Raw genomic sequence first — 69,789 nt, 5'->3', positions numbered from 1 at the left:
AATTTCGCTCACCTTTCCCTTGACCACTACATCCTCAGCCTGGAGCTGCCTGCACCTTTCCCAAGCAAGTTCCAACTGTATCGTCTTTAAGCTCAAGATCAAGCTATCATCGGCTTCATTCTCACCAATAATCACAAACTCCCCTTTGAGCCCGGGGACTATGCCGGCCTCTTCCACATGCTTTATCCTATAGATGCACGCCTCCTGGACCGGCAAGTACGCCGAAGATTTTGCCGTTATATCAACTAACGCACCGTTCGCATCAACACAGAAAACCGTCCCCTTGACCTGAAGATGAAACAAAATGCTTCCAATATCAGATTCCCATCCTCAAATTGCATTTCAATGGCCAAACATTGATTCTGTTCTAAGGCATCACTTCATCTCGACAAGTATCACAATCACGAGCTTCCATTATCATCAAAGGGTGCAAATTGAGCTACAAGAGATGCTCACCGACCTTAGTCCCGAGCTCGGAGTTGAAGTCGTACTTGTCGAGGGCGGCAGTGAAGTCGTCGACGGTGAAGGAGAGGCCGTCCGAGGGAGCGGTCCGGCACCGCTCGTAGGCGTCCTCGAAGAGCTTCTTCAGCTCCAGGCGCTCCCTCGTCTGCGCGTTCGAGATGGCCACGGCGGAGACCACCGCGAATCGCCTCCTGGAGTTGGGGCTGGGGGGATTCTGCCGGACGGCGAGAGGCTTCGAGAGGCGGCCTGAGTGGGAGAGCGGCGTGCATCTCAGGCCCGTGAACTGCTGAGCCAAAGACGCCATTTTTGCTCTGCTTCTGCTTCTTCTTCTTCTTGTTCTTCTGCAAAATGGTGTATTTCTCAGGTCAGATAAGATAGAGAGGATAGAGGCGAGCCAAATGTACCGTACAGCTGATGAGAAGGGGAATTTTCAGTTTGCACCTTCAATTTCGTATTCGTAACGAAATGATCCCTCAATTTTCCACTCTTTTTGTCATTCCTACTGTAAACCATTCTACGCATTTGACCAATCTGTGACTTGATTTGCAGATCGGTGAGACACAGGTGCTTTCAACCTGCTAGTCGAGATCAATTGTCGCTTCGGCGTCATCGTAATGGTCCTGATCACGAGGTGTTTCATATGTGTTTTAATAAGTTATACTACAAGTAAAGTCTGCTCACATGGAGCGCAGTTTGTCAACTGTATCACATCTCATAAATAAAAAGGATAATAACATAAAAAAAATTAACCAAGATCCGTTGAAACAGCTCGGCTCGTATAGATATAGCGGGTAATAGCAGTATCCATGAGGTCATAAAAAATGCAGTTAGAGGCTCCGTCACGAGAGGAATCAAAATGGACAATGGCATTGGCATCCAACTCTATAAGTCAAGCTTGAATGCCTAAGTCGCAAGCTTTAATCCATCTGCTAGGGCCCAACATTCTGCTAAAAGGCTATGGGTCACTTCTAGGGAGCGACAAACCTCTAGTCTAGCCGCCGCATTGGTTACGGAGCACACGACCAGTCCCTACCCGGTGCAGGGACCCTACCGCAGAGCCGTTCGTGTTCAGTTTCACCCACACACACCTCATAGTTATGTTGCATTCCTTTTAGAGGAGAAAATGGGATTAGATTAGTTTCACCAAGTGGTTACTATTGGCATCCTTAGAAGAGGGGATTAGCTTAGAAAATCTAATGTTTGTACTCTCGTTTATCAAAAGTACGTTCATCGATTTTCTTTAACTGATACATTGGATGACCATAATGAGATTTATGTTTCGCGTTTCGATTAGAAGTTGCTTCAACCGATTGCTTCATTTAGGAAATCCGGTGATGTTAAGAGATACCTATTGGATAAGGAAATCTGGTAGCCCTAGGCGCATATGCGGACCCTTGGATAATAAGAGATTTTTCTTCATTGTGATATTGAGCAACATTAAATTTATGGTTTTTCTTAATTATAAATAAAGCACATGCTCCGAACTACGTACATTATGTCAGTGTTTGCGCTGGTTGTTCGTTTCATCTAATATATTGGTAATTAAATATGAGAGTCTAAACATTGTATAGCAAGGAACGACAATGTTGTCGTCACTGTCACCTACTATTTTACCTAAAAAAAAAAGAAAAAGAAAAAGAAAGAGAAAGAGACTGACTGGTCAACTGCATTGTGTTTGTTCTTCACTGGGATGGTCTTTTTCACGGATATTTTTCCTCTCCGACATTTTTTGAGGACAAAGTAACGGAGATGACGTGATTATATAAATTAAAGCTAATTGGATTAAATAATAATTATAAAACTATCAAATTTTACTTGAGAAAATATAACGCTTTATTAGATAGAGAAATTATTCAGTTATTTTATTTCACCACATCCCGTGAGATAAAGAATCAATTACACTGTTTTCTTCTTGATTTTTTTTTAATTGTCTCTCTGTTATTTTAAATTTTCACATTGATTGAATCTAAAATTTTAACTAGATACATGCAAGCTTGAACAGAAGAAAAGAAAGTTAACTTTTGATATTATTAGTTGATGCATCCAATATTAGTCATCGTTCGATTACGGGTGCCATTATTATGCCATAGCCCATCACCGATAATTTTTTTCGATAGAAGTGAACGTTCGAAAGTAATCATTGTTCTGGGCGAGCTGCGACGGGTCAGGGCGCCGGTGCGACGTTAGCTGGTATACCACAAGCCAGTACGTTCTGGCAGTCTGCTGCCAATCCGTAGTGGTCGAAACTATACCCCAAGCCAGCGTAGTAGCGGCTCTCCAGGTAGAAATGGTGCTCCCTGCAGGCGTAGTCTACGTTAGACTGCTCCGAGCATGCCTTGTAGTTCGACAATAGAATGGTTTGCTTCGTGACATTGAGCAGGTCCGTGACATTGCAGAAGGTTTCTTTGTTCTGCAAAATCGAGACAGGGATCATGGCGTTCGCTAGTGCTACGAGGTCCTTGGCATTGGCTGCGCCAGGGACCGATTTTAAGATGTCGAGACAGGTCGTGGCGTCCCCGTACTTCTTGCACTTGTCTCCTATAAATTCTCTTTTCCTAGAATTTCTATAAATCACGTTGAACTGCTTATCATCACCCCCTCATTTCTTTCTCTGCCTCTCAGTCATTTGATTATATCATACATAGTTTGAGATGTACTGTTCGGTTGAACATATAATGATATCTCCAGCGTGCGTGTTAAGAACTTGAATAATCGTCACCAGAAAGAAAATTATGTCTATGGAATGATCATTAGTTGATCTAAGCCAAACTTATCGAGAGAATAGTTGAGAGCGGAAGAGCGCGCCTGCCGTTTCGATCATATCAAAAATCAAAGTGTACATTATCAAATGAGAAGTGAGGATAATTATTCTCGAACGAAGTTGTACGTCTATCATGCATTCATAACAATAGACGATCGAGAAAAAAGAAAAGTAGTCACAATAAAAGGGTGTCGACTACAATTTATTCGCTTTATCTGAACCACGTAAAAACCAGCAATATCACCCGCGAAAGGAGTGCCTCAATGTCCTCTCGTAACGCACTTTAATTAATTCCTCTAAACCACGAGGACACATACACATTTGATGCATTTATATGGAACGACAAGTAATCGAGACACCTATAAATTCCTCTAAATCATTAGGACACGCCGTAATATTCTTACCAGCCTGGTAGATGACGTCGCAACACATAAGCATGCGCTTGTTAAACAAAGGCAGTCGCGACGGGTCAGTCTTCGGGGGAGGCTTGTAGTTCTTCTCGCAGGTCTCCGCACCTTCCATGCAGAACCTCGCATCTGACGTGACGGCATAGTAGGCCTTGGCCTCGAAATCTAACTGAACACCCAACAGGAAGCTGACGGCCCCTATCGTAGCTGATGACCCATGATCTGTAGTACTCCTTGAGCTGAGGGTTCTCAGTAGGACTCTACAATCGATTTGACGTATTTCTGCATCGACTGCCCGCTGGAGAAGGAAAATGGAATGGTGATCTGCCCCAAAGGACTCGATCCTCGATGCTTGGGCTGCCCCAGGGATATCCTTTATGACCTCTAAACAGTATGACGAGCCCCGCGTCCTAGAGCATATGTCCAACTAATTGTCGGCGGCGGCATCGGTGTTTCCGATGAGACTAGCAGCTGATTGTGGCCGGTTGAGGGCTAGAAGGACGATGAGTAGTGCAAAGAGCAAATAGGAATTAGTAGATTCACCGAAGGAAGCTATTAAATCCCAATTTACTCTTTTGTTGCTCGACTCGATCGCCTCGTTTTATTTTTCTGCCTCTTGGTCCTTTCCTTCCAGAACTATTGAAAGTTTATTCGTTAGTTTGATTAGTCATCTATATATATATATATATATATATATATATAAAGTTGTATCCTGACTTCTACCAAAAAAAAAAAGTTGTATCCCGACTAATAAATAGGGGTATAACCGTAAATGGAAAATATATTATGTTATAATCAAATTATGAAATTATTTGAATTAAATATTTTTGTAAATAAATTTTTTATCTATATATATAAAGTTGTATCCCGACTAATAAATGGGGGTATAACCATAAATGGAAAATATATTATGTTATGATCAAATTATGAAATTATTTGAATTAAATAGATTTTGTAAATAAAATTGTATCAATGAGTGAATCTTTATACTTGGAGGTTAATGCTCTCATTCATGATTAGGTTAATGCTTGCTGACAGATTCATGTCTTAATATTGGTCACGGAATATTTAATTGTGAAACAATTTATTATTTATTATATAACAAGGCCTCTCTCAGAAAACATATATAAACATAGTCTCTTCTTTCTACCAAAAGAATAGATCCCTTCTTGATTACTAAACAACACTCCAAATGAATAAATTTCAAGTTTTTTCCCTATTAAGTTTCTTATCTTTGAGTTATTACTTCTATTTTTCAGATAATTTCTAATTTGTTTTTTTACCATTTTTGTTTCAAATTCTTCATAGAAGCAAAAGGAACTCGAAGATTGTTCGAAAGGATCAATTACCCTCAACATTTTTTTGTTATCATGTGATTTCTTACATGAAATGGCCTCTAGGTATTCATCTCTCAGAGATAATACGATATCTTGATTTGTGTTTCGACTAAACATATGGTACAAATCCCCCTTATGTTGAAACTCAATTTCTTTTGTATTTCTTCTTCCTGAAGTCTTGACCTATACGTTTAGCATTTGAAAAATTACACAACATATATAATGGATACTAATTATTATAAATGTGGATCTTCCTATATATAGAGAAAAATTGATGCTTGGCTTGCTTATACATCTTCAACAGAATATTCATATATGTGGAGTTTCTATCCGGGCAATACACAAAAGTTCTGTGTCAAAGGATTTATTTTAATTTTCTTATTTTTGATATTCATGTTATGAGTAAAAAAATCCTCCCGGTTGATCTTTATGAATCTCATTATCTTGAAAGTGAAAAATAATATCCTTTTTGTTTTATTCACTCAAAGAGAAATCGTTTTCTTTTCTTTAGTTTTAGTTTAAGCTATGAGAAGATACTCAGTCTATTGATGTAATATATTTTAATGATTTATACTTATATATATATAGATATACATTTAAATTTACAACTATGCAATTAACTTTTATTTGACAAATTAGATTTATGTATTACTCAGTCAAAATATGGAGGAACCAAATCAGCACACTCTAATTTTATAGGTACAGTTTACGTGAAAAATTGAAGAGAAATTTCTTTATTCAACCTATAATTTTTAATATACAACAATTTAACATTTTTTTCAGTGGTGATGGAATAAATTAACATTATTTGTAAGTAAAAATGTCATAATTCAAGAAAAGGTGAAAAAGAAAAATTTACATTATGATGTTTGAAATAAATATAGGTGATAAAATATAGGGCAAATTACAAAAAAAAAAAACCCAAGTTTTGTAAAAAGTCTCAGTTTTGTCATAAATTTTTTTTGTAACAAAAAAACCATAAGTTTTCTAAAATGTCTCAAAAATGACCTCCGTTATAACTTCCGTCAATTTTTGCCTACGTGTGACCTACGTGGACTGTTAAAGGGACCCACCAACCTACGTGTGACCTACGTGGACTATTAAAAGGATCCACCATCAATAGCAAAAATTGACGGAAGTTATAACGGAGGTCATTTTTGAGACATTTTAGAAAACTTATGGTTTTTTCTGTTACAAAACAAAATTTAGGACAAAATTGAGACATTTTACAAAACTTGGGTTTTTTTTTTTGTAATTTACCCTAAAATATATTATGCACATTAAATAAGACAAATCAGTTGCAAAGGTATTGTTAAAAACTAATATTAAATTTTTACCAAAAGTTACTATAAATTATTGAAGATTATTATATTTAAATATTTTTAATACTAATTGACATATTTTATTACTCTCAAGTCTCAATAACATAATTAGCATTTAAAGTTTAAATAGTTATAGTAAAAAATCATAAGAAATATATGAAAGTGAACCCGTGCAATGCACATGTATATGCTAGTGTGTGTATATGTATAGTTTCAAATGCAGTGTCTCAATTGGATAATGATATATCTCCAGGAAGTTTTAATTAGTTGAATATAATTTTCCCCAAGAAGAAAACCATGTCTTCTGACTTGATCATTAGCTGATCTAATCGTTCTGTTCAGATAATCGAGAGGATATAGTTGAGAGGATTTCATCACAAATTAGGCTTCACTCCTTTTCTTAGATACCAAGCTGTTACTGATCGTGTGAAAATCAAAATTTAATCAATTCATGAATAAATGAGAAGTGAGAACTCGAACGGATTTGTTTAACGATCGTAACATTTCAAAGACTTTTACTACAATAAAAGTTGCAGTTGACGACCATAATGGATCTCTATAAGCTCTAGCAACCGACCTCAAGGGGGTTGGCCTAGTGCGACGATTCACTACCGAATTCATATAAACCCAACATGCTTTATTATTCCTTTTTCGTAGAAGAAGACTCTTTTTCAAGCTAATAACTAAGGCGGTACTTATGCTGCACCCCCCAGTTTATTAGCGACCCTGAGGATGATAACGCACAGCATATTGAAGTACTCGTTCTTCTGAGGCAGCTGGGACGGGTCGGTGGTCCCGGACTCCTTGAAGCTCTCCTTGCAGGTGTCCACCTCAGTCATGCAGGCGGACGCCCTTATCGAGACGCCGGGGTAGTCCTTGCTCTTGAACATACCCTGAGCTTCCTCCAGGATTCCGACGGCCTCATTGTAGTTATCGGCGCATGATCCATAGTTCTCCTTCAGCCTAGGATTCGTTGCAGACCCGACGAGGGATTGGACGTATTTGTGCGTCTCCTCGCCCTTGGAATGGGCGAATGGAATGGCAGCCTGGCCTAATGAATCGAGTCTCGAAGCTTGGGCCGCCTCGGGGATATCCTTTATGACCTTTGAGCAGAAGGGCGGGTCCAATGTCCCAGAGCATATGCTCCCCAACAAGTCCTCGGTCGTCGCATCGGTGTTGCCAATGAACCTAGCGGATGATGGGTTTACGGCAAGAAGCACAAACAATGCAAAGAGCAAAGACGAAGTAGATCCACCAAAGAAAGCCATTATATCCCAGAATACCCTTTGTTGCTCGATCTCTAATTGATTATGAAACTATCGTCCCTTAAGCTTGATGGGTATTGACGGAGAGATTTTTTTTCTTTTTCAGTTACAATTGACGGAGAGAAGGAGAAAATTTTAGATGATTATATAGTCATTCAAATAACATAGTAAGGAACAATCAATAAGAATTCCTTAATGAAGAATAATAATGATAATTATACGAGCGATTATCACTAAGTCTCTGATTTCATGAAATCCGATTGGTATTTTCTTACTCTATATGACGAGATAAAATTACCCAATAAATTCTCGTCTAAAAAGGGACCGGGGTCTTATTAAAGATAATATCATATATCTTATACTGCCAAAAACGTATCGTAGAAATATGAGAATATTATGAAACCGAGCATAAAAGAGGTAAGTATGGATAAGCTGGAATTTGGTAAGATTGTCTTGCACCCTATGGCATAAGCGTGAATTTGGTAATATGGCAAATGCGCATAATAATGTATTGCCTAGATTGTCATTGAAATATTGGGTCACGTTTGGTACACTATTAAAAGATATTACTGACAGATAAAGAATTTAATTAATTACCACCAATTAGATTAACGATAATGCTGAATACAAGTGTTTGGAGTTTGTCACTATGGTGGTAATCTACATAGACATCCCTCATGATGACTATCCATATGACTTTGGGGATAATGTGTACTACCATGACAATAATCAGCATTGTTGGCAATGTGATGGAACCAAATTCATCAATCTTGTGGAACCAAATAAGTTAATATAAAAAGAGATGTAGTGCAGTGATAATCAAGAGAATCTCGTGCTCTTTATTAGTTTTTATTATTTCTATTTTAATGTACTAATTCGACAAACCACCCTTGTAATCCAAAAAACAAAAGTTAATTTAACATTAGTAAGAATTTACTTAGATTCCATCGTACCGAACGCGAGTTAATTTTCTTTTTTAACTTTACTTTCTTTCTGTATATAATCAGAAAAAAAATGTTAAAAATTAAAGTATGTTCTTTCAAAATTGTTTGTTTATAGACAATCTTGTGCTTCTATTAAGTTTCTTCATTAAGTTTTCTGTTTTGATCTATTTTTTCATTAATTTCTTTAAAAAGTTAAATTAAACAATGTTAGAAAATAAAATAATGAAAAGGAGAACTAATAGATAATAACAGAAGGAGCAACAAGTGATCAATGGGCTACGTTGGGTCACAACATTACTTAGGCAGTGGTTGCTTGCTTTGGGCTCGACACCACTGAGAGTTTTATCCTGCCTCTGCTTTTCAAAACAAATTATCAAATCCGATTTAGTGGTGGGAAAGTAGGGCCGAAAATATTTGACACGACACGATAACACGACACGGAGTTAAACGGATTTGGGTTGTGCATTTTTTGTATTCGGTCTAAACGGGTCCAACCCGTTTAGACACGGTTAATAAGCATGTCTTACCGGGTTGAACCCGTGTAATATAATTATACACGATTAAACATGTTTATTTAGACGTGTTTAATTGTGTAACTTGTTAACCCGTTTATCTAACTGAATTTATCAAAATACCCTTCCACTAACCTTAATTTTGAATGGTTAACCAGGTTAGATAAACAGGTCGTGTTAATGTGTTCAGATAACCGGGTATAATCGTGTCGTGTATGGATACGTGTACCTATTATGACACATTTTGATAAACAGGTTTAAACGTGTCGTGTACGAGTTGACACGAATATAAACGTGTCGTGTTCGTGTATGTGAAACCTGACGCGTTTAATAATCGTGTCGTGTACGGGTACTGACTTCGATGACATGACCCTGTTTAGACACGACACGTATAAATACGACACAATACGAATTGTCACCCCTATGGGAAAGGTGCTTCCACGATTGCACATAACTTTTTTTTCAAGCATCTTCATTTTTATTGCTTCTTATTTTTCAATTTCTCAATTTTTGTATTCTTAAAATTATTTTTTGTTTCTGAAATTAAAAGATTATTCTACTATAAAAAAAATTAATGAAAATTACAAATACATATAAATAAAATAATTTTGAAAGTATATGCTTTAATTGTTGACAACTTTCGTTTTGGCTATTTTTAGAAAAAAGAGTAAAATATAGGTGGTTTTTCTCAAATTAACACAAAAATTTAATGTTTTATGAGATGTAATTAGTGCAAGAAATCCTAATAAAAGTGACAACCAGTCATAGGACATATATAAGTTATAACTATCAAAAGATGTACGGGATAAATTGGATTTGCGAATGCAGAAAATCCACACTTGAAAAGTTTTATCCCTTAGTGAGCTGACTCGACTCAACTGAATTAATTAGGGTCAAATTGGACTTTCGGATACCATGGTTGATAGTCAAAAAAAAATAATTATAGGACAAACTACCTTAAAAAATATATAGAATAATATATATTCTATTATTTGTTTTTTTAATTACAAATATGAGGTCCAGAAATTTAAATTTTATCTGTAATTAGATAATGATATCTCCTCCATGCACCCGTTAATAAGTTGTTAAATAATTGTCTCGAGAAGGAAAATTATGTAATCAAAAGACATACTTATTTAACGACTTATTAACATGTGGATGGAGGAGATATCTAACTCTCAAGTTCTGGACCTCCTATTTATATTTATAATTTTAAAAACCAAATAATGGAATATATAATTACATATATAATTTCCTATACGTCTTTTTTTTTTTTTTGTGGGGGGGGGGGGGTGTTGGGGGGTTGGTTTGTCCTATACCTCTTTTGACAGTTACATACGTAATCAGAAGACATAATTTCCTCTTTCTCCGGGTAATCGAGAGGATATATAGTCGGTAGGAAATCATAATCGAAAACGATGGATAGATCATTAGTTTGTCTAAGCCAATCTTTCTCCGGGTAATCGAGAGGATATTTTTATAGGATTCATCACAAATAAGGCAAACATAATTAGTCCAATTTGTTAGACACCTGCCCTATATTTTCGGTAATACTACTACTACTACTATAATAGAGCTACCTGCCGTATTTGATTGTATGAAAAGAAGTATAGTCTATCCATCGTAACATGGCACTGACAATTTCAGTCAAATGTCAAATATGATTTCCTTCTCATATGAACAATCTCCAAACAAGAATAAACCCTTTTTTTCAATTATCTGAACCAGATTCAAACCAGCACGTATCATGTTATATGCTTGAAAAACCGAAGGTAATAATTGAATTGGCATTTGCACTTTGCAGTCCTATGTTCTCATGCTGCTAAATTAAGCCAATAATATGCAACTCAAAACAAGTCCGAACTCACGCAAACAGTTTCGATCCGTGTCCTGCTGACACGAACTCCCGAGTTAGGATTTATTTCGACTAACTAGTGCCGTTTGCCGTTAGGATTTATTTCGACGAACTAACGATTTTTTGGACTTGCTTGTCTAAATCATTCTTATACTTATTTAATTTATTTACCGTTTTATTAGCTATCATATTTTTTCACAATGATATACTTATTTATTTAATGTTTTATTGAACCTACGGCCAACTCATCGAACCTCGGTCGAACACGAGAACCCATGAACTCATGCCTTGATCGGTTCAAGCTCCGATATGGTTCTAAAAACACTGCTTTCACTCTCAATGTAAAATTTCTGCATTGATCACAAACTTGAATCTGGAATCTTATTTACGGAAAATAAGTGTTGAGCCACATGTACAACTCAATAAAAATTTAATACATTTATCAAGGAGGGTGCAGCACAATGGCGCACGTCTTTGCCTATTAATCAAGAGATTACATGTTCGATATTCATTATAAAACTACTAATCCTCTTTTATTAGTTATTAAAATTTTTATTTTATTATATTAAACATATGAATCTCCCTTATAATTAAAAAAATTAATACATTTTCTGAAAAGTACAAATTTGAAAAGCTTTTTTTTTTTTTTTCTTTTGGGTGGATAGAGACTTGTATATATATATACGGGTAAATTTGGGAAGCTTTGCTACTGACAATTTATTAAACACAGTTTCCTAAAAAACAATTAAGCTCCGTTTGATTTCGTAATTAGATTTTAAAATTTTAATTTTAACTTTAACTCTATTCACTATACAACAAAAATTAACTCTTCAAAGTAAAAATGTTAGGCCCCATACATAAACCCACATACAACTCTATTATACTCAATTCAATTTTTAATACTAAATTCTCTCAACTATTCATCACACTTTTTTTTTCATAATTCAATAATACAATCATTACAACTCAATTAAAATCAAAACTCAACTCAACTCAACTCAACTCCAAAATCAAACACACTTTTAGGAACGTTAACTTTGTAGTTCTAGTTTCTATCCCAACTTGCCAAGACTGGCGATAGCGAATGCGATGTTACATAGCTTCTCCATGGTGCAATTGCTCAGCGCCAGCAAAGGGTCTCTCGGCGGCACTTCAAACTCATTGGTGCAGTTCTCGGCCTTGTCCGTTGCCGAGGACGCGCTTGGCCCAACTTGCTTGTCATCGCCCGACCTGACGGCCCCGCTGCTTGGGCGAGATTGCGGGATGCTGAGTTGTATTTGGCAGTGCAGCTGGCCAGCTGAGGCAGCCTCAGCGCAGGGTCAGTGGTGGACTGGCTCAGCCTGCCTAGGAGGCGGAGGGTGTCTGCGGCCTTGGCCTGCGCCAGGTCTATGAAGATCAGGGCCAGCCCACGGATATCCTACGTCGGGGTCCATACAAATTCTCCCTTAGCAGTCTTCATCTTCACATTTTTTGATTGCTCAACACATACCTTTGACCAAACACAAGGAACACATTAGCGGGCTCCAGAATTCTTTCCAAGTATGACCTGAAGCGCTTAAGCCGGGCTCCAGATTTGTTTCCAAGCATCACGGTGTATTTTGTAGAAATTTTATTGATTCTTTTTCATCGTGTTATCGTGACATAAAATTATTTAACACTTTCTTCATTGTTGGGTTGTCTCTTAACGCGAGAGTATGGTGAGGCTTACGGCCACCATCCCCGCCCGACTGTGGGATGATGTCCACCATGGGGCATGGGGGGTGACCCTTTGAGCTTGTTGGGGCGACGCACCCCATTGGTGTGGAGCCTCCATGGACTTGTATAGTTTTTGCAGAATGGACTTCATTGGACCCAACCTTTTGACATAGTTTGTAGGCCAAGCCCTATTATTCACATTGGATTGGTGCGCCAACTATTGTGAAAATAGGCAATCAAAAGGCAAAAGATATTATTAATGAGTAAACTCTCAAAATGGTCCCTGAATGTTTCAATTGCCATCAGTTTAATTCCTCAAAAATCTTCACCATCAAGATGATCTAACATTCTTTTGTCATACAAAATGGTCTTGCCGTTAACAGCGCCTTGACGAAATTGGAATGGGGAATCGACGTGAAAGTCCATGTGACTGACGGAAAACATGAAAATCAATAAAAGCGCAACACACATAAATTTTTTTTTTATTTTTTAAAAAAAAAATATAAAAGACAAACCAACAGACTTGGGCCTCCGGCAACCTTGTTCGAGGGAAGGGGGTGAGTGGGAAGACCCATAGTCCCTCCCTCCTTTTTATTTATTTTTTTTTTTTATGTTTTGGTTTTTTTATTATTTTATTTCATAAATAAAGTTTTTTCACACATGAAGTTTTCCGTCTGCAATGTTTTAGCTTCTACATCTGCTCACAATCACAGTTTCATCCCGGCCATTAATTGCAAAATTATTTTGTATAACAGAATCAAACGTTATTTATTTTTTGTGAGAGAAATTTTTGAGGGATTGAAGTTTTGATAGTTTACTCCTATATGTAACTATATAATGGTCAATGTGCAGCTGCCTGTCTCTTCTTTCACAGGGATTACGTGATATCGATATCGCCTGCAGCTATCGTGAGAAGAAGAATTATTTAATCGGTGTACCCCATTGTCTCCATCATTGAGATTGGTCGTGGTCGGATATGAATACTTAGCTTGAACACATACAAACCAAGTCCGCAGTATTTTTGACAGCCAAACTACTTGCGATGCTGTCGGTCATCAATAGTTAGGGCTCTATCATCACTTAGCTTTTCCTTCATGATATAGTTGGGCTTGAGAGAATATGAAAAGCAAAGCAAACTCATGGCGTTTTTGCCCCTTTAAAATTTTTAAATAAGTAATTGTCCATTAATATTCGGCCACAAAAAAAAAAAAGGGTTGGCCGAAAGGAAAAGGAGAGGAACAATCGGGTTATGTACACGTGTTAATTTATTCATAAATCAAGGGAAAGTTGAGGACTGTATTGCCGCAAAATGACTAGGGAAGATTCCTGACTGATGTTTTCTTAATTGGTCGACTTTGCGTGCAATTATTGGTTGGAATTAAATTATTGAAGATTCGACCAATTTTATTAATTTTTTTTGTTTTTTGGCTAAGAACCAACATTACCAATCGATATTTTGATAATGAAAGCAGAGTCGGCCAAATTCAGTTCCAATTTGATCGATATGACCACTAGAAAATAAAGGCAGTCTCCCCATTGACTAATCGATTTTTTTTTTATCGCCACTTAATAATGATCCATATAAATTATGGGAGAAAATAAAGTGATGATCTCTATTGTTCTATCCATCACCATCTTTAACAAGATGAGCATGAACCGATTAAATTAATGCCACGTGTCCTTAGGGTTTGCCCACCAAGAACAAGACAGTCCAACAACAACATCACACAGAGACGTACATGAGAATAACAAAATGAAGAATGTCATGATAGTTCTTCACATTTTCCACGACCATTCCTTACTCGACACAATAAAGATCACTTTTTATTTCTCTTTTATATTATAATATATATATATATATATATAATTCTTATTTCTTGATTACAACGGAAATCTACAGAAGGATATGAAAAGGTTAAAAAAAAAGGGGAAAAAAAAGTCTTATTGACAAGAGTTCCAACACAGAACCTCTTAGTTCGTAATAAGGAGTTGAAGGATATATATGTGATCGAATACCACCTGTTTTATGTGTAATTGTTTCTCCACTAATATAAATTCTCTATGTTGCAGCAGACATTCACGAGGAACTGAGAACGACTCATGAAAACGTATGCTTAGGACTCCTGACATTTCGATTCGGGTGGCTTCTCCGACCACGACGACAAATCATATATTATCCCTCCTAGCCCATGTAGCCCACGACTGCGTACACGATGCTGCATAGGCCTTCCATCTCGTCGTTCATCTGCTTGAGCTCCGGCACGGTGGGGGGCCCGGCCTCGAACTCGTCCTCGCAGCCCAAGGAAATCTCCATGGCGTTGGCCGCCCCATTAGCCACCCTGGCGTAGTCCCTCGTGCTGAGGCTTCTCTTGGCTCCGTCGAGCTGGGACTTGGCAGAGGTGTAGTATTCGGAGCAGGTCTCGAGCCGACGCTTCAGCTCCGGCTCCCTGGCGTTCCGCCGGAGGGATTGGACGTGGGAGAGGACAGAGGAGGCCTTGGACAGGGCGAGGTCGACAGAGATATGGCCGAGCGCGTTCAAGTCCGATGAGACGGTCCGGGGGTCGGATTTGAGGACTTGCAGGCAGAAGGAGCGGCTGGTGGTCTGTGAGCAGATGTTGTTGAGTTGGGTGTTGTCAACGGAACATGACGGATGGATCATTACACATAAGAGGAGGATAAGGAGAAGAGAGAAGAATATTGCCTTCATCATCATTCGCTATGGTGGAAGAAGAAGAAGAAGAAGAAGAAGAAGAAGAAGATGGACTTTGTGTATGTTTTCCTTATTAGTTGCAAATTATTAGGACTAATGATGTTGGGGGGGTTTTGCAATTTGTCGAAGGCTGCTCTCTTATATTTATGTTGGGTATCAAGCCTTTTTTTTTTAAATGGAATATATATCATGTCTCATTAATTTTTGTGATAGAGAATCAGTTTCAACAATCAATACACTTCGACTTTTGTTCTCATTTAACCTTTATTTTCTTATTTCTTACGAGGCCCACATCTCCATTATCATTATGGTAATTGATGAGAAGGGAGTTTAAAAATCAGCTTCACATATGAAAACTGATTAAATAACTATTAGAATTTTTTTTTTAGAGAAGAACTTTAGACGTTAGAGATGGGACCATATGTATAATACATGAAAATTATCTTCATTATTGAAATGGCCCTTTGGTTCAATAATTGGACTTGTTATACCTATATATAATAATAATACTAGGCGGCTTTACTATTTGGATGAAGTTGCTCGGACTGGCCGGATGTCTCCGAACATAAATTTTGCCTAATCATTTTTTGGACCGTTCGGGTACAATTTACAGCAGGCAATTCAAACTAATTCAAACGTACGATTTATGCAGGATCTATTCATTTGAGATCACTGATCACATAGCGCTTCCCACCAAAAGTTCAAGCAAGGAAATAAGCAAGCTCTCTTGCATTGTGAATCAAATCAAATTCTTTAAGGACAATTTTGTTTCTCAAGGGGTGATGAAAAGCCTAACCGTCTCCAGCGGTTAGCCTTGGCCAGGTGCCCACCATTGGAGTGGGGCGTCGGTACCTTCAAGGCCCAGCCCATTTTCCCTATCTTCAAGGCCCAGCCCATTTTCCCGCCTCCATCCTTCTCTCTCTCTCTCTCTCTCTCTCCTCGTTTCCTGAAGCTCCGTTCGTTTCCAATCCGTTGTTCTCCGGTGGCTGAGCAAACCAGAACCTCGACTTCTTCCGCCTCTCTCCCTCAGGTCACTCTTGGCCATCAAACGGCGACTGGTTCCGGCCAGCAGCATCTGTGGGTTACCCAGCTGAACTGAATGAGGTGACAGTTCTTCCTTTTAGGGTTTTGTAGCTCCTGCTGATTGTTCTGGCCGCAGAGAGAGACCCGCCGCTGTTCCAATTTACTGCCCACCAAAATTCTTTAATCTTAAGCAAGCCTCGAAAGGGAATGGTTTCTGTTCCTGAGTGGTCATCTTGGGTATTGACTGGGGAAGATAATTGAGGTTACTCATTTGATGTAGTGTAGGGTTCGGTAAAAATGGGCTCAAAGCAGAGCTTGTCCGGTGCCGATGTTACGAAAAGTATGTTCGGTCTTATACTGTTCGGATATTGTGCAGTTCTCATGGATAATGACACAATATCTAATCTCGCTAGCTCGCTGTTTATGCTTCGAGAGCATCTGACTCGCTGCTTATCCCGTGAAGGTTCGTACTTTTGTCTTTCAGGTGATGACTACATTATAAGGGTCTCTAAAATCTCAAAAAGATCGGAGTAAGAAGAATACGAAGGAAAGTTAGAGATGGAGGGCGTCGAGGGAGGAGATGCCCATGAGAACCGTGACTCAAATCTGGCAGAAAGAGGTAACGTTATGTGGCGCTGTTTTTTTCTTCTTTATGACGTATTTTTGTTCTAAGTAATGTGAGTCGTCTGATGGTGATTGCGATTGCGTTATGTGCATGAACAAATTAGATGTGAAAGCTCGAGTTGATGCTGTGTGGGAGCAAATGAACAAAGGGGCTTCTAATAGTGTACTTCAGTCTCTCTGTAAGAAGCGCACCTCAAACCCTAAAGAAACCAAACGGAAGCCATCCTCTGTGAGTATGTCTTCTTTATCTTGTTCTGGTTCCTAAAGGAATCAGGGCAGTTTCGAGTTTCTGACTCTGTGGCTCTATTTTCCGTAGAATTGGATGTCATATCTTGGGTTGGCCCAAAAGAAGACTGAACCTTCAGTGGAGGAGAGAACACGGAAGGCTCCTGATGCTGTTCAAAATGATGTTGGTGATGAGGCTAAGAAGCTTGCTGCTGCTGCACTCTCGGCAGTTAAGGATGCAGCTGCGGCTGCAAATGGGAAAGGGAAACTTGAGGTGAGGAATTCGTGCTTAGGACCAGAAAATTGGTCCTGTTAGATGTCCATCTTTCACAGCCTCATGTTCTTTCACGAAGATAGGCAATTATCCTGGATTTAGGATGCTTTCTCATAAAAGCAATGGATCTGATTAATTCTGCTGCATAACTAATTGATGCTAGTCTGTGACACTCCAGCAAAAAGAAAACATATTTGATGCTAGTTTCAGTTATCTGATAATAATTTTCAGTGAGAACAGAAAAAAGACTGTTTCAAACTAGAGCATGGACCATCTGATCTCAGTTTTCTGATTGAAAAAACCGCATTAAATTCTAACATCACATAGGCTTTTGACTCTCCTTGGATAGTGTAAAATAAGAACCCTGTTACGATGCAGATCACTGAGATTCGAGACTTTGCTGGACAAGAGATTGAAGTAAAGAAGTTCATCGATGCTGATTCAAAGGAGGCATCTGATAGGGGGAAGGCCGCTGCTCCTTCTGCTGTTGATGCAGTCCTCGAGCAGATTAAGAAGAAGCCGAAGCTTAGTGTGCTCGACAAGACCAAGAAGGATTGGGGAGAATTCAAAGAAGAAAACAAGGGGATGGAAGAGGAGCTCGATGCTTACAAGAAGAGCTCGAATCAGTATCTCGACAGGGTTTCCTTCTTGCAGCGTGCGGATTACCGGGAATTTGAGCGGGAGAGAGATGCAAGGCTTGCAACGCAAGCGAGGAGGAAGCCCGACATGCGAGAAGACCTATGACCAGAGGCGTTAAGAGAGTTTTGTCTGCTCTCGCACCTTCTGAAACTGAAAGGGCAGTGTATAGTTTAAGTCATCCAATTTTTTACGAGTTGCAATGAGCATCTAGGCGAACTGATGTTGACTTGATTCGGAATTGTTTCTGTATGGTCTTATGGTGCAGGCTTGTTTTCCTCTCTTTACTTAAGAAATTTAGGTGCTCGGGGTTTGAAGAAATCTTCCTCCTGTTATTTCTGATTTCCAATTTATTATCGAACTTGGACAAGGCCAGAACACATAGGACTGCAGCCAAGAATGAACTGCCTGTGCAGGTGACAATGAAATGCGGAACGTTGTAACGTAAATGCCATTGCACTGTAAATCCCACTGAATCCCGTCCCAGTAGAAAAGAATTTATGGCCGACCTCCAAAGTGATTCAAAAAAATTTTATGAGCATCCAGTGCTATTAGAAGATGCATTACAGGATTGTTTGGCCTCAGTTATTCCACAGTGAACCGAACAATCCATTTGAAAAGACGGTATGCTTTCTCTACGAATTTCGCGAAATGCATAAAAACATCAAAGGCACGAAAGAAAAGGATAACAACCGCAAGAGACCCGAATGCCCTTAGATGTGAATGGGCTTGTCGTAAGTAGCCATGGCAGCCTCCTTCACTGCCTCGCTCATCGTTGGATGTGCATGACATACCCGTGCAATGTCTTCGCTCGATGCATCATAGGAAAGAGCCAAGGCCGCCTCGTGAATGAGCTCCCCTGCGTTTGGAGCCATTATGTGGACTCCCAGTATCTTGTCAGTTTCCTTCTCGGCCAGTATCTTCACAATTCCCTCCGCATCATCAATTGCCTTCGCCCTGCTGTTTGCGAGGAAGGGGAATTTCCCAACTCGGTACGCCACACCAAGAGACTTGACTTGTTCCTCAGTCTTCCCCACAGAAGCGACCTCAGGATGCGTGTACACGACTCCAGGGACCTTGTCATAGTCCACATGGCCCGCCTTGCCTGCTATGAACTCCACACAGGCAACACCGTCCTCCTCGGCCTTGTGAGCCAACATCGGGCCTGGGATTACATCCCCAATGGCATATACCCCGGGGACATTGGAGGCGAATCTCTCGTTAACCAGAATCCTTCCTGCTTTATCCATTTCTACTCCAATCTTATCTAGTCCGAGCCCAGCGGTGAATGGGACCCGACCAGCAGAGACAAGAACAACATCAGCCTCGAGAGTTGTCTTCTCTCCTCCAGCTGCTGGCTCAAGAGTCAGCTTAACAGTGTTTCCAGATGTGTCGACCCCAACAACTTTGGTCTTGAGCATGAATTTCATCTTTTGCTTTTCTAGGGCACGCTGGAATTGCTTTCGGACCTCACCGTCCATGGATGGAACGATATCGGGGGCAAACTCCACAACTGTAACTTCTGACCCCAAACGGCCCCACACTGAGCCCATCTCGAGACCAATGTAACCTGCTCCAATCACCACAAGCTTCTTTGGAATTTCTTTTAAAGCCAAAGCTCCGGTGGATGAGACAATCCTCTCCTCATCAATGGTGACTCCAGGTAAAGATTTGACATCGGAACCAGTGGCAACTATGATATTCTTTCCCTTTACGACTGTGACCCCACCATCAATGGTGTCAACCGAAACCTCGGATGGGGAGACAAACTTGCCGTACCCCTTCACATAGTTGACCTTATTCTTCTTGAAAAGGCCTTCAATACCTTTCGTGAGATTAGCCACGGCTTTATCTTTTTGAGCCATCATAGCAGGTAAGTCGACCTCAACAGATGGGAACTTCACCCCGTGGTGGGCGAATGAATGCTTGGCTTCATGAAACATGTGGGAGGAATGAAGCAGTGCCTGGCAATAGGAAAAGAAACAACTTTACATCATAAAGAAGGAAAATATCCATAACGCTATCTCTATATGCAAAATTATGGCAGTTTGCAGATGAACAAGGGCGACAATGGTGGCGTCTGTAAAAGAACCCGCTTCTTCAGAAAAATGCGGAGTAGCTTAACCACAGAATACAATCACAGGGTAATGCAACTTGACCCTTTTATCATGAAAAGGAAATGATGAAGAGAGTTTTGGAACGGTCCCAAGCTCTTGCTTGATATCATACTGCCATAAAATTCCCTTACGCCTGTCGATATTTCACAAAACTTCAACAAAGAATCACTTCAAGGAAAAAAAAACGGTTTCTCAATTATGTGAATTCCTTTGCAGCGGAAAAACTACAGCCCAAAATTGAAAATCCAACCATAATCTGCTCTAAAGTATAGTACTATATGACCTCTGTGCCACAGTCCATCAATGAGATGCTATCCTTCAACAACTCAAACAAAAGGAAGAACCCGAGAGCACTTCCTACGCGTCAAATGGTAACATATAAGAATTGAAATCATCATCCTTCTCCAACAATCACTTCCTAAATCCCTATCCGATTGCTACCAGACACTGTCAAAGAAAGCTAAATGGCTATCAGACAATGATTAAGGAAGAAAAAACCAGAAGTCAAACCATTATAGAAGCCATTCGTTGCCAACAAAAACAAGACAAGAACCAATAGATCCAACAAACATAGAATTAGACAGAGATTAGAAAAGACAGCCACGACAGTTGAAATGGCTGTCATATCGCTCGCTAATATCGTTCATAACTAAGAAAATAAGCTCCATACGAGCCGGAAATGGAAGGTAGAAAATCCAATCCCATCCCAGTTGAAGAGAGGATTGACCGAACCTTGGAAGGAATACAACCGACATTGAGGCAGGTACCGCCGAGGGAGCCGCGCTTCTCGATGCAGGTGGTCTTGAGCCCGAGCTGGGCGGCCTTGATCGCGGCCACGTAGCCGCCGGGGCCGCCGCCGATGACGACGACGTCATTGTCGTCAGATCCCGAGGCGAAGCCCCGGGAGAAGGAGGTGAGGGAGTAGGAGTACCTAAGAGCATCGGAGCAGCCGCCGGAGAGGTTTCGGGAGAGAAGGTAAGCCTTCCTCCTCGCGACGCTCGCCATCGCCATACCTGTGGTGGAAGCTCTGTTCTGGTTCTCTGTGTCAAAAGACGGGACTGAGAAAAAAGAACGGGGGAAGAAGAAGAAGAAGAAGAAGAGCAAATGGAAAGGAAATATCGGTTCTGTCTTTTTTATTATAAATTCCCTTTTAATTTTTGTTTCTATTAATTAATCAGAAATTTTTAGTAAAGCTGGTGATCCAGTGAGGCAGAGATTCACGAGGGAGTTTCCTTTCGTAAATCATAGCTGTTGGATTATAGGACATTGGAGATCGTCCTAATCCGGCGGCGGCAGCCACCTTTGACTTTTTGAACTTCCCTTCGCTTCCCCTCCCGTTCGTAGTAACACATTAGTCCTGGGCTAATTAACGCCGATGCGGATGAACTATATCTCGCATTGGATGTGCACGGATATCGAGTATATTCGAAATCGATTGGAATCTATCCATTAGGGTATAGTCTGGATAACTCCAATTGAAAATATGATAGGATACGGATAGTAATTTAAGGAATCAGTGAAAATAGGTTATGGTTTCTATTCATGTTCTAACATGCAGGGTATTCACGAAACCAGTAACTGAAACCTATATTTTTTTTTAAAAAAAATTATTTTATATTTACATAATTCTCTATGTGCGATATAGCAGTTGCAGAATCCTAAAGAGAACTTATTTGTTTTGTCTACTAAGAAGAAGTATATCATCTTTTTTTTGGTAAATAATTACATAATTTTTTAGTTGCGTATTTACTTTTTCTATTATATAACCCTAAGGAAAACTGCATAATCTTTTAGTTCTGTGGATGAATGTGATTCGATTAATCTATACCGATATTTATTTGTTTTACTTTATTGTGAATGAAATCTTTTCGATTTAAGTTATTTATTTCATTTATTGTGCTTGAAGAGAAAAAAAAAATTACAAGTTTCAACATGGTACCCGAAATCTGTAGTATAATTTAGGTTCCGGCTCCAAGTTCCAATAAGATAGGGTCCATGTATCGTGAAAAAAAAAAATATTTGGACCCTCACACCCCTAATCTAGCAAACAGGGATGGATCTAAGGGGAGCGTCGGGGGCGACTGCAACTCATAGACACATAAAAAATTACAAAAAAATTTTATATATCCTAATGAGTTTGCTAATTTTTCTACATTAAATTTTTATATCTTGCATCTTTACAATTTTAGTTTTCCTTATCTCGTGAGTTTGTAAGGTATCTCATGAAGCATGAAATCAGTCGAGCAATGCTCGGACACCTTCATTATAAAAAATAAAAAAATCGCTCTCTTTAGATTAAATTTCTTGATCCCTCCTTCATGCAAGCGAATTTTATCGGGGATTTAAAGCCAATGGAAGTTTGAACAAGAGTTTGGTCAGCCAAGAGACTTTTGACATTCCTGATGTTTCCAGGAAAGAAAAAACTGTTAATGAACGGATTTTGCCGCTTATGAAATAACTAATTACAAGATGGTGCGGACGAAGTGACTGAAAATAATGAGAACCTTGTATTGTAAACACCCGAATCGATTTAATTGTCACACCGATACGATGTATGCATGATAAGAGAATAATGGCCTCACAAGCCCTACCGTTTAGCATCATCTTCGTTCGGTGGACGAGAGAAACTCAAATCACTTCCTGTCCCCAAAAGCATTGGGATGAGGATGAGGTTATATATGGACGTAGACGAGCCCTTCCTCTCCAAGAGCAACTGATGTATCCTTGTAACCCACCATTGCACGTTCATGGAGTAAAGCAAAGGACAAAACCTTAAAAAATGTCGGATTCTTCTTACCATATGGACCACTCCCGGCATTGATTGAGAAGCCGCATGCAAGACATGAAGATACATAGAACTCGGGCAACCATCACCCACATTATATTTGAGACCGATGACTGATTCCGGGGTACAGGGGCAGTTATCCCGCGTCAACTGCTGGCACCGGTTTTCCTTAGCCAAGGCGAGGTCCCGCCAGCAGAAACCCCTTATGGGGCGAAGTCCGGAGTCCTTTCAAGAAGATGTCATCAATTTCAGATGTGCAGTCCAACAGTCCATGACCGTCAAAAACTGCACGGAAGCTAGGCACTCGGTGTACATCAACTGAAAGGAGTACCTAGGCGGGTGGATGGATCATCCACATCGACCATGATGTGTTCATCATCCATGGATATATGTCCCATGACTACCAGAATTAATGCTTGGCATATATGTCATGATGGCAGGAAACTTTTGATATAGCAGCGCCATCAGGAGTCTTAAAGCCCAAGAAATGTGTGAAAACTCGGAATAATCGATGATGTAGCATCTCGACATTTCGAGAGCTTATTAACTAAATCGGTATGACAGAGGAAGTTAGTACATCCATTCTTCCATGTTCTCCTGGATAAATGGCAACACAGGAAGAGCTAGCATATCAACACTGTGTATTCCTGTTGGGAAATTTAACTCAACATAGCGAACAGATTCGGAGAACTATTTGATCCCCAGCTGGGCTCTTTTATCATTAATCATAAGAATACAAGACTAGTTATGACCACAGAATGCTTTAGAGAGGAATGCTGCAAGAAAAGATGAGCTCGTGGCGACCTATTTCTGACCTTATCTCATCATCCTCATCAAAAATTTCCGTTCGTATAGGAGCGGAGCGTTACTTTCTCCATGTCTGCAGCTCCTTGGCCATATTTCCTCTTCAATGCAACTTGGAATGGTTTATTATCAGACTCTCCCATTCTTTTGACGCCAACTGCAGCCCGACCAGGTTCATATCGATTTTAATGATATATTAAAGCCAGATGTACTTCGTTAATTGAGAAGACCACCTTCTCTGATTAATAATCAACTTGACAAATTACGTTATTATGTACAATAGAAGAAAAGAGAGATGCTGCAAAAATGCACGCAGAATGCCTCCTAAGCTACCGCAAACTGCAAAACTGCAGTCTGGATTACACTGTCTGTACTCGAATGAGAAGAAACCCAAACCCCACTTCATTGAAGAATCGACTATATACAATTCTTTTATCTAATATTAATTCAAAAGACCTGGACTCAATTGCCCTCTAACAAGCTCCTCAACCTACTCCTCGCCTCATCGGAAAGGCTGCAGCACCTAAACTTCGGCCGCTGATGAGACAGAAGCGACTCTGCGTTCCTAATGGAAGACAGAGATACCACGATGGCAGTCAGATTGTCGCAGGTATTGAGCCGCAGAGCTTCCGTGACCAACTCCCTCGCACACTGATGAGGATCGTTGTGCCTTCTCATCCCCTGCCTCACGAGGCTAACCGCATACTGGTTTGACATCACGTCCCATATCCCATCGCATCCAATGATCAAAAACTCATCTTCCTCTGTTAGAATGACCTTTTGGATATCCGGGTCGGCAATAAGAGGTGAAGTCGATCCCAAGGGAAGTTTCAAATCCCAGTCGCCCAAGGCACGGGTGACCGACAAATAACCATTTAGATAGCCATCATCGATAAATCCGCCCATCTCCTCTACTCGTACCCTTTCGGGCAAAGAGCTGGGCCTATGATCTTGAGACATATCGATGGCCTCTCCTCTTCTACATAAAACCGCCCGACAATCACCGACATTAGCAACCAACAAGTGATTTCCAAGCACAAGGGCTGTTATTGCTGTTGTCCCGCATGAGCTGCTGACACCAGTTTTGTTAGCCAAGGCAAGGTCTGCCCGAAGAAATGCCTTCCGATGAGAGTTCTCGAGATCTTTCAAGAAGATATCATCAAGTTCAGATGTGCTGGGGAAGACATCTTCGAAGAATAGTCTCATGGCATTCTGCTTAATGAATCGAGCTGCCTCAGGACCCCCATGACCATCAAAAACTGCATAGAAGGCGCTCGGCGTACACCAACTGAACAGAGAACCTAGGAGGGCGGATAGATCATCAACCATGATGTGTTCATCGTCCATGGATGTCCGATATCCAATATCAGCATAACTACCAGAGCGAATGCTTGGCAAATATCTGACAGCAGGAGACTCCATAGCTGCTCTATCTGCAGACTGACAAACCAAGAAATGTGTCAAAAATCATAAGACTCCACGAGAGACGACAATAGCTGGAAGAAAAGCTAAGAGGATAGACCGAAGTGGCATAAAAACGTGCCATATATGATATAGCATACAATCCAAAACCCATATTGTAACTCAAATCGAATTTTTGAAAAAACTTCCTTCAACAGTGATGCTCTTCCAGTAACGAGTGCTCGAAAGAACAAAATCAATAATATTAGGCACGAGCGGCATTTGCATCTCAAACAGCAGCCATAGTGTCAGATGGTGAATCATCTCAACATCATACAAGCTTGACTACTAAAATTGATGCGACAGAGAAAGTTCATATATTCTTCCACATTCTTCCCGATCAAGGATAACCCAAGTATTAGCTATCGAAACACCAGCAAGGCATAACAAACTGATTCGAGGGCTCTCTGGTTCGCTCTACCATCACAAATAAAAAGCTACTACGATCGCAGAGCTATTTTGCTGGGAACTCCAAAAGAAGAGAAGGCGACAGAAAATAGTAGCCACACATCACTACTACTGCAGCCAAGAAAATCTAACAAGTTCCTGAATCACATACATAAGCATACACGAACAAACCAAGCAAGAAAGCCATTCCTTCACACCGAAGCAAGAAATTACCAACTCGGTCCGTGAAACTCCAGACTCAACGGAACAAGCTTCTTCGATGGGAGCCGGAGATGCCATGCCGATCTGGTCGACGGCGTGGTCAACAGGGACAAGGAGACGACACTGGACAGCGGGGACTTGCATGCTCTGCCGGCAGAGGACCTCTGCTTCGGTCGCCATGATTCCAGGAGCCGCCATATCAGTTCTCCTCAGCTCTTCGAGAAAGCAGATAAAGATTAGTAGGATTTTCCGAGATCCGAAAGGTTGGCCGGTTTGAGGGGTAGAGGGGAAAAGCGGAAACGACGGGGTCTCGTTCTGTTTAGGGTTTATGGATTTCTATGGTAAGGGAAGGCAAAATTGGGGAAGGAAGTTAATTCGGTTGGGTGGGAGGCGGTTTGCTTCATATATTGGGAGAGAAGGAAGCAACCGGCTTGATCGGTTGCACCTTTAACGTGACCGACACGTGGAGGTTTTGTATTGGGCGTGCCGGGCACGGCAGGGGAAATTGGGGGAAGAGTGCGTGGGAAGGAAAACCTTCCTATCCGTAGCTTTTCCCTCTGCAGTAGGTACTTCCCCAAACACGCCGTCGTTTAAGTTTTTATGTTTTAATCATGATTGATCCTACGACTTATAAATGAAGCGTGAACAATATATAGTCTTGTCCCAATATGACTGAAGTAAAAGGTGTTGGAACCTTTTAAGCATCGACTCGATTAATTCCTCGACAATTGAGTGTAAACCGCGGCGCCTAACAACATAGTTTTATGTCCCATTTGCATGTACTGCGAGGCATGCCAACCAACAAGGTGTTATTGTATAATGAGTTGCTAATCACTCGATGATTAGGCTTCCGCAGTTAGTCGATTGATCAGGCGTATCACTCCCAAAGTCGATTATCTTGTCCAAGCTGAATATAGGAATAGTTTGAACTGCTACGAACTGCAGAGGATACTCTTCCTTCTTGAGGAGACTTCCCAAGCAAGAACGGAACCAAGAAAAGGAGGAGTCACTTTCATGGGAAAGTCAAAAGTAAAGCACCCCAGTTCACTTTTTTTTTTTTCTTTTTTTTTTTTTCCCTTCATGAGTAGAAGCCTCAATTATTTGTTCATTAGGAAGGCTAATCAAAGGAGCTTACCCCGCAAGTTTTATTTTCCTCATCCTATTTTTTTTTGTTCTTTTACCAAAAAATTAAAATACAATTTGATGATATTCACAAGATATTCTGAAAATGGGGAAATAAATAGGCTAGTCAATGGGTACATTACATACAATGCTGTCGATGCAGATAAGTATTATATTGCATCACAAGGATATCATGAGCTATGCGTGCATTATAAATGCGAGAATAGATCAGTAGCATTTCAGCCCGGACGAATAATCCGTCAACATTGTATGTGTCAGCTAATGCTTATCATGAACATAACTGCGTATTGAAATTGGATGACTCTCACATCATACAATATTCACAATTCCGGTTTCTCTCATTCCATAGCTTATACTTTCAAATATGTCATAATAATCCATACAATCAACAGCTTAATGGCCGTTATTATATGCCGATTCATCTAACAGCTATGTCCCCAACAAAATACCTATATCAGGGATCAGCAATACGATGACTTCCCATAGTTTTACAATGTTCGATTGGCAACCGGACCCATCACAGGTTTGATCCGATAGTAAATGAATACACAGGTTCTCCAATTGAACTTGCTGAATTGACATATTCATACCAGGAACCAGACTTTCAGTACATTCATTACTTAATAGCCAACATCTCGAATCATTCTAACCTTGAATTCATATATTTACAGGTTTTTCAAAATTTTGCTGAGTCTTCTAAAGGCCATGTTCCACTCATTCGACAATGATTTAATGTATGAACCAAGAGATTAACTGGTTCGACATCCACCCCGGCCACAAAACTTTGCAAACAATAAAGGATCTGAATATGCACAGTTCAGTGCAGCTTTTAATTTCAATCAAGAGTTAAGCCCTAAGCTTGAAGGCATACCTTTCAAGTCCCATTGATCTCTCTTCCAACTCTTTGCGCTTTCCTTGTCAGCCATCTGTCAACAACTAATATGAAGAAAAAGGAATTCACTTTAATGGGCAAACAAGAAGAAAAATTTACTTATGGAATAAGTAGACAACATGGATTTCCAACTTACCATTTGCCAACCTTCACTGGAACGAGTGGGGAATGATGTGCGTCTCCACGGAGGAAAGATATATGAGACAAGAAGCATGAGCAGGAGAAAAGTTGTTGGTCGCTTTCATCACATGAAGTCTTAACATATGAAGACAAATATCCAAAGCACACACCTGCTAAAGCTTGTTTACGTGTCAAAATCAGATACCCTTTTGATTCCTTACAATCGTGTTACAGGTACACTTCCTAGATCACAGAGAAGCAGGGTGAGAGTCTGATTTGTTTTTGCAACATAATCAAAGAACAAACGAATGAGACCTCTGAACTTGACAATAAGACTCAGAATTCACACTTCAAAACGGAAAAAAAGAATGAAACATGTAGCAGTGTCTTCATTATTTTCTCGGAAGAATGTGGGAGCTGCAATTTTGGCCCACTTCATCTGACTTGATTGCCCAAATAGATTATGGATTCGTGTTCGCATTGTTCAAGGTTTACTCGCAACAATTGGGCTTGTGCTGTTTTTGCAGCGTCTCCCAAAGGCAGAGGACCTTTCTTGGGCCTTGATAATGGGCAAGAATGTATTGAGGTTCACATCCCGCGTTATAGAACCTCTCATCATTGATGTAGTGAACTTCTTGGCCACTACTTTTGAAGTGCTCGATCCAGATGCCCATCGCAACATCTTCCAGCTTAAATAACTACAAGAAAATTTCATTTGGTAAAGATTTCGGGACAAGTATTAACCGTTTTCTCATTATAACAAGAATTAGTGTCCAAGGAATTGGTTAATTCATAGCTTAAGGACCTGGTTAAAATACCTGAAGATCTCCTTCCTGATGACCCTTAACAATAAACTTGGCAATGTCCCGAGAGATGATATAGCCCGGGCCATGAGCCCATGGAGGATACTTGTCTTTTGACCATTCCTGCACAAGGGAAAAATAAATAGATCAGGAGCACACACAATGTACTGAGATCAACCTTTCAAGAAGATATAATATAAATGTCTAAACGAGGTGCAGATATACCTCATTGCTGATATACCATTTGCTGTTCTTGTCCCTATCAGGGGATGATTCAAATGATATCAGACCATACAGGAGACCATTAGATGGCTTTTGCTTGAGACTCAAGATCATTTCATCGATGCGAACAAAGGCATCATCATCTGTCTTCATTATATATTTTGCAGGGAGAACTTTGGTCTGCATAATGCGGATAGAAAAAGATATGAATTAAAAACTATCGAGCATTAACTAGAAGATTAATACTAATCAGCTTACCCCCATGATGCATATCGCAACGGTTTTGTAACTTATAAGACTGTAGTAGTCCACGAAAGGCATGAACTGTATGTCTCCATATGCTTGAGCTTCTTTCCAGAGCTCAAGGTTGACTTGTTTGTTCTTGTGCTGCACTTAAAATATATCAAAGCATCAACAACTGAACTTAAACTAACGAATAAGAAAAGGAAGCTGTGACTTACAAGACCAATGAAAAATCTAACAGCGACATCCCCAGAGCGGACAGACTCATACTGCATCCAAGACCTCCTTAAAGCCATTCGGCGCTCGAAATTATTTCCAGTAGAGAAGACTCCAATCAACATCAGAAGTCTTTTCCGGGAAACCACTGGAGCTTTTAGACGATCAAGATCAACAACCAAATCATGATCCTCAGAAACAGGTAAGCCTTTAGCTATGGCAGATAATAGATTCAGATTACCACCAATTCTGACTTCGCCAACTGACCAAGGCTCGAGATTCTGCATCTCAATAAGTGCAGCCAGTATTAAAGCGATTAATATATGCAGCCGCAATATCAGAGAGCATCTAATCGCATTACTTCACCTCTCTGTATGGCAACGATGCCTCCTGCCGCCCATTTACGGTCAAATGGAATCCCTCCAGGCCAGGCCATATAGTCGCGGTGAATAAACTCCCTTCTGCAAATGGGAAATTCTCACTCGCATGGGCACTTCCCCCAGAAACATTGGTTGAAATCTCTCTCTTCGAATGGCTTAAATTCGCATTATCTTCCATGGGGCCCCGAACAACTTCTTGATTGCACAAAGCAAGTCCATCAACTGCATATACCATGCCAAGAAGGGTCAGGATGAACGGACAATATTGGAAATGAGACAAACTGCAAAACAACAGAACCACAAGAGTGCATTTTTGAAAGAGGAAAAGTTGACAGACCTCTTAAGCTGCTAATCGACCCATGAGCTGGACATCTTTCCTCCTTACCCCATCCTGATTCGTTTGACCACGTATTCTGGAGGATGAACGGTTGCTCCGTCATATTCTCTCCCGGCAAACTCACGTTATAATGCAAAACAACTGGAGGTTCACCCTCCCCAGACACCTGGGATCCTATAAAGTTAACCTGGAAGCTTCCATGGCCACCCTCAGGAATCCCAACCAGAGTGATCGAGGAGTCCTCGATAAGACCACAAGGGATCTGAAGAACTACTCCACCGCTCGAATTCGTCCCAAAGAATCCACTCACAAATGGGGGGCAGTTTCTGTCTTCCTCATTGACTGTCTTGATAATAGAGGGCTTCCCTGTGTTCACTTCCGAGTATAAATCCTTCCACGCCACAGAGGCCTCTTTGATCCCTTTTGCAGTCTCAGGCAGCGCATCTGACCGGGAAAGCAATATCCGCATCTGGGCCCACACAAGCAAGGCCTTGTAATCATCCGCAGAGACATTTTTTGGAGCATACAAGAAATCGAGTCCTTCGAAATTGACACGGCTTGGCCTTTTGACTGGTTTCTGGATCTCTCTCGTAGAGGACCTCGCGGATCCAGTGCTTCCCCCCGAAGGGGGGTGCTTATTGAAGAAATTGTAAGCGGACTGCTTTTGGTGCTTGGTCACCTTAGTCCCCACGAGGCTGCAGTACCGGAAGACCAGTATCATAGCAAGAGCTACAATCATCATGCCGCCGGACCACTTCTTCATTTCCAATTATAGGAGTACTGAAGACACAAGCCGATCAAACCAAGCCAAATTGATCCCTACCACGTGCTACCTAAGCTTACTATATCAGGCAAAACAAATCGAGGAAGGGCACGGAACAGCCCGGGGATCAAACAGCGAGCTTGAGCTCTCATCCTAGTCATATCTACCCAAGTGCAGGAGGGTTTCTTCTCTACCTGCTTATAAGCAACAACAGAATATAAACTACTTCATGCGGCAACCACCATCACCATTCTCGAAATGTAATGCTCCATCTACTTCTGGAAATAGCTCTGTTCTGCTACAGGGGAAAGCCAAATCTCTACAGCCTCTGCGAGCTTCTAAATATGGGCATTAGATCACTGACTACTTCAGCTTAGATGGGGGGGGGGGGGGGGGGGGGGGGGGGGGGGGTTTGAGGGAACTCACTCAACTCAAGTCAACTTGCTGATTTTCTCCCGTGGAGCGAATTTGAGCTTACCTCCGGAAACTTGACAACAGTTGGTTTGGTTGGTCCTACGTAGTAGGACAAGAGAAGAGAGTAGAGCAGAGCAGAGTGGACTTTCATGTGAGAAATCGATGGGGCGCTGGTTGTGATTCTCCGTGCCGACCGAATTAGAGGAGAGAGGGTGAGGAGCCGACAATAAGGGAGACATTGAGTAGAGCTCGGCTGTGGTTTCGGATGAACCATCATTTATGTTTATTTGTTGAGAGTGGCCATCATTCGAAGCATCTTAAAAGGGCACTCGACAAACTTCGAAATAGATAAGTTTGTTTTATTTTTTTATTTTTTTTTTGGTTTAGTAAGGTAATTTGTTATTTAATAAAAGTCTTATTATATTCGGAATAATTTTTTATAAATAAAAAAATTCTTATTATTTAGCAAGTAATTTTTTAATAAATCTTTTATTAAATAATAAATATCTTACTATTTAACAAGTTTATTATTATTATTTTGTTACCAATAACCATCCAACAATTTGCGACGTAACACCCTTCAATTGATCATATGTAAATTACTCTTTTTAAGGAGGCTCCTGATGGAAGCTTAGTCGAATTGCCTTCTTCTTAATATAGTTGCCTAAATGTGAAAATATGTATAGATCTAGCAAATATATTGAAATATGTATATATTAGCCATGTTTATGAATGTAAAATTAACTATTTGACGAAGTTTATTGATGAACGATATATGTTATTTCATCTAGGGGTGTGCATGGGACAGTTCGGTACGGTTCTTGGCATAAACCGCAACCATTCTGAATTTTCGGTTCAGGAATTTCAATAACTGCAACTGTAACCGTATCAAAATAGAAAAATCTTATCGGAAAATAACCGATTGTTCGGTTCGGTTAACCGGACCGTATTGATATAAAAATAAAAAATTTGAAATCAAGAACTTAACATACTCCAATCCATTCATCAACCATTCAACACATAACAAAGACAAATATGGGAATTAGCCCATTAGGGATTTAGATTATATTGTTTGACATTTTGATTAATTATAATATTATTTTATTATATGTATATATATAGAGACAAGTATGTAAAAATGAAATGGAATTGCCGAACTGAGATTAGGGACTCAACGACAAAGATTCCATTGACTTTATATTATATTAACATTAATAATTATTATTAATAATAATATATATTAATATATATATATATATTCAAGACGGGACGGTTAATTGCGGTTTCTAACTTTGAAAACTGTAACCGTCCCGTAACCAGTTTTCCCTTCGAATTCTCGAACCAAATTATTCCCATAACCAACTAATTTCTCGATTCGGTTCAGAACGGTTTTGCGGGACATTTCGATTGGTCCATCAACTCTAAGGCTATGTTTAGTCACCCGGATATGATCTAATTTTTGGAATGAAATGGAATGTAATGTCCCATGAATTTGTAATTAGTTGTTTAGTGCATGCCAAGAATCGAGATTAGAACATGAAAATGAAATAACCATGACACCCTTTAAAATAAATATTTTATAATTTTTCTTACTATAAAAGTAAATTTCAAAAAGAAAAAAGGGATTGCACAATTGGAGGAGAGGGTGCCAGGGGCCCGGCAACGGCCAATGCCCCGACGAATTGGACAGGAGGAGGGAGAATGAGGGAAGTTGGAGAGGGAGAAAAAGGTGGGAGAAATGAATAGTTATTTAACTAAATTTTTAAGGGGAGTTGTTAGCATCAAGAGCCTCATTTTAAGGTGAATTTTGAGAAAGTTTCAAAAAAAAAATAAGTTCTTTGTAAATAGCAAAAAAATTATTATTTAACAAGTCTTGTATTTTAAATAATAAATTTCTAGTCTTTGTTTGGGATTAGAGTGGAATTTAACTCAACTCCATTTATACTATAAATAGTTATATTTATTTAGGATTGTAACGATTGTATTGTTAAATTATGAGAAAAAGTGAGAAAAAATAATGATTGTGTTGTTGAATTGTAGAAAAAGTAAAGAATAGTTGAGAGAATTTAGTATTAAAAATTGAATTGAATCGTAGTTAAGATAAAAAAAATAAAAATTGAAGAAAATTGAAAAAAGTAATAATTGTGTTGTCGAATTGAATATAAGCGGAATTAAATGGAATAGAGTAAAAAAATTACTCCATTCCCAAACAAGGCCTAAGTTTCTTATTATTTAGTAGGTATCTTATTATATTAAAAAATAATAATTTTCTTGTTAAATAATAAATTTCTTGTTATTTAACCAGTTTTTCATTACTTCGTTACTGACAATCTTTCGACAAATTGCAACGCGACAATATCCAATTGGGCTCTATAAAATCCTCCTTTTAAGGAGCATCCGAACTGAAGTTAATCCCATTTAGAATTATGTCATAGGTATAATGACTCATATAATTGGAAATATAAAAAGTACGGATATTTTAGGAAATTAGAAATTAAGAATAAAAAAAAAACTCTCCTCACTTCCATTTTCTTGCCATTATTAAGTATATCCAAACAAGACTAAAATCTTCCCCTTCCTTTCTTTCCCATATAAATATGGAGGTTTAAATAGGAAACAATATACTATACTCCACAGTTGGGGGAGAGATTAATTTTGGGATTTTATGGGTTGATTTTTAACTTCTTGATCAGGCACGCGGACCACTGTGCTGCTCTGTTTTGAGGACAAGGTGGCCTCGGCCTCGATCGAGTTGAGGCCCCGGCAAGGCCAGACTCCAGCGTCCAGCAATGACCGATACAATGAGCAGCGCATATGAGGTGAGATCGAGCAATTTGAAAAAAGTATGGATCGGAAAGTATAAGCTGAACTATATTTATATGGTTTCTCTATTCCTTTCCTTCCGGAGACCGTACGTTTAACAAGTGAACTGCCTTCTATAATATATTTGCAGATATACATCTTCTCAATCTATACATCCATATATACATTAACACCGACAGAATAACAGCCTATACAACATTTTTCCCGGCACAGTATGAATATATGCTAAAATCGTTTGGATACACACGAGGCTACAAAATTGACGACTGTCTCTGTCCGTGAACCGAACTATCTGCAATGTAGGTGAGCTCTTCGAAATCGAATCAAGAAGTGGACTCGCTGCCAAAAGTAGAACTCACAGGAACCTGTTGAGGAGACCACATGCTGCCTGGTTCTTTGGATGTGATCTCGCCTGTGGTGCCTTCCGCACCCGGTGAGTAAGGTTTTGTTACTTTGTTCTTTAGCATTCCCTGTTATGAACATCGTTGAAGCTTTAATCTACCCATAAAGTGACCTATCTTAATTAACTTATTTTGAAAATGAATGTAGAGTACGATGCACCGCAGGACCAAACCTTTGATTTAACAGGTCCGTATGTGTTCATTGCACGCTCAATTGCTGAGTAGACTTCTTGAGCTTGATGCGTATCTCGGCTGCACTTAATTTTACGAATCTGCTCCTTATGATCTGGTGATCGAGTTTTTAAATATATAATCAACTGAGAGGGAGGGTCCTTCGGAGTATCTTTCTTTCCATGCGTTAGTTCCATTGTCCCCAGGTCATCCCACAGAACATCCCATAACACTGAACATGGATCTCTAGCCGGATTGAATCTCTTCTGAGCCATAATATTTGAAGCTTGCTGCAAAAAACATCATAACAACTTGAGTCCCCCCCCCCCCCCCTTTTTCTTTTAAAGGAAGAAAATAATAATAATTTCAGAATTAGTAGACCATATAGCTTACTTGGAGCAATATGACTCTTCGGTGGGTGATCACAACTATCTTTCCTTTCGGAAGAATGAAGTGATCTTCAAATGCATCAGATAGGGCAAACTTGCCACGCACTTTAAACAGGTCAACCTGGCCGAAAAAGGAGCCACACTCTGCCAGCTGCAGTATAACCTTCATGATCGAATTCAAAGTGGGCTCAGTAGGAGATTCATATATGTAAGGAAAACTGAAAGAAAGAAATTCAGAAAGATATATAGGTAAAAGATAAAGGGCCTGTTTGCTTCAGAGATTGGAATCAATACCTGTCCTTCAGCTTTGTACTCGTCATATGGTCGGAGCAAATTATCGCCACCGATCACCCGTGGAAGCCTACGACGAAGAAGCTGATCTTCTGAAGTAATAGCTGCTAGAATCTTCATCCTCATTGCATTAGCACCCTCAGTGGTCTTAGACAAAAGATCGAGGACTCCACTCACAGGCTGTGCTGCTGCCCCAATTATTCCCTTCCCTACGCCTGAAACAAAGCCCTCAACACCTGAGGATTTTGCTCCTTCGAGAGGTTTGGTTAAAATGCCGGTGACTCCTCTGAATAGCCCTTTAGCAAGTGCCCCACCTCCCCCTCGGATCACATCACCAATGTCCTCCACACCCTTGTTTTCCTGCAAAGTTAAAAGATTATTATCCTATTCAATTCAATAGCAGACACCATTTTATGAATTTAGTAAATTTAAGAAAATTGGGGATGACTTAAATCAAGAGGCTGTTTCTCTATGAAGCCACATGAACCACTCAGTTCTCGGCAAGAACCACCCAATTCATATGAATTCACTGGCATGACCAGCTATCCGTAAAACCTCAAAAGCAACCAACTAGGGTCCACTTCAAAGCCAGATTCCAGCTGGAGCAGTCTCTAGCATACGACTATTGCTATAAATATTGCTGCCCACAAATAGAAGAGCAATATTAACAATGTGACAGCAAACCTGTCTCTGCCGACTTTGTATGAACTTTTTGTCCATTGATAGGGCAGCTACGCCTTTGCTCATATGTCCAAGAGCACTGCTTGCATTACCCAGAATATCAACACCAGAAAGCAGTTGAAGAGGTTGACTCAGAAGATCCTTCCGGACGTTTAGAATTGCGTTGCTAATCATAGAACTCTGTCTCATTGACACATTCTCATGAAATCTTTGATTTATTTTTACCTACAAGAAAAACCAAATTTCAGTACATTAAACTGCATCTCAGGTGACAGAAGGAAAAGTGGAAAATTGAAAGAAATGGATAGAAAGCAAAATTAACTGGCATATTCTCGGTGTTTCCAAGAGCAGTCATCAACGATGACCAAAACCCAAGTACTCCCCTGGGACGCTGACCCGGTGACATAGCCATTGATACTTTGATTCGAACTTCCGACAGATCGAGTACACTGAAATCTCAGGGAAGACCCAAACATAAAAATCAACAAATTTTGACAGACTTAAATAACCAAAGGAAAGTGCACCATGAAAGATTATTTCAGAAGGGCTGTGACATACCCAATTTGAATAATTGGATCAACCGAAACAGCAGTTGTTGTTCGAGTCTCATATAGCCTGCTAAGGCTGACCTGCTGACTCATTTCATGCAGGCGCCAAATTATAGGTTCATGGATGTTTATAAGAAAAGCAGAATTTTCAGGCCCCTGAAAGGAGAGGGGAAAAAAATGATTTAGATATAATACAGATGAAACGGAGAAAAAGTAAAAAATAAAAGGCTGTCTATGTTTCACCTGGACACCAATATAAGGATAAACACACAAGTCAAGAGATCTGTTAGATTGCTGGGTCACGGAGAGTTTTAACACAGAATCAGTTTCATCTACAACTCTCTGTGGTCTGAAGAGGACGGGCATTGGAGTTAATGGGAGCTGATTATCCACTTGCAATGAACGTAATTTTATTTTATACCTGCAAGAGAAAGTTCATCAGTGACTTGTTTCTATAAAGGGCATAACAACATGTCCAGAAGAGGATGCAGCATTTTACCACATCTACCCCATAGAAAAAGAGAGGCAACAAAATTTATTCTTGTCAAAAGTAGTAAAACTAACATGTAAAGATCCAAAGGGTGGTAGACACCTTAACCCAAGGAAAAGCATGATACATGCAGCTATACCACTGGGAGGATGGAATTTATCAAAGAGAGTAACAGATATATGCATGCGACGCCCATAAAAGATATACCAAGAGAAAAGGACGCCTACCTACTGATTCCCGATCCCAATCCAGTTGAATAAGCTAACATAAGGTTTTGCACAGAGATGTACAATATCTCCTCGGGTGTATGGTCAACAACTGATATTCCAAGCTCGGCAAAGTCAACAACAATGTGAAATTCGCTGCCTGCAGTGGATTGTGTCTGGTGCTGCAAGCCAGTCCCAGAAAGCTGAGGCAGAGGCGATGGGAGCCTTTCACCGACCGCAATGGAAGGTTCATTTTCTGGCATCCAATCAGTGATGCGGATAACATTGACCTTCTCCTCTTTTAAGACCGTAACACGTAGAGCTCTAATGGGCCCATCTTCAACATGGATGGGCTGGTAATCCGAAATTTCATCAATATTATACTTCTCAGATTTCCCTGAGTCAGTTCCACCAACCAAGAGCTCTAAAACTGGCCTTTTACCAACGTCATCCCAGAAAAAGGAAGCAGCTGCATTTGGGAGAAGAAACTGCCAAGAATCACTTGTGCTGTCCTCTTGGCAGAAGTGAATAGGTAGAAACAAAGATCTATTTTCAATCCTGGAATTAGTAAAACAGAGAGCTGTTAATAATCGAGGAGGCTCACAATACAAACATAAGCAACTCGGAGGAGAGTTGAGGGAAGATAACTCATAACTGACACTTGCAACAAAAATTTAGAGGAACCAACAGCCAACACTTATTAAAAGCATGGAAAACAGAAAGCAGGATAACTAAAAACTATTTCTGTTTGTTTCCTTTGCCTGTCGTAGACGATCCTAATTATTTGTAATAGCAACAGACTATAAAATATGTATCAAAAGTAACAATGGCATACATCATATGATTGCCTACTGAAAATAATCACAAACAATACACAACAAAGAGGACGTGTACAACAAAGCCTTGGATAAATTAGAGCGTGAAATTACCTGTAAGGGCTGGAAAATGAATTGGGACGGAAAATTACTTCGTAACGGGAGCTCTTTGTTCCACTTCTTACTTCTGCCCTTAATTGGATGCTCTCACCTCCAGCTTCTTTTTGCAAGGAAACACGCATCACACCTTCAGTTGAAACACTGAATGCACTACTCCACTTGTATCCATCCACCCGCAACTAAAGCAGAAATGGAAAAACACCTATGAGTTGAATGAAACAGTATAACTCAAAGAGAAACATGTCATCAGACAGACCTTCATCAGTTCAACTTTTGCTGAAGATTCCCAACAAAAAACTTTTGGCGGATCGGTGGGGTGAATCCACTGTATTTTTTGCGAATAACACTGCTGTAGGCATATACCAGAGCCAACTCTATTGATAAATAAAGTATGGGGCTGAAAATTAACGACCTGCAGATGAATGCATAGATCATGAACGACAATATAAGCAAATGTATGCATCACCAAATGAAGAAAAAAGCTTCCAGTGAAATATGTTGTATGGCTTGATCCTGATGCAAGGTCCATTTTCACTGCATGACTCCCAAATTTTTGCCTCTTTCATTTTATTTTTGACCAAAGAAGAAGAAATGTTCACCATTTTAACGTAGGTTGTGCATTAGTAAAATGATAAGAGTGAAGCGCCTATATCTATCTCAAAAATGGCTTTAACTATAATAGCAGATTTAGTAAATGTAATGACACAAACCTTAGTTCTGTCCGAGGTTGTTTTCATATGAGCTGAAAGCTTGTAGTAAGAGCCATCTGAACTGTATGCCTTCACATCAACCCGTTCCTGAAAAAAAGTAGTAGTGAGAATTCAAAGAAATAGACTCAAATGAACCATCCCTTTCAACATAAATCTAAAGAAACATCCACCGAAGTTAACCAGAGGGAAAAGGTGTTGAAAAGGGATAAAAACATAAAAATCATTTACTGATTCACCTTATTTTCCAGCTCAAGAAGAGAGATTCCAGGACTGTAAATATCAGAATTACGGACAGCGACGCCAATACCAACCCTTGGAGAGATATATGCATCTTTCTGAGATGAAAAAAGCAGAGCATTGCCACCAAAATAGTCCTGAGGAGAAAGCATGGCAGGCACAGGACCACTGTCCTCTAGCACTTCTAGCACCTGAATATTTCTCCTTGAGCTGGAATGTTTTCTGCTCAGTGTAGGATTTCTCAAAGCAGTTTTGGCGGATTTAACAGCCCGAGATAAAATAAGAGAATCAGGATCTGCATTTTCAGAGTATTCAAGCTCCACCACTCGATATCCCAACGGTACATACGTATCATTAACAATCCAATACGGAACAAAAAATCTTATGGCTTTTGGGGCAGCATTATTTCCTCCCAAGTCATATTCGATGCTTACACGTAATCTCCTGCATGAGAGGCATTTTCTAAGATAACAGATCAAAAGAACACGGAGAGTTTCTTGAGCACTTATAAGAATTATACAGAATTTGAAAGGATAGAAGAGAAAAAGCATGTAACCACTGTCTAATGTAAACCCTATTGCTATAATAGAATTGCAGCATTGGCAACTATGGAAATAGACATTCATCCTTATCCGAGGAAAAACAAAACCTTTTGGACAGAAAAAGATCCTCAGCATAAGCTGGATAATATCTAGAACCGCTTTCTTGATTGAAAAATTACTGAAGGAACAATACCGCACCTACATGGTGCCAGATGCAGTTTCTTAACAATATAGACATCAAAAATGACAAACCTTCTATTTTGCTGGTGGATAATCCAGAATGAAGAAATACGGCCACTAGATGACGGATCTAAAATCAGAACAGGGTCCTGTAATACCAAATGTTTAGCTGTCAGAACCCACTTGATATTATTAACCTATCGAGGAAGCACAGACATTAAGTGATAATTACCTTCTCCAAAATCCAGCCACCATGGACAAACATCGAGATGTACAACGGTTTCAGAAGATCAGCAGAATAGATGTGGGTGGTCTTCCTTGAAGAAATAACACCACTACCTCGATCAATGAAGCTCCCTTCTTTTGTTTTCTCCCAAAGTGTAAACTCTGCCGTGCAAGGAAGACGGTTTTCCAATTCCAGAGGTGAATTGACAGAGATTCTCCAATCATAAATGGGTGCATTTAGCTCGGTATGGAGTACAGAGGCATCTGTGCCAACATTAAGCCAAAATTGTTTACCTCCTACTCTAGGAGAACAACTCAGCAGTATATCCTTCTTCTCGAGCTGATTCAACTTAAATATATAGTCCAAAATTTTATCTCCTTGCTTAACTGTAGTTTGTCTAGAGGAGGAACTCTGATCACTGAAGCCAGAAAGGGCAACTGCACGGCCCCATGAGTATGGCGTCTCAGATGGGTCAGCAAACGGGCGAACTAGAAAACATTCATCTGAATTCCTCAGTGTCCTTTTCCATGGTAAAACAGCAGAAGACCCAGGATTTATTGTAGTCAAACCACTCGTTAGCCTATCTAGAGTTTGGTCCATCAATTGTTGCCTTGGACGAGTCCAACGCCTTCGGCGAACAGTATCAGAAGCAGATTTAGTAAATGACTTTGGAGTAGGAGGCCACCTCAAACTCTGAAAGTCAGGTCCATATGCCCATCCATCGGTATCAACTGCATGGGATTTATCAATTGTCCAAGTTGATGTCCACTGCCACCCTGAAGGAAGAGGTGGTTCGAAGAAATCCTTCCATGTGAAACAAGATGTCAATATGTGAAACATTACCAGTAAGATTTACCGCAGGAAAACTAATGTGGACTATTTGCTCACCTTAGATGAATATGAGAAGTCTTTGGTGCTCCAGCGACCGGGATCATTAGACTGCGAACCAAGGTACTTACTACCCCAACCATCGCTAGGATGATAACGTTGATTTTCAAATACCTCTTCAACTAAAAGATTACTCCTTGAAATAGTGGAGGAATCACTGCCCTTAAGTGAAGACACAGAACAGACTGCAATCTCCAATTTGACATCAGAATCATTCGCAACTTTTACAAGACCCCTAAAAATTGCATGTTTCTTGCCATTTTTCATAACTACTTCCATGGCAACAAAGTTGTGGTGAAATGACTTGGGGACAACTGAAAGTGGTAGCAGTGACCGAACACCCTCCCATGCCCCATCAGGTTTAACCCCAACCCAAAAACCAACATCTTTGTCCCCGTCATTCTCATGTTCTACATCTTCTAAAATTTTGCCTCCAACTTTTCTCTCAAAATATTGGGTGGAAACTGAGAAGACTCCACAGTCTTGAACGTTTTCAACATTATTTTGTTGAACCTGGGAAAAATGATTTATAAGCAACGCTAGGAAGATTGATGGATACTTAAATATTTAAACATACAGGAACTGCCTTTCTAATCACTCACCTTTCTCTTAAGCGGATATGACACGACATTCCGAACGTCATATGATTGAGGAAGAATCCTGCCTGAGGCTACCTTCTTCAATGTGCTAGCACCATGACCAACAAGGAATGAGAATGCACCAATAACTTCACCTGTTACAATAAAACCAGTTCAGAAGTGAAGAGAGAATGAGCATAAGGAATCTGAGTCAAGGTATCACCTCCAGCTATATGACTAATCATGGACTGATGAATCAATACAAGTACTTATGCATACTCGAAAATTAATCTGTACAAGAGTGAAATTGCAACTGCAACTGCAACTATGAAATCAATTTAGATAAGAAACCTAAAGTAGGGGAACAATACTTTGCTGCAGTGAATATGCTCATTGTTACTAAATAAGAGGGTTAAAATGATAATCATAATATCGATACGTGAAGGTTTCATCAACATCACAGGTACAAGAGAATCTAAAACGCGATATAGACATTATTTAGAAGAAGAAAATACAAAGCCCAAGTTTATTCAAATCTGTACAACAAAGTTTAGTTTCCCCATCCATCAAAAAGTTGATTTCCTAACAAATTACAGAAGGGAGAACAGTACCTTTTCCAGCCTTTGCAGCTAGGTTTGTCACCTCTACTTCCAATTTAGCTGCACCCTGCAACAAATAAATTAAAGAGACTCCACATCAGAGATCATAACTCAATGAGACAAAAGAAGATCATCCAATGGTGATGTTATAGGGATAATATCAAACCTTCCGTGGTACTTCAAATACAAAAAGTTCATTCCACTTTGCTACCCCTTCATCCTTCGAATATACTGGCTTAACACATCTTGTCCTTGCACTTTGAGGAAACAACTTCTGTTGATCTGTCGCCTGATTATTGACAAGAAGGCGCAAAGCACAGAAGAAATTGTGGCTATTACCATCATCCTCAGTGGGAAGACCCTGAAAAAATGAACCAGTTATTGCTCAATAGAAGATGCAGGAGATGCTAAAATTAAATATAGAACTGTATGCCATTGGAAGACCCTGAAAAGATAAATTATCAATTTTTCTGGAAGAAGATGCTAGAAATGATAAATAGATAATGAAATTGTTTGCTGGATTGATTGGAGCCTGTCTATGGACCTTGGCCTCAAGAATCTGAATGGCAACATAATGGCGAGCTTCCCTGAATTCATCAGCTACATTTAGCCTGTCCGCAAATCTTGGAGGTGGGACCCAGACAAGCGCATGATCGTCATGATGGAGTAAATCGACTGAATCCATATTTTCATCAGCTTTCTTCAGATACATATCACAACCAAGCTTATTTTCTACTACAACAGTCTGAAAATCATCTTCGTCCAATGCAGAGAAAGTTTGATCTTCTCCATTTTTAGTATGTTGGCTATCCTCCTGCAGATACACGCATTTAGTTATTTCAACTTGATTCCAAAGCATAAAAATATATCCCGCAGTTAAAGTCCAAATTACCTGGTGGAGTTTCACTGCTTTCTCTTCCAATTCCATTACTCTTCTCCATGAAACAGCAGTGTCCGCAAATGTTTCAAGATTTGCAGCACTCAAATTTATATTCAAAATACTGGTTGCAGAGACACGCACTCTCTTGCCAGGTACAGTTGATGTTTGTTCATTAGTCGCATATGTTTCCAACCTTGAGAAGACAAATTCCAGGAATCACATGCATATACTTAGGAAACTAGAAAGAGCTAAGGCAAGAGCATTACTTGAATATTCCATCAAAAGGCTCCACAAGTGGTTCCCATGCTTCCTGTTGTGTATTGAAGGTCGATGCAGCGATAGAAGATATAAGTACAGCATTCATTGCATCTGGACGACCATGTGTTGCAAGCTTGATATTGGTGATTGTCGTGTCAAACAATGGAGTCATCTGAAGATTTCAAATGTAACTTTAGGTAGGAAAAAATGCAAAGTTGGTATTACAGCAAATCATTTCTGATATGCTTACCATTCCACATAAGCTATCTAGAACAGTGAGAGAGAATCGCCTCAACCTCACTTCAGCAGAAACATTTTCCCTTGCCTTTGGCTTCACAGAATCACAGATTGTGTAAGCCAATCGGCTTGATGGTTTTTTGAAATCAGATCGGGCAAGGAAAGTGCAGGCCTGCAAGTGTATAAGGTCATCAGGTTAAGCAATCATCAATTTATTTCCAACACCCTCTTTAAAAAGGATCCAATAAGGGTGGAAAAACAATTAAAAAGAATAAATAATTAAACATTAAGTTTCTATATGTCAGGCTTAGACATTGGTTTGTTGTCACAATAACCTGATTTTCAACTCTCCAGATACTCCAGCACTGAGCAGCTCTAGAACTTGAGGATCTTGAAATGGGCACTTCAAAAATGTTAGCTTGGTTCACAAGATCCATTCTGGGGCAGCAAAATAAATCAGAGGATGGTGGCTCTTCTCCTCTAGACACAACACATCCCAACGTGACATAGCCAGGAGGAGCAACTGGATACCAAAAGAAGATTTCATCAAACCCTTTCCCCACAATTTGAGCAACTTTTGTAAACTGCACAGGCTTTGCCGCAGTTTCAGGACTATCAGCCTTAAAGATGATGCCTAAAGCAGGCGGTTCCAACCTGAGAAAGAAGGAAAATGGAATTTTGTCAACAAGTAAATGAATTAAAGCAAACATGTTCTTTTTTTTTTATATATCAATAAAGCATTCATTGTATTGCAAGAGGTCACAATCCTGTATAGAAAAAGGACATGGGGAAACGATTTACAAACAAAAACATAGAATACGGGTGGGATGACAAAGAGTCAATACGTCCGAGTTCTAATGACTATTGGTCGAAAAATTGAAGAACTTCAACCATTCCTATAGCAAAATGTACATGGCAGTATCCATATCTTGGCCCCATTGCAAGCCAAAAAATTGATAGGAAATTGCTTGTAAACATCTCTTCCTAATGATTATGTCAAGGAAGCCTTTCTTTCGAGAATTCACTGTCAATCTTTCATCATTTAGTTCTTGGATAAGAAAAATTTAAAATTTAAAATAAGTTAGTAGCGAAAAGAATCATTTAAGGACAAATAAATTGCAGAGCCCTGCAACATAAGAAATGTTTTTGAGCCAGTCAGGAACTAAGAATTTTATGCTGCGATTCCAAGGAAAGAAATCACAAGAGATTTTCTTCTTGTTGTCAATAAGCCACAAGATAAAGATTCTAACCCTTCCGTCATGCAATCACCAAGCACAGCATAACCGGAACGTGTCACGGGCCGCCAAATGGAGACTGGTCTCCTAACATCATTGCCTTTGTCCCACCAAATTCTCTCAAAGTGAGGAGTTGACATGTAACAGTTAGTAGCCTTTGAGATCGATCTCAGCACATCCCAACCAGATGAACTGGTAGTCTGCCCAATAGTCTGCTGACTTCCATCATGATGGTCTGGCACTGAACCCCAACGTGCAGATTCTTTAGAAGACACATGATGCTGACTGGAGCTCCATAGAATAACATGACTCAGGTTGAGACAGTAGTCTTTGGGAGGGCAATTGGTGGAAGCACTGGCGCAAAATGATCCGACCACATTGTCCAAACGCCAAATGCTAAATCCTGATGGGAACACCAGATTTGGTGCAACAGTATATATGCATTCTGAGTACATTGTTGAGGTTACAAGGTCTGAACGCAGGCAGTAAACAATGTGATTTGGAGGTGGCTGGTCTCCCAAATATGCCACAAATCCCAATGCTTTGTACCCTGGAGGTGGAACAGGCATCCAAACAGAGCAGGTGCTACCAATATCAGCAGAAGCATGCATCTCATTTGCTTCAAATCCTTGCGTGTTGGAAAACATCCCGATGAGATCAAAGCCAATAGGCTTTCTCACACGTCCATAGGTGTTGCTCACAGCCATTACTGCCTGTGATGGTGGAATTGGCCTGAAAAGACACTCGATCCATAAGTAATAGTAAAACAAACACAAAAGACCGGAAACCATGACGAAGGTTTTGCAGTGCTTTTTGGATATTATAAGTTATAATTTTTAGCATAAATCAATATTAATGGAAATTAAATAAAAAATGATACTCAACTCTATCCTCTTTTATTGACAAAAGAAAAATGTCACTGATATAGTTTTACCTTGATGTCACGCAATCTCCCAAGACAACATAATTAGATGGAGCCTGAGGTCTCCAAAAGGTGAGGTTAAAACCTGGACCATTTTCTGCACATGGACACAGATAAAAGTGGATAAAAACAAAAATCTGCAGACTGATAAATATTTGAAAGTTTATTTCTCAAACAGCATGATTTTCAATATAGACTGTAGGTACAATAAACTATTGAAAAATGTATATTCTGAAAACAATATATTTTACAATAAACAGAACTCTATAAGCAAATCAAATGAACACTGTCATACTTTCTAATGAATATATACCTTCAGGAGAAACCCATATTCGGTCAAAGTTGGTACAAGGAGCTAGAGGAATAGTGTTTCCAAATTGCAGAGCCACAGAGACCTGATTTAGAAGATTAATAACTAGAGACAATGCACTCAAGGAAAGGTGGATGCATATATCAGTTGATAGAAGGGATATGCTTGTCTTTTCCCGAACAGAAGTATATCCTCCTGATAGATCAACTGGATCAAGAACCATAAGACCGGAACCAGCCTCAATCATGAGATCTTTCACCAGTGCACGAATCCAAGTATCATTCTCTTTTGCAGCATACCTAGAAGGTAAATGCAAGAAAATGTCCTGACTCAATTGATTTATCGAAGGACGAATAGCATTCTGAAAGAGCACATAATCCAAGTATGGGTAACAACCATAATAGACAAAGTTTAATTATGCCGAAAGGTTAACATCAAGTAGATCTAGCAAGTCGTTGGAGAGAATTAACCACAGAGCAGGTATATTCTCAACATTAATTTATAAACGACAATTGTACTTCCATTTCTAAAAGCTCGAACTTGTCAACGAATCAGTACGCAGTTTACAAGGCATCAGAGCATAAGTCGAATCTATTTTCAGCCCTCCAAACCCTTCATCTGCCTCACAATATATTTAATATGTTGCGTCTATGACAGCATATGAAGCAAATACTCAAATAATGCATGCTCCCATCCATATCTCAATCATCTAATAGCTACCTTTACAATTAGTTAGTGACTGGTTATCACATGGAATTTTCATGTGCCAGATTCCAATTAGCATTCTAAGACGACGCTGCTTCGTGACATGGGAAACCAAGAGGAAAAGACAGAGAAAGGAAGAGATGGAGGGTTGGGGTTTGGCAGTGTGGAGGGGGGAGAGAGGGCAAGAGAAACTGGGTCAAAGAGTCGGAGGGAGAAACATAAAAAGACGTGTAATGAAAGCAAGTTCACAAATCAAATCCAACCCAACTTATTAAAGAAATTTATCTCTGACTTGCCAAAGAGGTAAAGGAGTAACAGAGTTGTATCTATGCTTACATGAAGCTGAAATCCATTTTTGCACGTAGCAGCTTTTCACCTTGGGAAGAATCATCAAGAGAAGATTTTGTACTGTCGTAGAAGGTGAACTCAGGAGAGAGAAGCTACACATGGAAATAAACCCAGTCAGAAATAGCATGAACACTAGTGAGAAAAGATCACGATAATTTTACAAAGAAAATTTACAAGACATGCATGAGAGAAGGATGCTCCTCCACGCCATGCTAGAAACGAGCCAATAATCAGTATCACATTTAATTACATCAATGGGGATTGTTCGACTGGCCGGGCCGAGGGGGGGGGAGAGGAGGACGAAGAGGAGGAGGGGAGAGAGAGGAGAGGGAAAGGAGGGGGGAGAAAGAGAGAGGGAGAAGAAAGGGGGGGGTTGTGGGTGGGGTGGTGGTGGGGGCTTGGGGTTTTCAGGGTTCCTGAACACCTATAATAGAATCAACACTGACCAATTTGCAAACCAGGCAGAAAATGATAATAAATAAACTTAAAGCAATTGCCTGTTAGAAGAGGATTCCAACCTGGCCTTCAAAGGTGAAACTCTCTGTAGAACTTGAATCATATTGAGATGTCAAATTAGGACTTAAGATGTCCAATGGCTCTGCCTGCTGGTCTAGATTTTTATTCTCATCATCAGTTACAGATCTTTCCAGTGATGAAATGTCCACGCCATCTTCATAGGCCACAGAGTAGCTGCTGTCATTACTCAAGTATGTACAGTTCTTCAAAAGGTGACCATTCTGATGAAAATATAATAAATATCAAAATAAGTTTGAGACATTTATCACTAGAAATCAAAGAGAATGGGAAATAAATGGATCTAATCTAATTACCTGCAATATAAAATAATCAAACTACTTTTTTCCTAAATAATAGGATGCCAACTTTTTGTACTTGCGATAGTAAATGCACAGGACAAAGCAAGTGGGACCTTAAAAAGGCATAGCAACTGGGAAAATAGTATATAATAGTCTGTTTTTTGATCGATCAAGATTTATATCTATTTATTGAAAAGGCACTAAGAGGCTGCGAACCAATTGGCAAATAGATATACAAAAGGGAAAGAAAATCATCAGCATCATAGAAGAGTCGATCAAATTTAAAGTATCATTTGCATTGCAAATCCAACGAGCATTAGTCCAGAAGCTTTTTCCCTCTTTTTGAGCAATAAAGATAAGTAAGTTTATTAATCAAAGGGAACCATCGGTCCAAAAGCTGAAAGCTCTAAATCATCCATCAAGTAAAATGTTTCGCTTAGGCTCCATGCCTTAAAAGGTGTCTACTGTTCTCTTTCCATATTAATCAAAATTCGAGGGAGGAAAACTTCTTAACCAAGCTCCAACAACACTCGCAAAATTCTCTCTTGGCAGCTAACATATTTCCTCAAAAACATACAAGGGATGTGGCTTAGCTAGGTGGAATGACTGAACCCAAGGAAGCAGCAGGTTTCTGCAAACTCCTCTTTGTGTAGAGCCAGAGCAGTCAAGACATTGAAAAGAATTTGTTTTGGTAGATAATCTCTCTTAAACCCTTCCTGACTAGTCAAATATATCAAACCACATTTAAAATCAGTCAAGCTAAATTCTTAATTCTTTTGAAGCAAAGTTAATGAATTGATCAGATGTACTCACATAGATTGCCCTATTGTCCAAGTATAGCCACTTGCCCAACAAAGAATTTTCAAATGCTCACTATCCCCTAGGTTGATCCATTTCTCATTTATATGCAATATGCTAAACATGAAACAAAACCCAAAAGCAACTGGAACAAGATAGTACCTCGAATTTTACATTGACAAACCGCAACTTCTTACCACTACCAATGATAATGATTGGTTCACATCTGCCAGTGTGACTTTCCCTAAAATCTAGGTTTCCACTCAAGCAGATAACCTTTCCACAACCATCATATGTATAGTCATCAACTCCGAGAGCATCTGCCACTAACTGCCTGGTTGGAGATAATCGCACTACATCTTCATGTTGTTTGTAGACTGGTTCTGATAGTATGATGTTCTCCCTCTTCATAATAGGATCATTCTTAGGGTCCATTGTTTCTTCCCTCCCAGTTATGGCTCCCAAAGCCGGCACAAAAAACTCACCCAGAGCAAGAAGGAAATCCGGAACAACAAGAATTTTTGGTTGCTGAATCCGCACAACAAATGATTGGGATGTTGTTCTATATCTATAATCCATCAGGAACATTGTAGGACTTGGAACCTCCAGCTCTCCAACTTCAGAGTTTCTCCTTCGAATGCTATAACTATTTGATGAATAAGGAAAGTCTTCCATGGAAGCCGGTTTGGACGAATCATAAGACGATCCAAGCATCAGCCGCATTTCAGACTTCGTTTCAGGGCGAATATCAAGAACAGAAAATCTGGGAATCGTGATATAGAGGTCTGTCTCAGATAATGAAGTCATCCGATATGATACCCATAAACGCTCCAGCTGCAAAGAGAGATACAACAGCAGCAAACTAGAGTCATATTGAATGTCCAATCAATACACAAGGAATTTACTAAGCTATAGCCTAAAATGCTGATTCTTATCCAAAGACACAGCATTCCCATCAGTTGATGGGATTGTAGTGTATAACAGTGACTAAAAATAGGAGTTAGTAAAAGCATATATATTTGCATACTCACAGCAATGCGTGCTAGAGGAGACTCTTTATCAACGCCATTACACAACTCCAGTAAAGCATAGCTCACTTCAACTGCTACTATTGTTACTGTGCGTGACAGTAACATTTGACTATTCAGGTTGACTTTATCTGCCAGCAGCCGCATTGTATCTTTAGAACTAGATGAGCTGCCACGAAAATTTGGAGGAAGCCTAGGCTCTTCACAGAGATTCATGTATAAGCAATCTCGAATAACATTGTATTCTTTATCTGACATCACAGCATGCAACAAACCAATCTGCTCAAGAGATTGGTGAATGGATTAGTAAAAAATCATAGCATTTATCATGACTGATATTCCAGGAATCAGAAATCATAGCATTCATCATGATGAAGATTTCAGGAATCAGAAACTACGAAACTAGTAGTAAGCATTTCCCTAGTAACTTGAATAAACAACAATGATTTCTTTCATTGAACTCTATAGCGTTCAATGAACTTTGGATTCTAGTTTGCAGCTACGTCAATCTTGATATAACAGTGGTTATAGCTGACAATGGACCTTGCTCATCTGAGTTCCTCCTTGGACACATTTACATACTTTATCAACGCAAGCACATAATGGCCATGGAATTTCAGAAAAGAGATGTTAGTTGGCTCCATAGAAATTATCACATCCCAACCAGAGAACTACAAAACAAATTGCTACAGAAGCATTCAATTTTCAAAAAACAGTACCTTCACTTCAAGAGAAAAATTAGGAACCTTCCTGAAAACATCCCTCAAACTCCTTCGGACAAAAACATCAACTCCTCGGCCTTTCCTTATCATCGGCTTGCCCATACAACCGTCAATTCCAATCGTCATGTTTATCCCCAGAATCTGCAATTAAAGCCTAGGAATTTCAGTTCAAAGCATGACATGGATATACACTCACTTGGATCATCATTTGTCGTCAGAATACTATATCAAACTCTAGCAAATTCAAAAAACCAAACATTAATATCAAGAAATTTATAGCCAGGATCCAGTGTCCCCTTCCCAACAGTTGTGCCTCATCTTGGGGTGTCTAGACCGTTCTTTTAGCTTAGGATACTATACTGGTGAACTTCACATTTACTAATCATGCTGTTCACATAATAATTAGTAGTTACCCTTTATATAAACTGCTCTCAGATAATATTATGGACTTAGGAGAGAATGAGAAGCTTGACTACTCCTACAAATCAACAAAAAAATACAGAGGAGTATTTGTACTGATATGGCAACATGAGAATATGGATTCTGTTAGTTTGGTTACATTCTAACCTCAGCATGAAGAACATCTATATGGACAGCCGAAGGATCCTTCTCAGGGCACCCATGCCATCTCAATTCATTTCTGACTTGAAGCTGTCCCACATCAAGTTGAATGAAGCTGCAAAATTGTCAAATTACAAATAGTGATTAATATGAGAATTATAAGACAGAATGTAGCTTATAAAAAATTCCGGCATAAAATAAAAGTGCCACAATTTCTAAAATCATGAACAGTAATAACAGTCAAAATTACGCAAATGGGGGTCTCATGTATGTATCAAATTCAATAAACATAATCTGAATAGGGTAACTAGCACCTATAAATTAATACTGGTAGTGAAAGAAGAATTTAAGAATAACAGCTCTACTAACTCTTTGCTAACTGAAGTCTTTGGCACAATGATTATTGGAGTGTCCAGGGAAAGATCCAGCTTCACTGCAGATGATCCGTCAATCTCATATTTCTGGATTAACCATTCAAAGCCTCCAACTTTATCAACCAGTTTGATTGCCTCTTCAGTCTGTGGACTGGCAAGCCCCATGAAATATACAGTTACCTGCAGAAGCAGCCCTCTCATGCTTAATACGACCTTCCAAGTGGAAATATATCTATGAAATAAGAGAAACTAATATTTGAGGAAGAATATGCAATGAAACTTGCTGGACTTGCACTTGGACTACATCCAACGGGTTAGAATACCCGAATATGTTTTTATATCGGATAAAAGGCCCAATCATACTAAAACTAGTAAGAGCAGGAAGGAGATGACCTGTACAGGAAAGGAAATTACCGGCACATATAGTACTCACCTCCTGAACAAACCGGTAAAGAAAGACAATACGAACAGCTGAAAGTCTACCATGCAAGCTATAATCATATCCTTCGTAGTCATCATCTTCAGCACTATAAGAATCAAATTTGAACTGGAAAAGAATGTTAACGTTAGGTGTGACAAAAATAAAATTAATCAAGGACGGAATAATGAAAACCAGAAGCACGTATATTGCTATTCAAAGAAGATATTATACCTTGATAAGGGATTCAACACCAGGATTACGAATATCACAAAGCCAGCTCCAACAGTTATCTGCTCCAAGCGACTTATCGCTGAGTCTAAAATTTCCTAAGGTCCCTTCGACGGAGAGAGAACTTGGATAAACCTTGAACAAATTAGCAAAGATCAGAGGAGAAGAAAATTAAGAGGGAAACTAGGACTCCTAATAGTGATTGCAGAATATATCTCCCATATGAGATTGTGATACTAATGACAATCCCCTACACGAGATTGTAGAATCAAACGCCCAATAAGTGCACATATTATGGTAAATTACAAGTAACATTATCACGTGAGCAGCATTATCATCATGCAAAAAAGTTTTTGAATGTTATTTTAGCAAGGAATTCCCCTGGATATGATAAAACAAGCCAATGAATGATAAAGATATTAAAATTTAGTCACCTTGATGTCTAATAGGAAATTTTCTTGCACAAGCATTGCAAGCTGAGAGCCATCCTCCTTATTGAGAAACAGGCATACACTGGCCACATCCATGTGTAAATTAAATACGACACGCCCTTTGCCATAACCTAACAATCCTTTGACACGCCAGCTATCATCAACTTTTTCTTTGTCCAACAGATCTTCACTCTCTGATATTTTCTGAATGTTTGTCTCACTTGCCCCTCCACTTGCAGAGCTCAGATCCATACCAAACCCAATTAAAGCGACAACGGTTGGTCTGTTGCAAAAGAATTCCAGTTTGGACATGCTAACAGTCATCTGAAAAACATTTGTTTGTCTTGATCAGTATGACAAATTAATACAAGTACTATTTATTCTATCCTTTAGTTAAAGATCTCCCACTTGGTTTACGCACCTTCGTATCTATACCATCATAATCAGGTGAATTTGAACTCCTCGTAGAGAAGTTGACAGAAACAAAACTCAAGGTATCACTATCCTCTGCCTCATAGAATATATCGGAAGAAAATCCTTTTCCTTTTCCATAGTCCCTTTCACTTGTTGAAGCATATGGGGAATCAATTCCAGAAAAATCATTGAGGTCTCCCATCCTTGAAGATGGACTATCTATTGACATGAAATCTGGAAGTGCGTCCCTGAAAAGATCATCTTCCTCTGCTTGGTCAATCGACATATCTGAGCTGTCGGAGTCATTTACACCAGGTGAAACTGGTAAATTTTCATGCTTTTGCACAGAATACGCTAAGTATTCTGAGCCTGCTGAAAAACGACCTTGAAGCTCATCCTTGATTTTCAAAGAATGAAGCTTAGTCTTGACTGTAAGGTCACCTTCCCAACAAATCACATGCACCTGGAAGAAAATGATAGTTAATAACTAAAGCATTTTCCAGAAAAATGAGTCCCATAATCAAATTGTTCAAAAATCCAAAGTTACATTGCTATATACTGACATCGCCATGAAGTTGCAAAAGCAATTTGCTTTTGAATGAAGATTATCTATTACTGAAAAGCATATAGAATTCTGACAACGTGGATAACACTCAATTAGTTCCCAGAGAAAATTACAATATGCAGGATAACTATAGTGCATGACGAAAGTCAATCCGAGAAAACTTCTGATTCATAAATTCCAAAATGGAAAGGGATCAACATCTAAATCAGGATAAAGCACAAAATATCTCATTGGTTCCAAATCATGAAATCTCAATTTCACAAACAAAACAGAAAAGCTAAGTGACAGGTGAAAAAGGAAATGCAACCTTCCCCCCATCAGCAAGAAGTTCAAGAATCAGTGCCTCTTCAGAATTCCTGTCACCAATTTCTCCAGTCTGCCAAAATTTCAACCTGATACCGTCAGTTCTCAATCCCTCATTCGTCAATTAAAACAAGGATGCCAATCACTCAACTTATTATTTTCTTCTTGGTATTTTCAAGAACATATTGACAAATCTATCAAATGAAGCAGTTTCAGCCATGGCAAAAAACAAATGGATAAGACTTACCTTAGCATAGATAAAGAGCTTTGTTTCCACCAAAGAACCACTAATGACAAGATCAGCAGTCCTAGAATTTGTGTGAGTACTACTTAGTAAGGAAACCCCTTCATTGGTTTCTCCAAGCACATTAACAGATGGAGGAGCCTACACATTTATGACGAAGGCCACGGGAAATGGTCAAGATATGCCAATAAAAGTTGAAAGACATAAATATGGATGGATGATTTTGTATTCTACCGAAGCTTGATATGTGGCTTGTACGAGTCCCTTCAACCAAGCAGATTTCTCATCCTCGTCTCGGAACTCTAATACCCAAGTACTAGATGTTTCTAGAGCCTGAAATATTGGTTTTATCAATATCATAAGAGAAATCAACATATTGTATCATAAGAGAGAGATCACCAAAATATGTAGCAATAGACAAATAAAATACAGAAATAAAACATACCCCGTACTAGACTTGAAATAGTAACTTATTACCATGAGTATTTAGTACCTTAATATGTAATTTTCTGAATCAATTAGTTCAAAAAAAAAAACCTAATTCCTCTGTGGTTGCGTTTGGTAGTAATATTAGAGCATGTGATGTAGATGACATTTTTCAGCCACTACTAATAGGGTCAGAAATTCAGGTGGACAACATTACTCATGAGTACCAAACAACATAAACAGACGGCCTCTAATAAAGGATGTCCACTTCCAAAAGCTTAAGCTCAACTTACTAGTAATATTGGTCCTTATAAACAACTCATTAAACCCTTTTCCCATCCGTGTGGGATCGGGGTGTTACAATATCCCCACTCAAAGGCATGACGTACCCGTCGAGCTACTCAAACAACTCTATCCAAAGCCACGACACTTCACTAGGCAGGTAGGATTCTAGAGGTGGCTCTTGCAGTTCAAGAGTTGCCTCCCATCAAAGTCCATTGAGTGTAGCACTTAGTTCGCATCGCATTTAGTTCCCACACTTTCGGCTGGTGGACGGCGCTGATACAACTGTAACAACATGACGCAATCTGCAAGACTGGCCTAGTAATAACTTGTCAAGAGCCCAACTACCAGCCCAAAAGCTTAAGCTCAAGTTACTAGTAATCCCATAAATTGGTCCTTATAAATAACTCACTAAACCTTTTTCCTATCCATGTGGGATTGGAGTTTACATGGAATGAAAGACTCAGAAGGGCTTCTAATTTAATATAACCCTGGGATCAAGCTTGTTCATGATGCTTATAGATTGAACAATTTTGGTACACTTGGAACTGCACCTATTCGTTCCTTTGGGTAATGACATTTCTAGAAATTGTCCCAAATTAAGGTTTCAAGTTACTGACATCTGCAAATTAACCTGAGATTAACCATCCAGCAAATCTTGTGGTGGAGTTGGCTCAAATGCAGAAATACCTCAGCATTGGATTCAATTTATAATTCACTAGGCGAAAACCGGCGTTGCATGGATAAGACTTTTCACTGTTCTAAAATCTCAGAGAATGTTTGAATAATTATAATTCCTATAAGCACATAAAATCCTGATGTGAACGTATATCTTCCGAAAATACATATATATAATGCATATTCCTTTCCACATGGAAGGAACTCCCTCTATATGTGATAATATATGTTTTTTTTGTGAAAATACTATGCGTGATAATATAATGGGCATCAAATATATTACATACTATGTATATGCGTGTGTGTATCATCAATGAATATATCAATATATATATATATATATAATAACAAAGTCCCGAACTAGTCTCTCACACCACCACGTGTTCCAAAACTTAAGCTAAGCTCTCTCGCGATGCCATATCACCATTTATACTAAAGGAAATTTTTTATATATTTATTAAGGAATATAATTAGGCAAATTAGAATATACAATAGAACATATTTTTCATAAGGGCATACTAATGAAATTAGGGAAAGTGGAATATACAGCAAAAAATATTCTCAATAAGGGTATCTGGAATATGAGTAGCCCATCGTTTAGATATATATAGTAATATTACTTTAGTATAATTATAATGCAATACTTTAGAATAAGTTAGTATATACTTGATCGTTTTCCACCAAGAATCAGACCTGAAGGTAGATCTTTTCTTTATTTCCTATGAGGCTCATAACATATTCATGGACAATTTCACTAACTGAAGGTAGAATAGCTCTATCTTTCATTGTTCAATTTCACTTATTTAAAATTTATTCATGCAGCCGTTCCACCGCATTAGGATTTGGTTCTATCCTATTGTGATCACCTTCAATTGTTTTGAGTTGGCACTGCTGATTCATCGGTTTGGAGAGCTTTTTATTTTGTGGAATTGTTGTGGTTGCCATGTGAGATGTAGTTTCTGTAAGGCGGCAATCTTGATTGTGCAAGTAGAATATTCATAGTAAAAATAATCATAATATAATATATAGTTGTGGTCATTATCGTAGAGAATATAATTATTTTTTTGGGTAATAATAATATAATTATTTCTTTGAATAAGTACCTTCAATAACTATCCTTTCCAGTTATTTGCTTTCCTAAAATAATTATTTAAGATTTTGCATTTTCCTATATTTGAAATAAAAGCATAATATTCCTCATTTTTTCAATATAAAAATTATTTTTCAACTTCAATTGTATTAGTTTCTATAGACAAACGAACTGGTTCGATAATTGATATGCCCCTTTTCATCAATTTTGAATTGTTTTACTTTCCTAAAATATTTATCTTTGATTGTGTGATTTCGGTGTAGGCTATAAAAAAACCCACTTAGAATATCAAAATTCTGCTACTTGATGAAGAACAGTCATTCTCCACTAATTAATTGAATTTTTAAGTCACACATTATTAATCCACAATTACTTAATTTGGATACTAATCCATATATTGTACTTAATTTTAAATATCACTTATCGTTAGTTATTTATTCTTAAAAAATTAAAATCTTTCCTGCGCATTGCACGGGTTATCACCTAGTGTATATATATTTAAAAACTCTTGCCTCTCTCTCAAGCAACCACCTCACAAAGCTGTAACCTCACAAACCCACATCATCACTTTATAGGCCCTCTCGCGAACCCACATCGTTTGTTTTTTAATGCAAATATTATACTGAGAATTGATGTATCAAATTTCTCAATAGGACTATAACATCTTTAGTTACATATAGTTAAAATCTTATATTTTTAACAAAATACATATAGATTCCATTTCGCAACATATAGTAGGATATACATAAGTATAATTACAGTGAAACATTTTAATGAATAGAAAGTTTCCTTATTTAATTATCAAGCAAATAATTTACATATATGTCGTTTGACTTTATATATAGTAAAATATTGCGTAAGTACAATTAAAAATGGAATATTTGATGGGAATGGAAAATTCCATATTTAATTATTAAGAAATAATTGGCATGGTGTTTCCGAGCATTTATACACACACACACACATACATATATATTTAGACTGAGCATGCTTCTCCAGTACCAATGTTGCATCTTATATCAATTTGGTCGTTAAGGCTTCATCAGTTATACCTTTATGCTTATTTTTCCAATTTCTTCTCCTGTCCACAAGTTTAAGTATTTTCTTCTTTTCCTATAAAACATAATTTGTTTAGGAAATTATCTTTTCACTAAGTTTTGCATCATGAGTTCATTTTTTGCTTAGAGATATTAGGAGGAGTGATGCATATGATCACTTATTTTCATTCAGTTATTTAATATTTTCAAATGTTTGCTTGAAAATTTTTCTTTATTCATTTTTTTTTACCTATAGCATAGCAGATTTTGATTGGATAATGCATTCCACATTGGGTCATTCGCGCAATGCGCAGGTACTCACCTAGTTTACATGAATTATCAAAATATTCCGTGTATAACTGTATAGAGTGCACAATAATAGATAATATGCACAATAAAATCATGGGAGTGTGTAAGGTTAGGAGGCTGAAAAATGACAAGATTCTAGTTATTCAGTAAGAGAACTCGTTATTTAACAAGAGTCTTATTATTATATTTAAAATAATAAGTTTCTTACAAAATAATGGTCCATCTCATAAAAGAATAAGTTTCTTATTATTTAGTAACTTACTATTTTCAAAAATAATAAGCTTGTCAAATAACATGCAGTGACGTGGCGCGCTCCGATTGGTCTCTGCACTTTTAAGTAGCCTCCTTAGGGAAGTTAGATCCTAAAATCATATAGTTGCACAATCAAATATTCACAATCTTATGACTATAAGGCAACTATTTTTTTTGGCCACTTATGAGGCAACTATTCAGTAATAGATTGTCTATAATACCATAAGACTGAAGAACCCTTTTCGTCTCACTTTCAGTTTCCATTTTTACCCCTATTACTATAAGTTTATGAATTATCCACCTTTGGATTAAGGGCATGATGGTAAAATACCTACTACTCCACCTTTTTCTTTCTCCCTCCTTTCTCTCTCTCTCTCTCTCTCTTCCTTTTGCCTCTCTTTTCCACAGACACCATGTCTTCTTTTATATCATTGAATTTTTTTAAAATAATTTATTACCATTAGTTACATTTTTTTGTGCCAAATCTTTTTTTTTTTGTCAAGTCTATCATTTTTATATATTATTTCTTATCTTCTAGCAAAAACAGGTATATTCCTTTTTAACATATTTTCGCATGCCAATGCATAGTGTTGGTGCATTTGCTCTACTATTTAAGTTATCGTGTAAAAAATTCCTGCATATATGAATAGCAGAAAGCTCTATTTTAGTAGGAAATTATATATTGAAATTATATCATAAACTTAAAAATCTATAAAATATAAGTTGCTGATTTGGCAGCACGAGAGGGTGTCGAGGCAGCGTGAGAAATGACTGTTTCAATTTTGATGATGATTTTAATTTTCATGATGTGGCAGCCTGACATCAGCTGTAGAGTTACTGTATGTTTATAGATTAAAAAGACCGATAAAATACAAGAAGAGAGGATCCCAAGACAAACTTTTTACACCACAGCATTGCTTAAAGACAGGTTACCTTTTGAATGTCCATGCCCCTAAAACTCACAGCAATGCAAAATGGAGAACCGCCAATATTTGCAGGAGGAACCTCATGAATCTGCCGACCAGCCATACTGCACAATATTGGCAATACACTGTAAATTATGAGTTTTCCTAACCACAGTAAAAGCTTTTACCTGAGAACTCTCTCTGCAGGGAAGGGAACGACAAGAATTGAAATCTGAACATGCTATTTTATGGTCAAAAATTGAAAAGGAAACAATACCTCAAGCATCGCTGATAATTCTGAGACTTATGAGACTCTAAAACATAAAGATAGAATCCGGATAATACAAGAAAGCAAGGCTGCCATTTAGCCATTGAATTTCCAATACCCTAAGACACAATTGAAGAATTAGAGTAATTAGGAAAAGGTCAGCATAGAAAGAAAAAGCATCTCAGAGTTTTATTTCCCAGGTCGGACTCACCCTCCAAACCAAGATTCTAGCATCACTAGCAAGATCTACGGTAGTCCAGCGGGAAAGCTCTGTTTGAAAACAATCTTCCACAGCCTGCCCAGGGACTTCCAGTGTTCCATACCAGATATTTAATAACTCCATCAGTCTGTGATAACGTAATGGAGAGAAGTGAATGCCAAGGTTTGGCACTTGGATGGAGATACGCACGGATGGGTAACTTGGGTGAGGAACCTTGATCTGCAGGGGAGTAAGATGCAATAGCTTATGAACACCTTACATACGAACATAATCGCCTTAACCTCTTCTCCATGATTAGCATCATTAGAAGAATATAAATGTTATGCATATCAATTCACCTGGTCAACAATTACTGCCACGCCACACCTATCAATAAGAGAACAGAAATCATCTGCTTTCTCAATCAAAGGAGAGTCAGGAGGCTGATTGCTAGAAGCTGGTAAAACCAAGGCGCCACTGTGACAATCGGAGCCACACTCTGTAAAGCATGCAGCAATGTCTCTTCCAGAAATATAAAACCGGGAGTATATGTTCTGCCTCTGATCTTCCAACTGGCTATCCTGCAATACTAGCTCTTTTAGGCAATGTCAGACTAACAAAAGTACTTCCAGCTCACAAAATAGGCTTACCTTTGTCCGAAGAGTGAAGTTGCCCAAATCAAAAAGCAAATGGCTTTCACATTTGGAAGAGCCACATGTTCTTATAGGCACTCTAATTTTAGGAGCATCTAAATCAATGTCAAGCGCAAACCTGGAGTGCAAAAAACAGAAACAAAATCAAGTACATGCTTTCCACCCAAAAACAAAGTCAATAATGATAAGATCTTCCGAAAATGAGGGGACCTGCTTTGTTCTTCCAATACCATCTGGAATTGCTCTTGCGCTCTACGAGTGACCATCTCAATCTTTGTCTGTTTAATGGGATATCACGTAACAGATAATTATTAACAAAATAATTGGTACAGAATAAAATAAACTTATTAGTTACAAAATTCTATAGATCAGGCCATGCATCTATATAACTATTCAACATGGTTACCTGCAGAGCAGCTGCAGTTTCCAGGGCAACAGTAGGACTAACCGCGTTGCTCCTCCTCACAAATTCTACGAATCGATTGTAACTTTCCATCAAAACCTGAAGAAAGATACTGAGTCAAATACTTCACGCTCAATAATAGAGAAAATGCGGTGGAAATGTCATTATAGGACTATAAGAAACAGACTAGAAGACACTCAAACTCCAAGGGAGGTATGAGAGAGAGTTGGTTCGAATTAGGTCATGACTTCATGATATTAAAGCCAGACTTTATGTAAGATGGAGGCCACTGTGACTCTAAAGAAAGATGGTGATTCTAGCGCCATTGATTCAACTATCGATAGGGTTTCTTCATCATACATCATGGACTCTGACAACAGCATGTTCAGCATGAGCCTTAATGTTGTACTTTAGATTCAGAATAAAGAACTAAGAACTCTTAATGAACTCTGCTGAATTGATTTGGCAAGATTATGATCAAACGACTCACTTAATGGGAAATTGTATAAATTAGCTTGTTGCTGAACATAGTAACGTAGATCTAGTGGTGAAGTCATCAGATGGTTTGGTGAGCAGGAACACGAAATCAAGGGCAGAAGCTTCAGCCGGACAGATACTTGAAGACTCCTGACGATGCTGTTCTCTGCCCACCCTCCTCACCAACCCCACCATATGGAAAAGAAATATAAACACAAACCAATTCAATTGATGACATCTTACAACAAAGATCAAGAAATTACCGTAACATGGCAGGGAGAAATTGTGGCTGACAGCCTCCAGTCTACATTTTCCCCAGCTGGCGAGCTAACAAAACTAGCAACTAATGCGTTCACCTTCTGTTCACTGCTAACACTCTGCAGTGAATTACACAGCAATAAGCGCATCAGAAGATAGAGGCTCAGTAATAATTTAGATTACGTGGTTTACTAAAGGAATCAGCCTGCTGAAGCAGGTTTTCTGTTTATTTCCACGAACTAGTCAGAAAGAAAGAAACAAACAATATGAATTATAGGATAAGTTTATTTCCATCTCTTTAGGGAAAGGCCAAACTAATTTCAACAATTCAGAGTAAGAAAAGAATAACCCTATGACATAAACACATTATCCTGGGGGAAAATTTAAACCCGTGGTTTAAAGAAAAGGCCCTAAAGTATAATAGCAAACCTGTGCAAGTGAACCTTCAGGTGCAGATAAGCCATAAAATTTCAGGGACACATCGCATTGTGTGCTCCCATGTCTCAATTTTGTTGACACATGAAGTTGCTCGCATCTGCCACATACAATCTCAACATCATGTTTATTAATTATTCTTGCCGCAGCCTGCCCAATGGACACAGTCACCAGAAAGCGGATCATATTCTGGGTGTCCTTTACAGGTTGTGAAGCCAACTCCTCATCCTGCTGGTAACTAAGTAAGTTATTAAGTGCCTGCCACTCTTCCTTAGTTAGCTTTCCCACTGTCAACTGCGATCCTTCAGAAGCATCCCCTGAGGTATCTACATTCGTACTTTGCCTGAAAACAAAATACAATAATTACCTTTTGAATATGCAAGGCAAATAATGTATGTCTCCATTGAGTTCAGATGTGAAGCTCCAATAGAAAATGCAAAGCACATTACTGTGCTTAATCTCCAAAAATAGCAGCATTGACATGGTGTTCCTTAAAAAGAAATAACTGCAGATCACAATCCATTGTCCTAGAATTGACTTTAAAAAAGGACACGTGAAATACTGGTCTTTAAGCTCTTTTCACATTTTCTTTTAATTAAAGCTTTATGAATAAATGGAAAGGAAAAGGTTTGGTCATGGCATGAAAATGAAGTAGAAGAATATTGTCCATGAAGTGAAAGAAAATTTGGATAACTAGGACTACATACTACCAGGACCATACAATCAAATCATTAGGGAAATTGATAATTCAGCTAACATAGTCAGCGATTTGTTTTGCATAGAATGTTTCCTAGGGAAAAAGCATTTGACATTCATACAGAAAAAATTTCATTGTCTTGTATTTTGTAGTTATTGAAATTTTTTGTATTTTGTAGTTCAGTGGAAGAATAATAATCCTGTGTTTGGGGAATAGCCTCCTAGTGATCTAGTCGATGTACGGCCTGGCTGACAAGAATCCCCCGGGCCTAAACCAGCGGCAGATGACCTCATCGGGGTTCAGGCCTGCCATCAACACAGTCGCTGGGCTCAGTTGGTTCATGAAAACCTCACGAGGCCTGACCTGAGCTCCGGCAACCTCATCAGAGCTCAAGCTGAGGCCCAGCGCCCTAGCTGGGAACAGCTGGCCACCAGGCTTGGGATGCTTGGCCATGCCATGTGGGGCTCGGGCCAGGCAACCAAATTGGGGCTCTGGCCAGCTACCTTGAAGCCTCGCTACTGCTCGGTCCAGTAGCGCATATCCTCACCAGGCTTGGGTCAAACAACAGCGTCTTGGCCAAGGCTTGGTCCAGGACACCGCAACCTTGCTGGGGCTCAGGCGGGCCACCAGTGAGCCTATTGCAGTTGGGCAACAGTGATGGCAAAAGTGTGATTTGTGTGGCAAAACCACTTATTGAAAATAAAAGCATAAGCTATTTTCAAAAAATTATACAACTTGTCAAACTATTTCAAAATGATTCCTGCTGACTTTCAGCTATTTCACAGTTAGATGCCAGCGAGTCCAGAAATCATTTCTTGATAAGGATTCTCCTAGAAATAACTGCAACGATACATGACATAGAGTAAAGGGGTGACTTGGGACCTGATGGTCACCAAAATTTCAAGGTTTCCATTAGATGTCAGCAGCTTAACAGAGTAAAGAGCTTCACATATACATAGTTCATAGCGTCAAAAGAGGGAGCAAGAAGTGTCAGCATACCTTCTAAAAGAGAACCAACTTCTTTTCTGCAGCCTTCTCTGTTCTGCTACTTCCTTTGACCTAACAGACTCAACCTTGGCATGTGCAAGCAACCTAATGATAGATTCAGCACCAAGGCGATATTCAGTTTTACATACATACATACATATATATATATATATATATATATATATAATGATATCTCAAAATATTTCCCCAAGTATCCTGAATGTATATTTGGGATAAGAATTATGGCTCTTTCAATTACCAACATATATATATTTGTTGATTTGTACATTCTTCCCTTGCTTATGAGTGGCATTCCCTTGCTAAAGTGAAATGTAAGATATATAATGAATTTTGAACAAAAATTTCTACCACCCTTGAGCTTTTTACTTCATGAATATTAAAAATGAAAGTGCCAGGTGATCGCTCACCTCCATAAAATAATCACTTTCGGATCAAGGTCTCTTTCAATTTCTCTAAGATCTGAGTTCTTCACGTCCAATGATTGTTGCAGGAATCCAGCATATAAATGTACATATCGCCTACGGAGCTGGCAAAGTTGCTGAATCTGGTCCCATGGGAATCTATAGCTGAAAAGCAGTAAAAAAGGTAATTTTGAACTTCTGAGGTACTTTTGCACCAAATTTCTCGATATAAATGATATAAAGATATCTAATCTCACAAATTTGAGATCCCTTCTAGTACTACAACTTAATTATAAAGGAAAAATGTACATAAATAATCAAGATGCATGGTTGTTTTAGATTTTCATACCACATTTTCTTTTGCTGCAGGCTAGCCTGAGCTGCATACCGCCACCATAAATGAGGACCCTCTGACACTGGCACCATAGGTCTCAAGTGGAAAACTTCAACATAAATGCGGTACCTAGAAACAACTTCCAAGAGCTTTATCCAATCATGATATTGAGCCTGAGACAAGGAACAGCATGGGGAACCCATCAATCAGGAATCAATAATTTTAGAACAAGCTCTCTCCCTCTCCTCAGACTGTAAAGAAGGATAATCCTCCAGATTCTGAACATGTGGCTTATTAAAAAATATCGAAAACAATAATCGGGGAAAGCAAGTACCTCTGTTAATGTCAAGGAGACATCACTTATTGAAACAGAAGCCCTCTCAAATGGAGTTTCAGGATCATTTCTTTCCTGTTTTCCAAGACGATGATATTTTAGAACTCCATTTATTGGTGAGACCAAATAATTCCGAGCCCTAGCCCATTTAGACAATGTATCACGGGAGGTAACTGGTTCATTTATACCATCTTCAAAAACCTACATAAAAAGCCGGGAGAAAGAGTCAATAACATTTACATCAGCTATGACCGCTACTTCAGAGAGAAGAAGAGTATCTAATGAAATTATAGCAAACCTCAATCCACTCCTTTGGGCTGAGATCTTCCCATCTTTTATCAATTGCCCAAGGAAGACTATTGCAATCATGATACATAGCAAGTCTCTCCAGTTGCACAGACTACAAGAAAGGACCCATCCATTAGCATAGTGGTTTGGCTAGTCCTTAAGTCGAAGAGTAAGCAAGTCATGGGTCTGTAACCATGCTAAAAGATAAAACGAAAATCCAGTTTTACATGCTGTTTGATGAAGAATACAAGCTCATCATACTGTAGATGAGGGAAAAAATGCCAAAAGTACAGAAAGAAAAGATTATGGGGGGAAAAAGGGATATCTATGGTAGTGACATATAAAAGATAGCCTGGCTTTTTTGACTGCAACAGATATTATATCTTACATTATCCTTTTGTCTTTTTTTTAATAATATAACATATCATTAATTATAGAGACCTTATATTTCTTCTCTAGAATTTCATATTCATAAAACAGCATGCTGAAATTCTCCTATATAAAGGTTAATATCTTGGAGGACATGAGCTCTATGATAAGCTTGTCCAATGAAAATGGACCAAATTAGCTTAGCAAAAGTAGAAGACGAAATTGACCTTTCGTAATTTATCCAAAGCACCACTAGCGTCAAATGTTTCCTTCTCTTGGTCGTCCATTGTCACAGCTGCAAGCTTGGCTAAGGTAACACCCGCAGAAAACGGATATCCTGGATTACTGTAAAAAGTATAGTTTTCATAAATTCAGTGAGATATGCTACGAAAACGAAGCAAACAATGACACATGAAATTACTGACGATTGAATAATCAAAGAAAAGAATCGCACGTGTGATTACAATATGAGTCAGCACTTAATAAATAGAGTTAAAATAGAGTACACAGACCAACCTTTCACAATCTTCGTATCTAATATGTACATTGCTGATAGATATCTTAAGATTTCCTATTATAGTAGCAATAAGAGAACCAAGCCATGAATTCCCTTGAGGTGGCTGCAAGGAAGGGCCAAAAAGGATTAGCTGGAACCTACTACAAACAAGCAAGCTGTTATACAAATATGAAATTTAAGTGAAATCAAAATATAAGCAAGCTTATTAGAACTAGTATTGTTCAGATGAATTTAATCTGGCCGAGCGGAAAAATTGACATTTTCCTATTGCTAGTCAAATGGCATTTTATTAGATGTTGAAAAAATAATCATGAGAATGAGTCTTTTTGTTTCTCCATTTGTATCCATGTCCTCTTGCTTTTACTAGTTCAATTAAACCCCACCCCATTAATAATAGTTTAATTGAAATTCATGGTATTAACCTCATTCATGGAAACTTTTAAAAGCAGCTTCATTGATCAATTTGCTGGCTGTCCTAGCATCAGCAGAAACCTCCCAATTTCTTAATCTATATTTCTGCATTTTACACTTAAATGGCTATCCTGGAATTTGGAAATGTTTTGAATATCAGGTTTAACAAGCAAACAGTTAGTACCACCCAAGAAAAAAAGAGACACAAAGATGGATAAGAACTTAGAGAATCATTACAAAAATTGAGAGATCAGATGTACAAGAACATACAGTTCCAAGTTTTGACTTTGCTATTGCTTCAATGGTTGCTGATTCAGCTTCCTGCATTACAGGAAAGGAAGTTAGTTGCTATTGCTTCAATGGTTGCCAATTCAGCTTCCTGCGTACTAATTAATGAAGCTAGAAATACAATCGCATACAACTATGCTCTTCTTGTGGATTATAAATTTTGTAATTGTCGCTATGAAGTATTTTCCATATAAAATGCCAATTGAAAATCAATGTGTATAAGTCGAAGTCTATGCAATCTGGACAATTTTCTTTTTCCTTTTCCTGAAAAAAACCAAGCTCCAGATTAATGATAAATACAGCCTATAATGCTTAATACAATATGCATGCTCAGAGGGACTATGCATACGGAACCATGTATATTTTGAAGCAATCCTGTGCATATGTAAATTTATCGGTATGTTCATGACGAAGTTTACTAGAGTAACCAACAATGATATGAGACATGAATGTGCATGCGGAAAAAGAAAATGTAGGAACTAGGAACAAATAAGTATCACACACCTCAATCTGCTGAAGTTTGGCTTCCAGAAGCTTTTCCCTATCCTCCTCCTGCAGTAAACAATTATCATCATCATAAAAAACAACTATTGACCAATAACTGTTGTTCTCATGTAGAATAAAGCAAGATGCTTACGCACCTTAAGAGTCCGGTAATCAGAAGCAGGATGGGCAAGCACGAACACTCTGTCTATGAGAACAATTACGGGCTCTTTTCCTAAACTTTTCCAGGGAACCTATGGTTAAATAATAAGCGAAATTGATGGAAAGGATCAGAAAAGTAAAATCTTACATATACGGGAAAAATGACTTATTTCTATGGTTCAAAAAAAAAAAAAGAAAGAGGGACATATAAGTTAGATTTTTAATCATGTATATGCATTCTAGTACATAAGCACTTGCCTAAAGGTTACAAGTGAATAAGACACCTCAAATTCAACGCACTACATGCGTAAATTTGAAATTCCTTGCTTCCAAATTCTTATAGAGAAGTTGGAAAACACAACAAAACTATAGTTACAAAGAGACAGTTTCGATCAGTTTTTTATATTTTGTCCAGAAACTTTGCATAAATAAGTGAGAAAGCTAACTTGTCTCCTCTCCAAGTTTAACTAAAGAACAACCCCATCCTAGTATGTCTATGGAATGATTTTGTGGCAAAAGAATAATAATATCTTCCCTACTGCTAGAGAGTGTAAAGATGAATTGGAGCTATCAAACACCACCACCTAGTATAATTGAATCAGAAGATGCCTCAATAAGGCAGCAAAGCAGCGGAACTTCAAAGTAAAATGTGATCAAGTAGGAGGAAAAGGTATTCCTCATAAACTGAAACTTTAGAAATTAATTACTTGGAAATTTCACCAGACAGATGACTGCGCAATGAGGAGGACACGTAAAACGAACTACAAGTATTTTCAGAAGTAGAGGATCAGATAAACGCAGCAGCCCACAACAATACCTACCTTCAGCGTTATAGTACCCACAAAACCAGCTTTTACAGTTACAGGGAGCTTTAACGAATTGAGTGCCTCTGCCTTCAATTTCAAATCCTTGAGAACAACATCACCTGCGAAGAGCAAGAAGCAGTCGGAGTTCAATCTTCCAACAGTTAATTGGAAAACAAGGTAGAGTATCCTAGAGATAATTGCAGCACAATTATTAGAAGAACAAATGACAAATCTCATCTGCTGGCACTTTTTAACTAACATGTTTCCAAAAGTAAATGACCTTCATGGGGCATCAGGGCATGCTAGCGTCATATATATATATAAACACACACACACACACACAGTAAGATCAACGAGATCATATACAAACCTTTCCAGACACTTATCCGTAAGGCCTCTGCTGAAAGCCCATGGACATATTCGCCCAGATACTTCCGAAGCAAATGCAAAACCTACAACCAAAACGATGTTCAGGATATCAGTGCAACTTCTCCTTTTGGACATAAAGCAGCACTCAGAACAGAGAAAGAGAGTACTTAACGACTGACTCCCATTACAAACAAAGTTCCAAACATCCACTCAAATCCATATCTCGTTCAAGCTAGAAAATGAAATCCTGTGTCTATGTTTGGGACGAAAATCATAATGAACGAGGCATTCTTCTATTGTGATTCAGAGAAGAATGGTGGAAGCTAAAGATGGGTAAAGAAGTATCGACCCTTCGAGAACAGGTTGTTCAGAAGGGCAACTACAAATTGATCCCTATGGGCAAAGCTATACACTCTATAACATAGGCCTTATCCATGCAAGTAACGGGGAACAAATGAAAAGCTAGAAATATTATCTTCAGACACCAGAATGAAACCCGTTCATTAGCATTTATTCCAACGATCCTCGATACAGAAGAAACAGTCTGGGAATTACTAGATATGGGACTATAGGGATGGATTCAATAGTTAAAATAATACAAACAGATGAGGATTTAAGCAAAGCACAAACCAAAACCCTGATCGCGCAGCAAGTAAAAAACTCTCCCACTGTTCATTGGCCACTAACTTTTTAGCTAAGCTATCATATACGCTCAGTGAAGAGGTTCAGAAGTTCCAGGATCATATATTCTTCAAGCACTCAGTATAGCTCCATCCTGAAGCAGCAAAAGAGCAGGACGATTGCCACCGTAACAAACGAAAACAGAGCAGCAAAGGATCATTCAGTGAGCTTTGCTGGCGATAAAACACTGACCACTCGGAAGCAGCTGAGCAGTCTCGCGAGCCGGACAAAGACTGCCACTTGAAGGCTCGCAACACGAGCGGAAACGAATACAGGACTTTCCATAAAAAAGCAAAAAACCAATCGAACACAGCAACAATCACGAATCAACTCATCAATCACACTCAGGAAATACAATGCACTGATCGAGAGAACTCACGTGAGCCTCGAACATGGCGGCAGAACAGAGCCGGCCACCGGAGTGACGAAATCAGCAGCAGTTCGTCCCGCGATCACTCCGCATTTAAGCGACAAGTCGACACTAGCGATCCACACATGACGCGATTCGCATGCCGGAGCTCGGGAGTCCGATCCGAGGGGGCGGAGCTGGGGATTCCGAGCAGAGACGGAGGGCTTTCGTCGTCGTCGTCGATCTATCCGTAGAGAGCGGAGCGGACGGTTTGGAGAATGCCGAGAAACACAATCATATGGGTGTCTTCTTCTGAGCTTCCGCCTATATAAGTCCCGGTCACCTGCAGGCGGTGTGTCACGTTTGCGCGAAAAGGAAATAATTTCGCAACGGGTGCTCCGGTTAATTTTAATTGCTGACAAGGTCATCGAAATACTTTTACTATCATACACCCCTCATTCTCTTGTTCTTGTTTCACTTAAGGCCTCCATAATGAAAAGCTCGTTTGGGGTGGAGTTCAACTCCATTACAACTCCATTACACTTCATTTATCCTTAAATTAAAC

General features: G+C 38.9%; 8 protein-coding genes across 10 annotated transcripts in view; 1 reads left to right on the top strand and 7 right to left on the bottom strand.

Annotated features, from left to right (window-relative positions):
• Positions 1 to 825, bottom strand: part of LOC116207287 (30S ribosomal protein S1, chloroplastic) — a 2,611-nt gene extending 1,786 nt beyond the window's left edge. The window contains exons 1-2 of the mRNA XM_031540190.1: positions 461 to 825; positions 13 to 288 (exon numbers count right to left, since the gene is read on the bottom strand). Of these exons, the coding sequence (XP_031396050.1) occupies positions 13 to 288; positions 461 to 766 (582 nt within the window). The 5' untranslated portion in view covers positions 767 to 825. The remainder of the gene's footprint in view (positions 1 to 12; positions 289 to 460) is intronic.
• Positions 826 to 6,927: 6,102 nt separating this feature from the next.
• Positions 6,928 to 7,772, bottom strand: LOC116209464 (pectinesterase inhibitor-like). Its single transcript, XM_031543108.1, has one exon. It carries the CDS (start codon positions 7,555 to 7,557, stop codon positions 6,985 to 6,987), a length of 573 nt encoding a protein of 190 aa, XP_031398968.1. The 5' UTR covers positions 7,558 to 7,772; the 3' UTR covers positions 6,928 to 6,984.
• Positions 7,773 to 14,358: 6,586 nt separating this feature from the next.
• Positions 14,359 to 15,444, bottom strand: LOC116207242 (pectinesterase inhibitor-like). The gene has a single exon (XM_031540144.1). It carries the CDS (start codon positions 15,271 to 15,273, stop codon positions 14,743 to 14,745), a length of 531 nt encoding a protein of 176 aa, XP_031396004.1. The 5' UTR covers positions 15,274 to 15,444; the 3' UTR covers positions 14,359 to 14,742.
• Positions 15,445 to 16,208: 764 nt separating this feature from the next.
• Positions 16,209 to 18,373, top strand: LOC116207241 (craniofacial development protein 1). The gene is made up of 5 exons (XM_031540143.1): positions 16,209 to 16,374; positions 16,778 to 16,912; positions 17,022 to 17,146; positions 17,234 to 17,416; positions 17,795 to 18,373. Exons 2-5 carry the CDS (start codon positions 16,852 to 16,854, stop codon positions 18,158 to 18,160), a joined length of 735 nt encoding a protein of 244 aa, XP_031396003.1. The 5' UTR covers positions 16,209 to 16,374; positions 16,778 to 16,851; the 3' UTR covers positions 18,161 to 18,373.
• Positions 18,374 to 18,537: 164 nt separating this feature from the next.
• Positions 18,538 to 21,282, bottom strand: LOC116207240 (dihydrolipoyl dehydrogenase 1, mitochondrial-like). Its single transcript, XM_031540142.1, has 2 exons — positions 20,902 to 21,282; positions 18,538 to 20,016 (listed from the first exon to the last, which is right to left on the bottom strand). Exons 1-2 carry the CDS (start codon positions 21,178 to 21,180, stop codon positions 18,766 to 18,768), a joined length of 1,530 nt encoding a protein of 509 aa, XP_031396002.1. The 5' UTR covers positions 21,181 to 21,282; the 3' UTR covers positions 18,538 to 18,765.
• Positions 21,283 to 23,967: 2,685 nt separating this feature from the next.
• Positions 23,968 to 28,040, bottom strand: LOC116207617 (probable protein phosphatase 2C 49). 2 transcript variants are annotated; one of them, XM_031540645.1, is made up of 3 exons: positions 28,000 to 28,040; positions 27,843 to 27,907; positions 23,968 to 25,198 (listed from the first exon to the last, which is right to left on the bottom strand). In XM_031540645.1, exon 3 carries the CDS (start codon positions 25,178 to 25,180, stop codon positions 24,221 to 24,223), a length of 960 nt encoding a protein of 319 aa, XP_031396505.1. In that variant the 5' UTR covers positions 25,181 to 25,198; positions 27,843 to 27,907; positions 28,000 to 28,040; the 3' UTR covers positions 23,968 to 24,220. The 2 variants fall into 2 exon arrangements, with proteins under 2 accessions (XP_031396505.1, XP_031396504.1); XM_031540644.1 differs by lacking the exons at positions 27,843 to 27,907; positions 28,000 to 28,040 and adding an exon at positions 25,841 to 26,220.
• LOC116207616 (hydroxyproline O-galactosyltransferase GALT3) lies at positions 27,243 to 30,947 on the bottom strand. 2 transcript variants are annotated; one of them, XM_031540642.1, is made up of 9 exons: positions 30,185 to 30,947; positions 29,834 to 30,069; positions 29,470 to 29,748; positions 29,267 to 29,395; positions 29,012 to 29,188; positions 28,802 to 28,909; positions 28,154 to 28,681; positions 28,000 to 28,042; positions 27,243 to 27,907 (listed from the first exon to the last, which is right to left on the bottom strand). In XM_031540642.1, the coding sequence occupies exons 1-7, from the start codon at positions 30,945 to 30,947 to the stop codon at positions 28,475 to 28,477; spliced, it is 1,899 nt and encodes a 632-aa protein (XP_031396502.1). In that variant the 3' UTR covers positions 27,243 to 27,907; positions 28,000 to 28,042; positions 28,154 to 28,474. The 2 variants fall into 2 exon arrangements, with proteins under 2 accessions (XP_031396502.1, XP_031396503.1); XM_031540643.1 differs by having other exon boundaries at positions 28,000 to 28,015.
• Positions 30,948 to 34,209: 3,262 nt separating this feature from the next.
• On the bottom strand, positions 34,210 to 69,526 carry LOC116207677. Its single transcript, XM_031540734.1, has 63 exons — positions 69,255 to 69,526; positions 68,196 to 68,277; positions 67,841 to 67,944; positions 67,016 to 67,111; positions 66,879 to 66,926; positions 66,357 to 66,407; positions 65,675 to 65,778; positions 65,386 to 65,503; positions 64,800 to 64,901; positions 64,502 to 64,702; positions 64,183 to 64,340; positions 63,840 to 63,998; positions 63,424 to 63,516; positions 61,722 to 62,070; positions 61,298 to 61,411; positions 60,561 to 60,656; positions 60,365 to 60,432; positions 60,152 to 60,272; positions 59,861 to 60,082; positions 59,514 to 59,741; positions 59,312 to 59,421; positions 59,063 to 59,159; positions 54,290 to 54,388; positions 54,059 to 54,196; positions 53,816 to 53,884; positions 52,951 to 53,406; positions 52,533 to 52,853; positions 52,102 to 52,233; positions 51,883 to 51,996; positions 51,445 to 51,629; positions 51,082 to 51,190; positions 50,512 to 50,655; positions 49,796 to 50,071; positions 48,927 to 49,598; positions 47,670 to 47,888; positions 47,140 to 47,243; positions 46,102 to 46,397; positions 45,801 to 45,885; positions 44,882 to 45,598; positions 43,967 to 44,285; positions 43,645 to 43,803; positions 43,403 to 43,566; positions 43,149 to 43,329; positions 42,801 to 43,070; positions 42,423 to 42,617; positions 42,269 to 42,323; positions 41,682 to 41,812; positions 41,080 to 41,592; positions 40,198 to 40,995; positions 40,038 to 40,114; positions 39,243 to 39,687; positions 39,007 to 39,093; positions 38,553 to 38,708; positions 38,291 to 38,475; positions 37,383 to 37,919; positions 36,909 to 37,086; positions 36,676 to 36,821; positions 36,440 to 36,566; positions 36,121 to 36,342; positions 35,440 to 35,796; positions 35,150 to 35,308; positions 34,759 to 35,046; positions 34,210 to 34,654 (listed from the first exon to the last, which is right to left on the bottom strand). Exons 1-63 carry the CDS (start codon positions 69,267 to 69,269, stop codon positions 34,508 to 34,510), a joined length of 12,768 nt encoding a protein of 4,255 aa, XP_031396594.1. The 5' UTR covers positions 69,270 to 69,526; the 3' UTR covers positions 34,210 to 34,507.
• Positions 69,527 to 69,789: the final 263 nt, after the last annotated feature.

This window comes from Punica granatum, chromosome 5 (assembly GCF_007655135.1).
Source record: "Punica granatum isolate Tunisia-2019 chromosome 5, ASM765513v2, whole genome shotgun sequence".
In the NCBI taxonomy this organism is placed as follows: Eukaryota; Viridiplantae; Streptophyta; class Magnoliopsida; order Myrtales; family Lythraceae; genus Punica; species Punica granatum.
This window is presented reverse-complemented; position numbering and strand designations above follow the sequence as displayed.

Excerpts from the sequence above, each read along its gene's own strand:
- LOC116207616 (XM_031540642.1), bottom strand. The coding sequence starts at position 30,947 with ATGAAGAAGTGGTCCGGCGGCATGATGATTGTAGCTCTTGCTATGATA. Across the intron at positions 29,189-29,266 it reads TTGCGATATGCATCATGGGG|ACCAAAGTTCTCCCTGCAAA; the intron begins GTAAGCTGATTA and ends CGCATTATGCAG. Across the intron at positions 28,682-28,801 it reads ATCAGGAAGGAGATCTTCAG|TTATTTAAGCTGGAAGATGT; the intron begins GTATTTTAACCA and ends ATTTTCTTGTAG.
- LOC116207677 (XM_031540734.1), bottom strand. Across the intron at positions 53,407-53,815 it reads TTCTTGCTGATGGGGGGAAG|GTGCATGTGATTTGTTGGGA; the intron begins GTTGCATTTCCT and ends ATTTTCTTCCAG. Across the intron at positions 36,822-36,908 it reads ATCCTTATATTGGTGTCCAG|GGGCCTGAAAATTCTGCTTT; the intron begins GTGAAACATAGA and ends CTCTCCTTTCAG.
- LOC116207241 (XM_031540143.1), top strand. The coding sequence starts at position 16,852 with ATGGAGGGCGTCGAGGGAGGAGATGCCCATGAGAACCGTGACTCAAAT. Across the intron at positions 16,913-17,021 it reads CTCAAATCTGGCAGAAAGAG|ATGTGAAAGCTCGAGTTGAT; the intron begins GTAACGTTATGT and ends TGAACAAATTAG. Across the intron at positions 17,147-17,233 it reads CCAAACGGAAGCCATCCTCT|AATTGGATGTCATATCTTGG; the intron begins GTGAGTATGTCT and ends TATTTTCCGTAG.
- LOC116207617 (XM_031540644.1), bottom strand. The coding sequence starts at position 26,026 with ATGGCGGCTCCTGGAATCATGGCGACCGAAGCAGAGGTCCTCTGCCGG. Across the intron at positions 25,199-25,840 it reads GAGTTTCACGGACCGAGTTG|TCTGCAGATAGAGCAGCTAT; the intron begins GTAATTTCTTGC and ends TTGGTTTGTCAG.
- LOC116207242 (XM_031540144.1), bottom strand. The coding sequence starts at position 15,273 with ATGATGATGAAGGCAATATTCTTCTCTCTTCTCCTTATCCTCCTCTTA.
- LOC116207240 (XM_031540142.1), bottom strand. The coding sequence starts at position 21,180 with ATGGCGATGGCGAGCGTCGCGAGGAGGAAGGCTTACCTTCTCTCCCGA. Across the intron at positions 20,017-20,901 it reads TCGGTTGTATTCCTTCCAAG|GCACTGCTTCATTCCTCCCA; the intron begins GTTCGGTCAATC and ends TCCTATTGCCAG.
- LOC116209464 (XM_031543108.1), bottom strand. The coding sequence starts at position 7,557 with ATGGCTTTCTTTGGTGGATCTACTTCGTCTTTGCTCTTTGCATTGTTT.